The sequence below is a fragment of the Berghia stephanieae genome, chromosome 3 (assembly GCF_034508935.2).
Source record: "Berghia stephanieae isolate SIO BIC M18660-M18661 chromosome 3, UCSD_Bste_1.3, whole genome shotgun sequence".
Classification (NCBI taxonomy): Eukaryota; Metazoa; Mollusca; class Gastropoda; order Nudibranchia; family Aeolidiidae; genus Berghia; species Berghia stephanieae.
The window spans coordinates 34,710,795-34,782,883 of NC_088362.1; the positions used below are offsets into that span (position 1 = coordinate 34,710,795).

Below are 72,089 nucleotides of genomic sequence, written 5' to 3' on the forward strand. Positions count from 1 at the left end.
AAAAAAGAGTGGGACTCGAACGAGGGGTTTCGAAGATGAGTGTCATACTCCTAAACCATAAATAATAATGTGAAATTGAATGTAAGCTTCAATTTAATTACAAAAACAGATCAAATGAACGTTTTGGGTTTCCCCTTAATCAACAAAACATTTATCTGTGGTGTTTCATGCATCCTGTTTTGTTGATAAAGGGGAAACCCGAAACATTCATTTCATCTGTTTTTGTAATTAAATTGAAGCTTACATTCAATTTCACATTATTATTTATTTCTTCGAGCTTCAAGCAGCAACATTTACATTACTCCTAAACCACAAAACCAGAAAGCCACACATCATGTTTCTGGAACACAATGTAGTCTCGTGTTACAACAGCAGCTGTATCTAATATTCATCATCTTTTTTCCCTTGTTTTAACTTGTTAAGCCAGTAAGGATCTAAGAGACTTTTTTAACCAAAAACAATCAAAATTTCTTTACAGACGTCGAACACAGAAAAAAAAAAGAAAGAAAGAAAACAACGCCATTACAAAAATACAGATAACATATTTATATTTTTCCATAATATTATCAAATTTTACTAGTGACACAGACAACTAAATAATACCAAATAATATCTCACTCCAACTGCATGTCATTATGAATCACACAATTTGTTAATATCAACACACACACACACATACACACTGCACCCACGCCATTCTGCTATGACCATGATCACACACACACACACACTCAGAGAAAAAGTTTTAAATATTATTTACATCATGTAATGAACCGTGACATTCTACAAGTGTAAAGGTGTATTTATTATAATGTTTTTCTCCTCTGGACACACTTTTATGCTCGTCGGAGAAGTATTTCATAAGGGTGTCTGCCATTGTTACGATAGTTTAGAACCAGTTACTAAGTTACTATGCGTCATTACGAAGGAAGTGACGTCACGACTGTTGAAGAAGCCTATTTCACCTGTAACACCAGAATGCTGTTTTTAAAGCTTATCAATGGAAATACACGTTTGACAAAGACAAATAATAGACATTTATTTCACTGGAAAAGTGAGTGACATTATATGTGTGAATTGAAGGATAGTTTAAAAATAAAAATGTACAAGTTAATGAGACAGATTTCTCGGCAGGTAAAAATTACAAAATTGCCTTATTTCATCAAATTAAAAAGACATCTTTTACCAATTCGTTCTGTTATGCATCACAAAGAATAAATTACGTAATTCATCTGATATATAATTTATCCAATGCTTTTGGTCAGAAGCAGAAAAAAATAGCAGTCTGCTGTGATCTGCATTGCGAGAATTGTCAGTGACTCAGAGGAAAAAAAAAATCTCTCTCCAAAAGTCTTATTATATGTACGACTTCTGTCAGCTGTGGGGGGTCCTGATAGCTCGGTTGATAGAGCACTTGTCTCACACGCAAAGGGACTGAGATAATTCTTGGATGAAGTTGAGATTTTTTTCCAAACCTCTTGTCCACCCAGCAGTGATTGGGTAGCTGGGTCTGTTAGACCTGGTAGAAAGTACTTTGCAATAGACTAGTGTCCTATCAAAAGGGTAGGAATCAATTGCTGTTGTCCATTTCAAGCTATAGAAACCTAGATAAACTCTGGCTCCATGGGCCTAATGGCTCTGAAGGACTATTTTACTTTTTTGTCAGTTGATTTACAACTGTAACATAACGGTCTCTACTCACAAATTAGTAACTTGGATTTACTCTCATGATCAACATTTATAAACAAAAAAACTGTCACATATGATGCTGCCTTATATGCAATTCCAGTTTGATAACTTCAAACCTTTGTAAGAATAATGTTAGCTGCTCAAAACGGATACAGTCTTGGATCAGCAAGGATAAAGTAATTTTATAAAATATAATAATAATATAATAATAATAATAATAAATAATATAATGATAATAATAATAATAAAATAATAATAATAATAATAATAATAATAATAATAATAATAATAATAATTAATAATAATAATAAATAATAATAATAATAATATTGATATTAATAATAATAAAATATAATAATAATAATAATAATAATAATAATAATAATAATAATAATAATAATAATAATAATAACAATAATAATAATAATAAAATTAATGATAATAATATTAATCGTAATCATCATCATCATAATTATTTATGCTGCGTCTAATCCATAAAGGTGTCACCCACTATGGATGCTTGTAAACTAAACAATCCAAACTCCACAAGTAAAGAGAGGTTACTTTCATCTAGGGATTAATATTAATATGATTTAAAGCCACTGTCTAAGAAATCACATAAAATGACAATAAAACCCCATCAGTTTGGTTAAGAACTAGAGTCAATATTGTCATGGTAAACATGTGTAAATGGTGACTGATGAAGATAACTATTACAATAAACACCCCGGTCTTTGATATTCAATAAAAAACTAATTCTAATCAAGAATATAACATTTTGCTTCCTCAATCAAGTCTTCATAATATTTGTTTTCTTCCTTCTGTCTCACTGAGAATTCTAACTCTCTTTAACTCACCAATTTCACAAACTTGTCATGCACCTGACACTCACCCATTCGACCTCGACACACACAACTCATAAGAAGAGAGAGTGGCCATAACAGTGAACAGTTTCCACATCAGTGACCAACTCAGTCAAATTATCCATGTCTATGCCTCTCCCAATTGGCTGCTGGAAAAGGACAAATTCATATGTCTAGTAGTTAAAAATCAGCTTTCTAGAGTTATTTCTAGACCTCTATTTTGTTGCTATATCCAAATGGTGAATCGCCCATGGCAACCACTTTTGTCAGGGACTTTAGGCAAGTTCCTTTATAAATGACTTGCCTTAAGGCTCAATGGAATTCATATTCTATGAAGAGTTACTCATCAAATCTTTATTTAAATGCTATGACTGTAACGCACGAAGCAGCTTGCTGGCACATGTGGCGACATTACTTGCAGATATTGAGGAATGGTGGGAGGACATTACGCTGCCTGGCCTTGAACCTGGGGTGAAAGGTCGAGGGGTCACCAGATCGTGTCTTGGCGTGGAACTTGTCATAAGTAAGGACAACTTGTCCACTGCATGCAAACTTGTGAGGTCCTGTAAACACATACAAAAAAAACAACAAAAAAACAACAAAAATGATTAAAACCCTTTATATCTTTTTCAGCAACACTAAAGGGTCATTTTTTTATTTGATGAAATATCCTAAACTTCTATGCACAGTCATAATGTATATGTTTGGGAAGGATGATTGCATATATTTTTTTTTCGAAAAAAGTTGCTCGTTGCTATGGAAACGACGCCATATTGGAAAATAAACAACAAATCTTAAAAAGTCAAAGGCTTTTTTGTTTATCAACCGATTACCATAATATTTTGGCCAGAGGTAGAAAAAAGGAAAATAAAGAGGCTCTAGAAGCCCGATTTTTTACTTTTTAATTAGAAACTTTAAAAATTAAGTTCAAAGTTATTACTCGATTATTCCCCTACATAATTTCAAATTACTCAAAAATTATTATTTTTTTTTAAATCCGGCTCCTAGAGGACCTGCGTATTTGTATGACACTCATTTGTAGAAAGTTTGAAGAAGATTGGTTGAAAACTGAAGGAGGAGATAGGTTTTTAGTGACGAAAATTGCAGTTTTGAGAAAAACGCATTTAAAAGTCAAAGTAAATGAGTTTAGGGAAAAACTCTCCTCTCGCTCTCTGATTCGATTGTGACCACATGACATAATTAAGAACAAAGTGATTGGTTGTTGAAGATAGAGGAGAGTTTTTACTTTTCATTGATATGGTTTTGCCTTTACTTAGTTATAACGACTATTTGATATTCTTTCATGAAATCAGTCCACTGAAACGAAAATTGGTCAGGATTTAACCATACTATGGGTCACAAAATACGTTATTTTGAGTCGAAAAAAACTGAAGATGAAGGTCTCAAGCAATTTTTTATGCAGACAAATGGTCACATGACAACATCCCATCAAAATCTAATTTTAGCAAACTGGGTCAAAATTCATCATTTTTAATGTCGCTCCCCCCTTAATGAATAGAAAAAATAAATCTGATTTTCTACATTATAATGCAGGTTTGTGGTCCAGTGTTTATGACACTTGCCTTGAGACTAGTGAGTTACTGGCTCTCGTTCAAATGTGGGCAGTGCAAAGTTCAGTCCTTGGAAAAGGGCTGTTAACCCACGTATCAACTGTAAAATGAATACCTGGCCAGTTATAGCATTATTGCTGTCGAAACAAAGTGTAATGGCACTTCACAGGTACATGTTCAAGTCCATAAGACACAAAGGGCAAACTTTGCCCATCACAGCAAATCTGATACACATCAATGTTACCTTTTACACCACAATAATCCTGTCACTCCAGTCATTCAATTCTCCTGGTGTTCCAGTGCATATGGAAAACGCATTGAAATGATTTGGGGTCTATTATGTCATGTGGTAGTTTGGTTTATTCGCGTATTGTTCGAGGGAAAAAGTTAAATGTTCTTGTTGGCTTGGGACCTCCTGTAAAGTGCTCTGAGCACATTAAGTGAACATTGCGCAGTATAAAAACTCAAATGAAACCAATGTATATAATATAAATTTGAGAATTTATAAATAACCACTCTGCTCATTTTTTATTTTATCTTCCACACTGAACTCTCTCAGAAATGTTAATTACCTGCTTGACTTCTTGTAGTCGACACAAACTCCTCAAAGCTAAAATGGCATTGACTTGAACAGAAGCTTGAGCATCGTGGCAGGCTGTCTCTAACAAACTGATCAAGGGAAATAGTGGAATCAATACAATTTCAAGAACTTAAAACATACGAGGGCTCTTTCATAATTAACCGAAAAATGCCTGTAAAATCCGCGTTTTTTATGCTATCAACAAAATTCTTGCACGTGTTCATACCTTGACTCGTCCTTCATTTCTCTACGTAACAGCCAAGTCTGTCGACACACTTCTGCCAACCCCACACCATGGAATAGATACCCTCTCGGAAGAAATTTCCGTCAAGGTTTTGTAGCCATTTCCGCACATGGTCAACAAGCTCTTAAGGGGAGGGGCGACACCTAAATTATCGATTTTTGGGTCAAAATATAAAATTTCAGTTTTTTATTTATTATAAAAGAACAATCATTTTTTCACATATTTTCAGCACTGAGAAGGTGATTTGGATAATATAAAGTTTGTAAATCGTCTTTCATAAACATGGAAGTCGACATGAAAATACCAAACTTTTCAATTTTTTGTGAGAATTCAACTGAAAATAATAGGGCTGAAAAGCATTATAATACATATCGATGTTGTAGATTTTGATATCGATAGTTTAGTCTACTCTTTGCCCGTCTAGTTGACAAGGTTTCAGTCTCATAAATATCACAATATGGGCAGGGGAGGGGTTTAGAAACTGTTAGTCGCGAACAAAGATTGTGTGTCAAACAGCTGATAAGAGGTCAAGTTGTCAGGTAAATACAACGTGATCACGAATGGTGCGATCTGATTGGCTGACCTTGTTCTCGACCTCCGACTCCGCGCCAGGGATTGGATGTTGAGTCAGGGTGAAAGTTCGCCTCTATTACTATTACTTTTACTACGATTTGTTTACCTTTCGATTGATCAATTGTTTTATCAAATTTTGACACGTATTCACGTTAATTATCTCTAAATATTTCCAATTTTTACTGGATTATTATAAATATACCTAAAGTGACCAAAAAATCCAAACGTTGGCAACAATTATTTGCTACATAAGCCAAGAAAGCAAGAAAGTTATGATGGCTCATGGTTGATCCGTGGCCACAAATCTTTGATTGGAATTGGGTGTGTGACAGTAGTATTATGATAAAGCGATTCCAAGCAATGCCGCAGCGGAAAGAAATGAGATGGGCTATTCTTGCCGGTCTTTACCACGGTTATTCCACCAATGACTTCCCTCAACATAGGTATTGTCCTCCTGAACCGGACTCCATATGCTTTTATAAAAAATATATTGCTGCCCATGTGTATCCTGTTGACACAAGCAGCGTCTACATACACCTTTGAATTTTGATTTGCTTCATGAGCACTTGAAGCCTGTATATGATTTGTTGTGAGATGAAGACAGCACAAAATCCAAACGAAAGGTTTCATAATTCTGTTTGGTCAAGATGCCATAAAACATACTTCCATTCCCTGAAAAAAGTTGAGTTTGGTGCAGAGTATAATTTTTGTCCAACAGAAATAACATCCCTGAAAGTGTCTTTGAGCATCGGTGGACTGGGAGAACACTCCCAGATGTTGAGTCAGGAAGCAGAGTCAAAAAGACTTGACCAAAGCATAAGGGTTGCTCAACATAAAGAGAAAAAAAGAGGCAAAATGAAAGCTCAGACCCGTGAAAAAGCCCAGAGGGAGGCAGAAAAAGAACACGGGGGACCCTCATACGGTGCTGGTATGTTTTGAGCTGGTTGTACCGTTTTGTCTTATTATTTTCATTCATTGTTATCTTTGATCTCGTTTTTCTCAAAATGACATTTTTTAACAATCTTTTTTATCTTATTTTGTCATTTATCAATCAATTTGTTTAAAACTTTGCATGTCTAGAGCTATAGTGATTATCTAAAATCATACAGAAGGAATTTTAAATATCTTTATTATTTTTTGAAAAATTGACAATATTATGTCAAAAAACATGATTTTTATCATACCGAAAAAATTTTTTTTTTTTAAATTTATAAATAAAAATCTATTAAAAATATTTAATAAATGCTCTGTATTTTTTTTTATAATATACAAAAATACAATCATGCAAAATTTCAAGAAAATTCCATGGAAACTTATTGAGAAAGTAACTTTTAAAAATAGCACCCAGAGAAGAGTAAAATCCAAGATGGCGGCCGTCACCATGGCAACCGGACACGCCCACCGAAATAAATCACATGGTTCGAATCCATTGGTCATAGGCAATGTCCCAATATAAAAATATATTGGATATAGCCATTATTCTTGAAAATAGTTTCAGGTGTCGCCCCTCCCCTTAATCGACATCAAAGCGCTTTCCTGCCAGCTCACGTTTCAGTGGCCCAAAGAGGTGATAATCAGATGGTGCGAGGTCTGGACTGTGTGGTGGGTGTGGCAAAATCTCCCATCCATATTTCTCTAGCCAACCTTGCATCACTCGTGCTGTGTGGGGTGTAGCGTTGTCGTGTTGCAAAATGACCCCGTTGGTCAACTGCCCTGGGCGCTTTCTGCGAATGGCCTCCCTAAGCTTGTCAAGAGTTTGGCAGTACCTTACAGCATTGATTGTTTCTCCAGGTTGTAAGGTTTCGAACAGAATAACACCACGACTGTCCCAGAAAACAGTTCCCATTATTTTCTTTGCTGACCGCATGACTTTGAATTTCTTCGCGACAGGTGAGGATGGATGTTTCAATGTCATCGAATCTTGCTTTGTTTCTGGGGTGCAATTGTGCAACCAAGTCTCATTGCCGGTGACTATGCTGTCAAGAAAAGTCACATCGTACCCTAGAAAGTCTCCGCCGGCATTGGCAGTATGACCGTGAACCCTGCGTGAGCTCTTGCTTCTTCTCAAAAGTTCCCTGCAGATGTCCAATCTTTGTTCTTTATGCTTGTCTGTCAATTGCTTAGGAACCGATCTTGCGCTGACTTTTCTGTAGCCAAGTTCATCAAATACAATTCTATGGGCAGAAGTTTTCGAAATTTCAAGACTGCTTGCGATTTCATGAAGTTTCAACCTCCTGTCTTGACGAATAAGCTCATCAACTCGCTTCACATTGTCTTCTGACATCGCAGTTATCGAACGCCCTCTCCTTTCCCTGTCTGTCAAGTCGGAATGGCCGGCTTCAAACAAATTACATCAGTGATAGACTTGTGTACGGCTTATAACATGCTCACCATATACACTCTGAAGTTCTTTATGAATTTCGGTAGGATTCAGACTTTTGGCATTCAAAAAACGTATGACAGCTCTGATTTCCTCCTTTGACCAAGTTTCAAGGTGGGCCGCCATCTTTAAAATCGTCTAGAAATTCATTGTGCAAAATGATGCACTTCATAATTTCTGGGAATATCCGTAAGGAAATAAGGAATATCATGTCATTTACAGAATTAAAAAATCTCCACTGGTTGCTGAGCAATGGGCATTTTTCGGTTATTTCTGAAAGAGCCCTCGTACCTCTATAGTTTCAAATATTGACAATAATAATCAACAGAATTGAATATAAAAGTTTCCAAAAAGAAAAAAATACCAAATATGTAACATTTCATTACAGATTGGATGTGCTTATTTTTTCCCTGCCATCTATCTGGATTTTAAAGTAATGTATTTATGTTTTAATTGTTTGTTTTTTTGTTGGCTGGAGAAGGGTTTTGAGCCAGAAACGTTTTTGGTATTTGGTTCTTTTTTTTTTAAAGCTGAAATATTCATTTTCGTTTATTACTTTTTACAGTCCACAGTTTCTAGTTTCACTTTGACAATAATCAACAATTTCAAACATAGACGGTGATTCAAACATTTCATTTTCCAAAAAGCCATCAGATATGTATGGTGTTGATGGTATTATCAAGTTCGTTGACAAGATAAATATATTAAATTTTTCACATTTAAGAAGGGATAATTTCATCATGGATTTACATTCAATCTTTATTAATATGATCAACAAAACACACAAAGACACGATGAGGTTTAATTTTCTTATCTTAAATCATTTCGTCTTTCTAGATTCTAAGAGAAGTATTACCGGATATCCACAATAAAAATATCATATTATATTAAACCTATCTCAAATGACTACACACAATAGAATGTTGAAAGATGTTGTATCTTTCTCAGATTCAAAAGAAGTAAATTTTAAAAAAATAAATCAATTGCTATATTGTATTCATGCCATGCTTATTATGAATTAAAATAATGTGCAATATCTAAAAAAAAAAAAAGAATTAAAAAACAACACCCCCCCCCCCCCCAAAAAAAAAAACCAGAAGAAAACCATTGAAAAACACACCTAAAAACAATGTGTACTTACTGTGCTATAAGTTTACACTTTTTAATGTCTGGCAATAAAACAGATGAATGCATTCCTAGATTTCCACAAGCACCTTTAAATGTGGGGGAAAAAAAATCATCACAAAATACAATTTCAAAACAAAAAAAGGTACCATGCTAAAAATATAAATTTGAAAAGGTGTGTATGAAACAAAGGCAGACAAAGCAGAAAGAAAAATACCAAAAAAAATCATCCCAAAATATTTGCCCTAGTCGTGACTGGCTGACTTTTTGGGAAGTTTTATTCTCTTATTTTTCTTTCTGTTTTGTCTGGTGCTGGATCATACACAGTTTATCAAATATTTATCTTACACCAGTGTCCATGCCAAAAATTGTAAAAAAACCTAGCCCAAACCAAACCCAATGTTAACGAGGTGTAACAATATTCTCAAACGCCTTGTACTTCAAGGTCATGCCCTGCCACAGACCATCGTCCTTCCCTAATAGGAATATATTTAAACAAAATATATAAATAAAATCTCCCTTTTATCAACCCTTTTATCAATCTAAACAAAAACAAAAGCAAAAAAAAAAAATAATAAAAAATGGAGATAACCCATGAGTCAGCCATAGGGCAGCAATGTAGTGGACAATAGGAGCTAAGTTTCTTTAAAAAGGAAAAAAAAATGAGATGCCAACAGTGGAGCTCGAATCCGGATCTGTTGGAAGTGGAATGCCTTATCTACTATGCCATTTCGCCTTCATTCAGCTACCTCCCACGGGTATAAAAATCATTGACTGTCTTGCTAAAAAAGATAACTTAGTCTTTATTTTTTGTGATTCAATGAATCTGAATCTGAATATTACTTGAAGTCGATTTAATTCTGAGTCTTTGTATTCGAGGGCAAAGAGAGTTGTTGAATGTGTGTGGCAGCCATTGTTGGTGTTTAGGCTGAAATAATTTTATAATATTCGCTTAAAGATGATTTGGGAAGAGTGTTCCAGTCTTTGATAGTGCGGGGCTCAAATGAATACTTGAAAACATTTGAATTTGCAGATTGGTGTTGTTTTTTTAAAGTGGATTTTTCTTTGAGTGCGTGAATTTCATTGTATGTCTAGTTGTTCTTGGTGAGATTGCAGTCATTTTGTTTGTAATTTAGAACATAAGAGTTAATTGTAATTCTTTCTGTCTAAGGGAGACTATCCAAGCTGTTTCTGTTAGGCTACTATTGGGGGTTGTAGTCATTGCAGACAAAGTAAATATAAGTGAGACTTACTCGCAGCATTGGCCTTGGTTTTCGTGACTGGGTCGTGCAGTAGGTGTACAAGGAGTGGAAGGGCAGGTTTCAGGGATGGGTACAGGTAACCACTGTGATAACACGCATTCCCCACAGCATATGCTGCACACTGGTTAGGATGAAAGAATGTGACAAAAAAGATGGTGATGCTTTTGCTGTTAAAGATTATGATCTTTTACGGTGGTGAGTGTGGTGGTAGTAGTGTAGCTGATGATGATGATGATAATGTGAATGATGATGATTATTATGATGATAATGATGATGATGATGATGATAATGATGACAATGATGATGACAATGATAGTGATGATTATGATGATGATGAGGAATATACAACAGTGACGTCACTAAAAACAAAAAAGGAGAAAAATTATAGGAAAAGGAGAAAAAGGAGAAAGCAGAGGAGAGAGAGCTGAAGGAATTCATATGAATCCAAAAAACCCTCACCTTTCTCACATTAGAATCTGAATCACTCAAACATTTGATGACACCAGCCAATATTTTATCTCTGAAAAAATAAGAAACTGATCATTATTGATGCTGATGTATATAATATTTTACTCAAAACAAACCGTCAGCCAGATATAACGTACCAACACGCAAAACTATATGTAACCTTAAATGTTTATAGTCTGATTGATATAAGGGAGAATTACTCATAACAATGGCTGGCTAAAAACTATAACAAAGAGCTGAGTCACGTCAATTTCATTCTATCTATACTTTCTATATATATATAGCTACCATATCATGTCAAGATGTGCCCAATAGATCATTAGTGTAGCAAAATACAGCAAACTACATCTATTTCGGTAGGTGTAAACCAATTATAACCTTCTCTCTCTCTCTCTCTCTCCCCCCCCTCTCTCTCTCTCTCTCTCTCTCTCTCTCTCTCTCTCTCTCTCTCTCTCTCTCTCTCTCTCTCTAAATTAGAAACTCTCAAACAGTAAAACTCGCTTTTGCTGTAAAACTGGATACATCTGGCCATCATGTCTCATCAAGTTCCCCATCAGACTGCATGTACGTGACTTGATAGCTGGTGTGTCATGTTGGATGTATTTACACATTGGAGAGTAGTCGCCTGAGCAGAGGATTGAAATCAGGAAATAACAGTTAATACTTATCTGGTAGGAGCTGTGGATTGGAGAATGCAATCTATAAAAATGAATACACCAGATTCAATAGAAAATAAGATACTAAACACCAAATGTTTTGGGCTCAAAATCCTTCTTCAGCCAAAAACAAAAACTATTAAAACAATAATACTTCACATAAAATCCGAACAGATGGGGGAATTAACTCTCTGTATATACAAAGATTGAGGTCCCGACAGCTCAGTTGGTAAAGCTCTTGCTTCACATGCAAAGGGAGATCGATCCTAAGTGCAGTCAAAACATTGCAATAGACTAGCCTCCAATCCAAAGAGGTAACAAGTAATTCCTATTGTCCGTTTCCTACTATAGGAACCAAGACACACTCCAGTTCCATAGGTCTGATGGCTCTCTGAAGGACAGTACGGTCCTTCAGAGAGCCATCGGACCTATGGAGTTGGAGTTTGTATGGTCCTCAGAGAGCCATCGGACCTATGGAGCTGGAGTTTGTATGGTCCTTCAGAGAGCCATCGGACCTATGGAGCTGGAGTTTGTATGGTCCTTCAGAGAGCCATCAGACCTATGGAGCTGGAGTTTGTATGGTCCTTCAGAGAGCCATCGGACCTATGGAGCTGGAGTTTGTACGGTCCTTCAGAAAGCCATCGGACCTATAGAGCTGGAGTTTGTACGGTCCTTCAGAGAGCCATCAGACCTATGGAGCTGGAGTTTGTATGGTCCTTCAGACAGCCATCAGACCTATGGAGCTGGAGTTTGTATGGTCCTTCAGAGAGCCATCGGACCTATGGAGTGGAGTTTGTATGGTCCTCAGAGAGCCATCGGACCTATGGAGCTGGAGTTTGTATGGTCCTTCAGAGAGCTATTGGACCTAAGGAGCTGGAGTTTGTCTTGGTTCCTATAGCATGAAACGGACAATAGCAATTGTAAAACAAAGGGGAATTGGTTAAATAGGGAACAGATGTAGATTCTGAAAGCATACCATTAATGTACTTAGTTTGAGATCATCTTAAAGTCTCATCCAGACACCATAACAGGATCCCACTAAGTGGAATACACTTAAATGTTTACTCAATACATATCTAAAAATACATAACACAGAGATGATTTACAAGGAAAAAAATATCTTCCAAAAGTATAACCATACATTTGACTGTTCCCCTCCAAGTTAAGGCCTCCGTCCAGGGCTGGGACAAAACTAAGTAATTCCATTCCAAGACAAAGACAGAAAGCAACTCGGAAAACAGATATAAAAGGATAGAAGACACAGCGTGACCTGGGAGGTGAAAGGACTCCATTCAGGTCCAAATAATACATACAATGCATTGAAAACAATTATTTTAAAAAAACGACAAATCAGAAACAGTCAAATAACTTATCTACCTTCTGTTCCTTTAAAGATATCCCTGACCAGTCCTAAATGTTCTGGGGATGTCCTGACTAGATGGCTGCAGATGGAAATCGTGTCACACAAAACAGACATATGGTTGTCGGTGGAGATGCATTTTTGAAAGAATGGAACAGCCTGCGGATACAATAGGTGAACGATTACATTACTGAACATGTTGATCAAAATGAGCATCTAAATGTGTTTCAATGTTAAAAAAAAACCCCAAGAAAACAAAAAAAACCCCAAAAGAAACAAAACTAAAGAAATAAGCATCTAAACCTATGTTTTAATGTAAACAAAAACAAAATCCAAAAACATAACAAAAACAAAACCCAAAAACATAACAAAAACAAACAAATAAACAAATAAGAAAGAAAAAAACAAACATGATAAACTGATTAATACAAGGCTTCCAGTTTTTAATGATTCATTAATTATCTTTAAAATGTTTTCTAAACATTGATTCTTTCTAGTTTAACTATTTCCTTCTTCTTCTTCTTCTTCTTTTTCTTCTTCATTTCCTTCTTCTTCTTTTTCTTCATCTCCTTCATCTCCTCCTCCTTCTTTTTCTTCTTCATCTCCTTATTCTTCTTCTTCTCTTTCTTAAAACAAACCCAACTGACTGAGGTAGACAGAGAATTACTGTCAGCCTAACCCACACACACACACACACACACCTGACCATCCCTACCTTACATCCTCTGACAGCCGTGGCAAATTGCTGTACAAAAATGGGATTCCCTAGCACTAGTCTGGTGATGAGGCCCAAAGGTGTCTCCAAATTTGACCCAGACATATACTCAACACAGGCTGACACCAAACGTGGGAGGAGGTTGCTGCTGTAAAGGCAACTGTTAATAGATGAATAAACATGTTTAAATCTGACTGTATCTTCTTTGTAGAAATAAAAGTAGTCCTTCGGATACATAACACTTATGGTGCTGGCGTTTCAATATCTGTTTTTAGTTTCTGTCACTTAAAATGGACAGGAAAAATTTGCTTGTCATCTCTTTTTTCTTAATTTTATCAGATTTCATAAACCGAATATAATTGCTTTTTAAATCTCATTGTTTTTCAGTCTCACTGAGGCTTTTATTTTATTTGTTTGTTTCAAAAAAAATTATGTACAGAGTTATACATATGGCCTTCAAACCCAAATATAACAAATATTGACGAGCAAGCGTGTCAAAAATACTCAATGAACCTACTGCTGTATTTCTGCCAGGAGTTCTTCAGACGTGTCCACGGCAAATGGAAAACAGCCCATCTGGGTGACGGCTAATATGATGTCCTCTACAAGTTGCTGTCCTTCCTCATGGTAACTGGAAAGCAAATAAAATCAGGGGAAGAGGGGGGGGAGCGAGAGTGGAATTAGTAAGAATTACATTTTTGAATATTGTGGAATCTTAAATAGTGATGAATGTATTTTTATATAATAAAGTGTGGATATTGCGCTATATCAACGCTCAAGTTCAGGTGTGGGTGTTGATTGAAAAATGTAAATGCTATAAAACTTTTTGATAATCTTAATTCTTTAATGAGACAGGGAATCCATCTATTTAAATATAATTTGACTAACTAAATTGATTGTTTGACTGAATAAGTTGACTGACCAACTATGTATCAAATAATTAATGGAAAATGGATGAATACTACAATGTCAGGAACTTGTTTTAACATTTAGCTTGCGTCTGACTTCTTAGTGACAGGCATTAACTAATATTCCAACAGTTCTATTCCTAGAGCAAGAGATTTATACAAACTACCTTAGATGTATTACACACCAAAGAGTGTTAAATCATTCCAATTTCTATTCATCCATCAACCGTCAATGATCTGTTTCCTTTCAACATAGTTTGAGTTTCGGATATTTTATTCTTTCAATTTAACTAATTCCTCTTATCATAATTCTCATTGACAGAGGGAGGGGAAGAGGGAGAGAGAGAGAGAGAGAGAGAGAGAGAGAGAGAGAGAGAGAGAGAGAGAGAGAGAGAGAGAGAGAGAGAGAGAGGAGAGAGAGGAGAGAGAGAAGAGAGAGAGAGAGAGAGAGATTGAGAGAGAGAAAGAGAGAGAGAGAGAGAGAGAGAGAGAGAGAGAGAGAGAGAGAGAGAGAGAGAGAGAGAGAGAAAGACACACACACTTACTGTTCCAGTGTAGCCTTTAAAAACTTGGGATGTAGAAAATGCACAAGAGTCAGCATAAGAACACTGTCTGACGTCGCCAGATTGGGCAGACATTGGTAGGTTTCCTGGTCACACACACACACACACACACAAATAGAAAATCATTCGTCTCCTCAAATTAATTCTCTCTAAAATTTTCATTCAATAAAACTTTATCTGAGCTAAAAAGTGGTTTCCAATACTGAAGAGGATGTGATAAAATATTATTTTGAAGTCCAAGATGGAACAAATTATCTTAATTTGTTTAGACTTTTCACTGTGAATAATGATACTCTCCTAAATAAATGTAAATTCCCAACTCTAATGTCAACTCTCTCTATATAATTGTGGTGCTATGTGGTCTTGTGGCATGGTATTATACCCGCCTTTGGATCAGAAGGTCCTGGGTTTGAGTTCCATTCTGAGCAGTGCATAGTTGAGTCCTTGAAAAAGGCTCTTTACTCAGATTCTCTCACTGTACTCTGTTGTAAAATGAGTACTTGGCCATTAACAGCATTGTCTCTGTCTGAAAAATTGTAATATCGCCTAATAGGCGTCATGTCCCGTCCATCATGTAAAGTGATGCTGTTGGATAGATACCCCTTGTAAAGCACTTTGAGCACATTTAGTGGATATTGCGCTAAATAAAAGCTCAAGCTCAGTTTATTTTATAATTGAGACTTCAAATCCAATTTAAAGCATCGATTGATATCAACTTAATACCAGATGTCACGGATTAAAATAATAATAACAATTAAAACAAGGATCATTTAATATATAAAATAAAATTTAATAATTAATATTACATAATTTAAATTTAGATTATTCTCTATATTCTATAAGAATGAATAAATTGAAATAATAATAAAAATAATAATAATAATCTAATAAAACACCAATATGCTCAGAAGTTTTACATTTCTAGGATGGAATGTAAAAAATTTGCCAATATCTATGCAACCAAAACAAAACAAAAAACAAAAACAAAACAAAACAAAAACAGACAAATGAATGAAGAACCAAAGTAAAACCAGTACCTTTGTAAAGACTGTGACGGCCATTTGTAAAGACGCCATTAATCCTTGTGGTGAGATCAGATGCCACTCCGGGGCCATGAACTTGCGAGAGACATTCACTTGATCATTGATGCCAACGCTTTCAATGTCGTGGAGTGGCATGTCTCCCTCAGATGATATAACTTGGGTACCCTGAGCGATGCGATGCCACATGGCGCCCCAGATCCCAGATTCAATGTAGAGACTCGCAACTGGGCTTTCAGCCTGCAGGTTGAAACAAGAAAAAACAAAATCACAAACAATATTAGGAAATATTATCATTTTTATATTAGATATTCTAAAATTAAGCAGACAAACTAAATAAAATGGAGAAAAAAAAATCCCCCCCCCCGCAAAAACAAAAAAACAAAACAATAAAAAAAAAAACCTAACAAAACAAAACAAAAAACCTTCAAACAAACAAAAAGTATCACCCAAAAAAAAAATAAACCACAACTCTTTTATTTATAATTTTGACAACAGGCGATATATAACTTCATCTGACAAGCTATAAAAATTCATTAATTTGTAAAAAAAACAACACAGTTTTCTTTTTTTATTTTTAAAAACGTTTATCTATCAAAGTTAATAAAACTGATTTTATTTTCACTTACATTCCATTTGAAAAAAAATTGCTTAATGACTTTAAGAAGAAAAGTGTACATTTTCATTCAAACGGAATAACTCTGAAGGAATCTGAAAACGATGCTGTCCTTAATGCCATAACTTTTTAAATATTAAAAATACAGAGCTTTGGACATTTTAAAATCTGAAAAAAAGAACGTTTCTATTTTGAAATTGTGAAATATTGGGAGGAGACACTGGTGTAAGATAAAAATCTGAAAAAAATGTGTACATTTTCAGACGAAGTAAAATGAAAAATACAGGAAAAAAAATCATCCCAAAAAAGCCACATCTCCCAACAGTCAGTTGAGGCAGGGATGATTTTTAGAGATGACTTTTTCTTGCATTTTTCTTTTGACTTTGTCTGGTACCATTTCACACACATCTTTCCAGATTGTCAACGTCTCAATTGCTTTCTGACAAAAGTGACTGAAGCATAGCGGGATACATGTAATAAATGCAGTAATCCATACAAAAATGATGTCACAAAATCTCAATAAATAAGAATATAAGGGAAGTGAAAGTTAAGATGTTTCATTTAAATCTATAGCAAATTTAACCATAATTTACAATTAAAAAGATAATACAACAATATTTTGAATTCGAAACAGCACAATAATTGTTTCTAACATTTAGTGAGATTTAGAAGTGAAATAACGTAAGACAACAAAGTAAAAAGAGGTTTAAACCATGATAATTTCTTATGCAGCCATAAATCAAAATTCCGCTAAAATAAATATAATTTCAGAGTATAGAATGTGAAGGGAATAAAATTTTGAGATTTCAAACCAGAAACTTTCGAAACACGTGAGATTGTTTGTTACCTTTGATTCCATTTGCACACAATTTTTCTGAAAAATTATAAATCGTTCAGCCACCAAGTAAATAAAAGTTCTTACAACAGGAAAATGTACAGGAAAAGTAAATACATTACTGCTTTCGCTTTAATTAATTAGTTCTAAAATTTATTTTAATAGGAAACTCTCTTAAGTATCTGATTTTTAAAAGAATTAAAAATTTAGATCCCGTTTCTTTTTTTAGATGGTCAACTCTGATGTGCATCTAAATTGTTATCTATAGCTATAAAATGTAAACATAAAGCTGTAACTATTGATTTGTCATTTATGGAAGAAAAGAGTGTCTAAAATATCAACTATTTTACCTCTTAACTTATATTTTATCTTCATGTAAAAAGTCGCCATTTGAAAAGAATAAGGAAATCATCCTCAATTTAAGGTATAATTACATATGTTATTATAGAAGTATTCCTTTTTAATGAATAGGCCAGTTAGCCCAGTGAGCAGAGTTTGTCCCAGTTTCTATAGTGTGAATAGGACAATAGCGATTGCTTGCTATCCTTTGGATAGGATGCTAGTCTATTGCAAAATACTTTCCACCAGATCTAAGAGACCTAGCTACCAAATTACCCAATTACTGCTGGGTGAATAGGGGAATCAGAAAAAAAAAATCACAACTGCACCCGGGGTCGATTTCAGTCCCTTTTCTTGAGAAGCGAGTGCTTTACCAACTGAGCTATCAGGACCCCCATTCTAATAAACAGGCCTGACAAGACATTGTTAATTTCATTGACTTGACTGATAACAATCGTCAGCAAATTAAAATGACTGTTGACCGATAACCACTTACCCCACACAGAAGTTCACACAATAACATTAGGAGTCCATCTAACACACCGTATTCAAAGGGAGGAAGAACACATATCTATAAAAAGACAGAAGTTTTGTTATGAGAGATTTACACCAAAATAAAAAAAAAAGACATTGAAAAAAAAAAACACCATAAAAAAACACACACACAGATGCACACACACACACACAAAAAAATCCCCACCAAAAAAACAAAAAACAAAAAAAAATAAAAATAAAACGAACAGAAAACAGAAAAACAAAAAACAAAACAAAGCAAAAACAAAACTATACAGAACAATATAAAACAATAAAACACAAGTAACAAACAATCAAATAAAAAAAAATCTCCCAACAAAACAAACAAAAAAAAAAAAAAAGGAGCAAACAAAAAAAAAAAAGTAGAAATACAAAATATATCCTATCTAAAACAAAGACTCAAACTACACACATTTTTGTGATTTCTTTACTTCCACTATCTCCACCTATATCACACAAAAATAATAATTCAAATATCAAATCAAATCATGTTATCTTCAAGATATCTTTTTAGCCTGGTGTAAACTGTATTTTATATGTAGGGGATGTTCGCAGACAGTTTTAGAATGATAACATGAATTGGTGACCAAATGTTCATCATATCAATATGGATTAAAAGCAGTCTAACAAAGTCTGACTATGTATTACTATAAATAAATTCCCCTGGAAAAGAGAGTTGTCTCATATTTTATGAGGACTATCTCTTTTCCATGTCTTTCAATGACTCCAATTGTTTATTTTGTGATTCTACTTTGGTGTCCTGTAATGCCTCGCTGAGTTCATAGTCCCTTTAAAACCAACCACCCTGGGTTCAGATGTGTAGACGACACAACACTCATATCTGTCCCACGAACTCAGTCTGAAAACAAATTGATCCGCTAAACATTGAGGACCAATAAACATGGAATAATTTACAGCGCTATTCAAGAGAAACAACAGACTACGAAAGATTCAAAGAAAGACTCAAAAATTTCTTTTCACTGCCTAATTGTGTTGAGTCATTGAAATGCTTCAAAGTTAGTACCTGAGCCTGCTGTCAGTGGAGATTGGCACAATTATAAATGCCACCTGTGATTATTATCATGATTACTGTAAAAAAACAAACTGGAATGCTCTTCCCGAATCATGTGTGAACACAACAGATTTAGACACCTTCAAGGGAAGATTATCAAACTACTTCAGTGTAGACACTAACAATGGCCACACCAATCATCAACTGTCTCAGGTCTTGAATACAAATACTCCGAATTTTGAATCGACTTCGAGTAACATTCAGATTCAGATACCTGGTCAAGGTCTGTAAAAACAGCGAGACAAGCCTGAAGCATTTCAAAAGGTTGGACTTCAGCATTGACACCACATGTCACCATTTGACTAAACAGGAGAGCTGCTGCAGCCTGTTGATGACAGAAAATAAAACAACTTCAAAAATTAATATGAAAACAAAAAAAACAAAAAAATGAGGGAAGGAAGTATAATGTACTCTGATATTGATGCGAAGGTTTTAAAAGTCAAGAAAAGTTTTTGTTTAGCAGATAAAATATACATGAGATCATTAGTAATGTATAGATATGTCAAAAGAAACCCCCCCAAAAAAAGGATAAAAAAAACAAAACAGAAGATGGAAGTTATTACCGTATGACTAGCTAAAGTGGAGTCCAGGAATAGCCCAACCATAAGAGCAGCTGAATTGGCCAAGCTGCAAAGAAATGGACAAAATAATCAATTCTAATAATATAAATAAACGGGTGAAGTAGCATACCATTTCCAAATTCATGTGGTAAATGGAAATAAAGATTATATGAAGCTACAGTAACAAAAAAAAAGAATTGAATTTTACCCTCTCACAAATTGTTTCATCCCTGTTTTATGTCATTGAAGATTTCCAAAGTCTTTATCTCAATTTGCCTCTGGATTTATATTTTACTCTATTAAAGAACGATAACTGATAAAGGATAATACAGCACACATATCATAATACATCTGTCAACTAAAACATTATCAAAATATGATAACAATAGGGCAAAAGAAAGCCATATGACATAGCTAAGTCTCTTTTTTTCTTTTAATTGACAGCAGCATAAATAATGTTTGTTGACTAAATAAAGTGTTGCCACAACATTTGATAATGCAAGTGACGCTATTTAGCTAAATTTTTTAGCTGGTGCAATGATCTTCAAATAATAATGGGACAAAAACAATGCAAGTATATGGATATCAACTATAGCTGGAAATAATACGGATTCTTACGGTAATGGCATGGCTTGATTTTGAATCACAATGACGCTTAGAGTGTAAAGAACCATTTCGATGACTGTATTGATCTCCATGTCTGCTATCTCTACCTGGAGAGAAAATTAATTTTTAGAAAAGTCAAAACCTGTCTCAAGAAAGTATAAGTCTTAACAATGAACATTCTCATCAATTAAAAAATTTACATCAAATTCATCGTCAATTATTAACCATGTTGAATGTATTGACAATTATTTCTTGATTATCTGTGAAAGCAAATATTTTCAACACTTCTAAAAACAGAAACAATAAAAACTTGAGCTTTCATACAGCACAATATCCACTTAACTTAAAGCGCTTTACAATGGTCCCTAGCCAACAGCAACGATTAACAAGTAGGATGAGATATGACTCCTGTTATGCACTGCTCAGAGCAGGAGTTGAACCAGGACCTTCCGATCCGAAGGCAAGTGTCATATCACTAGACCACTAGCCGTACAAACAGCACAAGTAATTGGAGAGGTGTCATTTTATATCAATGACTATGAAAAATGTTTTTTTCTCTTTTTGAGGAAAATTTTTGTCTGAAATCAAAGCCCTATCTCCACTGAGTAAAAATGTTTTTGAATTTTGAAAATCCATTCATAAATCAACAAGTTATGCAGTTTCAAAGGTGTCATTTATTTGGATGACCCGCAAAGAGGAAAAAAACGCGAAAATATGGGACTCTTTTTCGGCATTTTTTTCGACCTTTGGTTGTATCTTGCGTAATAAGTGGATTAAAAGATTGAAATTTGGCAGTTTTATGGCAAATTTGATAGAGAATATGATGAAAACATTAGAAGAGTTCTAACTTATATAATTTTAGAGCTGGATGGTATATAACACACACACACACACACACAGAGAGAGAGAGAGAGAGAGAGAGAGAGAGAGAGAGAGAGAGAGAGAGAGAGAGAGAGAAAAAATAGTATAACACACACACAGAAATATATTAAGAAATGAGTATATATCACATACACACACACACACATACAGAGAGAGAGAGAGAGAGAGAGGGGGGGGGGGGGGAGATTGCATACATAAACGAAAGAAATATAGAAGGAAAAGAGAAATTGGACAAGGGGACAAAGGTTACTGATGGAACGTGACTTGGAACACAATAATTAAATCCACGCTGAGATTGGAGATCCTATTGCAATCGAAAACTTTTAACATTATAATTTCTTAAATTCTTGTAAATTAAACAGTCAAATTGTCAGCTGTTTATTGAACCCAAACGCAATGGCAGACGATAAACACCCCTCTGCCAGTGAGACCGAGCAGACATTTTGACTAGTCATGAACTTTAAAACGAGGTCAACCAATCAGAAAGCGCTTTGCCACGACCCGCTCAGCTGCTCAGTTTAATGCCAAATCATTTTGAACTTGTGATTCGGGTTGTAGGGGGGCAAAATGGCTTTGTCTTATATGAATGAAGAGTAAATTAGGATGGTGTTTTGTAAAATACGGGAAAAGTACTAGTCATATTCATATGAAATTTTACAACCAAAAAGAAGAAATATTCATGTATTACCTTGTCAGCGACAAAACCTACACGCCCGGTAGTTTTAGAAATATTTTACTCCAAAGAGTAAAAATCTATTTTTAACGGTCGTCTGGTAATCGCACGAGTTTTGTCGCTTGACACAATCTAAAATGACCTTTTTTCTACTGTGTGCCAACTTTCAGTCATATTCATCGATAAACAGCGTCGTAATTAATTTTTTAAAATAGCATATACGAAACGGCTTCGTCCCATCTTTTGCTGCGAATTTGGGCACTTCGTGAGCAAAAAAGAGGCCCAAAGATTTGTGCGGGATAGTCATTGCTACATTTTAGTACAGCCTATATTATAACCTTGTTCTTGGTTACCCGTTTTTATATAATCACTTCATCCTGATTCAGTACAGAAATTTGAGTACAGCAAAAATCCTGTAAATTGGACAAAACAACAAGCAATTAAGCAAATTTGTTCTCATTATCACCTATCAAAGTTTATATAACTTTGAATACAACTTGCTTGATTACTCAAACACAAAACAAAATATTCCATTGACATTACCAGTTGAATTGTAATATAAAATATGTAACTCTTTAAAATGTATTGACAAAAACAATAAAAAGGGTGGAAGGAAACTTCTAATATAAAAGTTTGAGTGAAAAAAAAATAAAATGTAAAACTAACTATCATATATATTTTATACAGAAAGACTTTTTAGATAATGAATTTGTCAAGTATTTATTATAATAGTGAATGAACATTTCATCCAGGTTAAAAAAAAAAAAGCTTGAATTAGGACAGATACAAAGATATGTACAAGTATGCAGATACGCACACACAAAATCATACAATAACAAACACACAAACATACGCACAATACACTAGATAATAGTCAAAATTTCTCTTGAAAAGCCATAAAACAAACCAAAAATAATTTTGGATAATTTCTGTCACCAAATTCTTCAAACATGAACAATAACAATATGAAATCTCTGAACCTTCAAAATTGTTAACTTGGATAAATAAAATTGGAACAGTATTTGTGATACAACTCCTTGAGGCGATGTTAGGAATTTCAAATCAAGTTCCCATGAATGGCTAAATCTAACCATTTTCCATTCACCATCTGCTAAAGAGAGTTAAATGTGACCCACCCTTGTAATCTGGTATTATGTTCCATTCAACCAAATGTCAAAAAATCAAAATATAAAAATAAAGCAATTAAATATTTAAAAAATTCTAGTCTTTTGTAGCTCAATAAACTTAATTCATTTTGTTTTCAATAAAGACCAAAAACTTTAACAAAGTTTCTGATTTTCATTTCCTGATTCAAATTTCAGCACCTCGTTCGCCCCTTTGGTCAAACACCATTTTGAGATGGTGGGTCATAAATGATCTCTGTTTTTTTTTTCAATTCTCCAAAGACAAGATTTAATTTCTTGAAAATCAAAATTTCTCCTGTTATCTAAAGGGATATATGTGTAGGCCTTACTAAATTCATTATACACGTTAAAAAAACAAACAACACTTTTAATTTTATTTTTACACGGACAAACAGGCTCATGAAAGCCTGTGTTCCGGTTCATCATGACAAAGACTATGCTCACGTGGTGAAAATAGTTAAGAAAGATGTTTGGGTTGGGCTGGGCTGAACTCTACTCTATCTCTGCATATAAAGGGTTAACACAGGTTGTCAAAAAAAAAAAAAAACCACACACACACACACACACAAAAAAACAAACTGGGTTAATATAATGAATGACCCATCCGTTACAAAGTGATATTAGAAGGGAAAACCTAAATGATAAAAATTGAAGTTATTGTAAAATTTCTTTTCTTTTTAAAATGAAGTTAGTCAAATTTATGTTTTTACTAAATTTTCTTTTTAAAAAATTAGGAAACATCGTAAACTGATCTCCTTCTCCCCAGCATAATACGAGATTGTCACAGGCATTTAGTCACATTTGAAACATTTTATCTCTTGATGACAGTTCCGAGAGGTAAACAGGAGTAAAGTCACAGTTGAAACAATTTACCACTTGTTGGCAGTAACAAGAGGTAATTATGTAGGAATTAAATTTGAATCAGTTTTAGTTTACCACTTGAAGGCAGTAACAAGAGGTAAATAAGAGTTGGGTCACGTTTGAAACAATTTACCACTTGATGGCAGCAACAAGAGGTAATTTATTGGAATTAAATTTGAATCAGTTAACCACTTGATGGCAGTAACAAATGGTAAATGGGAGTTGGGTCACATTTGAAACAATTTACCACTTGGTGACAGTAACAAATGGTAAATGGGAGTTGGGTCACATTTGAAACAATTTACCACTTGATGGCAGAAACAAATGGTATATCGGAGTTAAGTCACATTTAAATCAATTTACCACTTGATTACAGTAACAAATGGTAAATGGGAGTTGGGTCACATTTGAAACAATTTACCACTTGATGACAGTAACAAGAGGTAAGCTTGTATGGGAACGGTGAATCATCTTTGTGGATTTCTTCACAACTGTTTCTACTGCTGAACATCCTGGATATATTTCCCTTATTTCTGCTATCGGCTTTCAGAATATCCACACAATCTGCTTGGATCTATCGATTTGGTCCCGGGTTTAATGCGAGAGGATGATAATAAAGTGAAGAAAAAAATTATTCAAAGTCAGAAGACCAAAAAAAAATTATTTTACCAGCTCCCATATAATCAACTAGTGATTATTAATCTCTCACTGATCAAGGGACTGGAGTAATCTCTGAGGTATAATCATGATATGTCTGATTGGTAATCAAAAGGTCTGATGTTCAATCCCCCAGTTGAGGCAGGTGAACTTTTGGGATGACTTTTTGCTTGTACAGTCAATTCCGTTTAATCGCACATTGGTTAATTGCACACCCCGCTTATATGCTACACATTCCAAAAAAACAAAATTTTTCTATATAATCACCCCATTTAATCGCACACCTTTTCCGCTTAATCGCTACACTGTCAAACCATCTTGATTGGAGAAAAATATCTAAACATTATAAGAGTAACAATAAAAGACATGTACACATGTGCAAGTAAGTAAGTGTGTAATTTAGCAAGATCGCGTGTTAGCATGTATGTGGGTGCGAAGTTTTAACAGTCAATAGATGATAGTGCCCCTGACAAACACTGAAAAATTTGACATGGTGGACAAACCTGTTACTGACTAGGTACTCGGTACTCATTTCATACCTGAATACGGTGAGAGATTCTGAGTAAAAAGCCATTCTGTGTGATATGGGTCTGAACTGGATCACTGTCAAATTTCTATCTATCATTTTTCTCTGACTCCAAACAATAAAACTTGTACTTGATCAATACCTAGTATCGCATCAATCCATATCTATATTAATCACTTCTGATATATGACCATTTCGTTACTCTATGAAATGAAATCCAGTCCCTTACTTTCCCCAAAATGATGCCCATGAGTGAATCCACATGTTCAGACCTGGCGTTGAGTTGAGCACAAAATTCTGTAGAAGCTTGACAACATGAGTAGACGACCTGTGGGGAGATAGATGACCATCCGATAGAAAACACATTCCAACATGACTTTGACTGTCTTAATACATAATTTTAACATTCTTTTACAACTACTTGACTAATTCAAATCTTTTACATTCATAGCTCATTGAAGATGCGTCGGACAAATATGTCCAACACACTAAGTTACACTTTCAGATGTGTCGACATGTACATTTGACAGGATTTTCATTAATTTTGCTATTACTGAGCCTTTCGAATTAATATGAAAGTTAAAAATAAATGAATATTGGTCATTTGTATAATTTTTTTTCTCAAAAGTTATGCATTCATCTTTAGTGTTTCATTCATCGTGTTTTGTTGATAAAGGGGAAACCCGAAATGTCCACATTATCTGTTTTCGTTTATTTAATCAGAGCTGCCTTTGAAATTTCAAAAATTCGTAGTTTCCAAGGTAAAAAAAAATATAAAAGTCACTTTAAATAGCTTTATAAATAAATAATTTGCCTTTAGTAAGATTAAAAAACGCCCCTAAGATTTAAAAAATGTTCCTATGTCCTAAATATAGATTCTAAGCATCAAACTTTCCCTTTCAACAAGATTTATTGAGTCAAAGAGGTGAATACAGTTCACTAGTTGAAGACGAAAATTCGTATTTCTACGAATTTTTCGTTGTACTAGGCAGGGTTGTTAAATTGAAGCTTCCATTCAATATCCTATTATTATTAATTTCTTTGTGCTTCAAGCAGCAACATCTTCAAACCCACCTTAAGGACGCTGCTGCAGTGCATGGAATGTCTCAAGAGGAGTAAAAACTCATCACTCAATCCGTCCTTGGAGCGAGATAGAGTTTCAGCTAGGAATGCAGCCATCTGGTGGAAATAAATGACAAATATCTCATGTGTAGATGAAAATATTTAATCTTAAATTGTATTTTGATGCATGATTTATATCACAAAATCTCTCTTTCCCTCCTTTCTTCCCCCTCCTCTCTCTCTCTCTTCCTCATCCACCTCTCTCTCTCCTCCTCATCCACACCTCTCTCTCCTCCTCATCCACCTCTCTCTCTCCCTTTTTCTTCCCCCCCCCTCCATCCCTCTCTCTCTTCCTCATCCCCCTCACTCTTTCTCTCTCTCTCTCTCTCTCTCTCTCTCTCTCTCTCTCTCTCTCTCTCTCTCTCTCTCTCTCTCTCTCTCTCTCTCTCACCTCTCCAAAAAAAAAAAAAATTTCGATGACCTTGGGTGTTGTATTTAGATAACTGGATACTTACCTTAGTCTTGCCGACTTTACAGACATGAGATGATTCTTGTGGAGTGTACGTGACAGAGGCAAGACAAGCGATAGCCTGGAGAATCATCTGCTCCATTCTCTCAGTGGCACTGTCTACATTTCCCTCTGCTAAGACTGTGAAATGCATTGGAGATAAAATGTAAAATATATTATGCTTTGTTTTAGAAAATAGGGGGTCTCGATAGCTAAGTTGGTAGAGCACTCGCTTCACAATCAAAGGGACCTTGATCGATCCCGGGTTGATTTTTTTCTGACCCCCATGTCCACCCAGCATCGATTGGTTAGCTGGGTCTGTTATATCTGGTGGAAAGTACTTTGTGATAGACTAGCGTCCTATCCAAAGGGTAGCAAGCAATTGCTATTGTCCATTTCATGTGACAGAAACCGGGATGAACTCTGGCTCCATGGGCCGATTGGCTCTGAAGGACTACTTCTTTTTTTAAAGAAAATAACAACAGGAAGTCGGAGGGAGAGGAGTAGGACAAGAGAAATGGATTTTGCCACGTATAGCTGATATATTCATTTTTCCAACAAAGACAACACTGTTAGGTACTCAAGTCAGGTACTCATTTTAACCTGAGTATGGTGAGAGAATGTGATTAAAGAGCCTTTTCCAAGGACTCAACTATGCGCTGAGCAAGGCTCGAACCCAGGACCTTCCGATCTGAAAGCGGGTGTCATACCACAAGACCACAAAGCCGCACATCAGAAGCAGTAAAGTGGTGCAAAATGAGTAATGGGGTCCAAGTTTCTTGTTCAAGGAAAAAAAAATGAGATGCCTATAGTGTATTGAACCTGGGTCCCCTCAATGAAGGTGGAATAGCTAATTCACACAACCATCTTGCTTCATGCCACAAAAACCATGACAAAACGACGATGGATTCCAAGGACTTTCAGTCTGTATAAGACTCATACCTGCAAGCTTTTCCAACACGACCGGGTCCCCTCTGGTAGCGTAGAAAACTGCAATGACGCTGTCTCTGTGTTTAGAGATGAGTGACTGGTAATACTTGTCTCCGTCGTCCACTTTGCCTCTGTCTGCGACTTCACTCAAATATGTGATACACTGGTGGGGTGGAATAAAAAAACAATATGATTGAACTAACTTATGAAACCCTTCCTCTCCTCCAAACAAACAGACAAACAAAAGAACTGAACAAGTGTGTATGAAAGTTGCCAGACAAAGCAAGAAGGAAAAATACAAGAAAAAAAAACGATCCCAAGAAAAAATCAGTCCACCTTGAATGGTGTTCGAACCTCAGACCTTCTGATTGCCGCCAGTAGAGAGAAGGTCTGAGGTTCAAAACCCCAGTCAAGGTGGACTGATTTTTTTGGATAGTTTTTTTTTCTTGTATTTTTCTTTCTTGCTTTATCTGGCAACTTTCATACACACTTGTTCAATTCTTTATCTTACAGTGGTGCCCGCGCCTTAACTCTAGTACCGCATTGGGGTTAACCGGAAATAACGACCGGTTCCCAGTACTTGCCTAGCAAGTTTGAATGACGTAGCTAACATATAGCGTCACTCGGGTTTGATCGCGTCATTTCTTACGTCAAAAACTAGCTTCATACTCAACCCAAACAGCTTAAATAAACTGCTGATTGGCTGAAACTAATAATATCAACCAATCAAACTTCGGCTTTTATTTCATAAAGAACACAATGGAATTTTTACTGAATCAAGGTCGGGTCTGTTACAACTGATGCCCGTGTCACTTGGAAAAGGTGTGTTACACTTAAACGACTGCGGCGTAAGTGAGTTGGGAATGGTGTGTTACGTTTATACAGCGGTCGAGGATCGGGGGTTAATTTCTTAAACAGACCAACAACCCTCCCCCCCTCCCCCCATCCCTCCCAAATATCTAAGCTTTTATAAAGGCAAAATAAACTAAACATGTTTAACTCTCTCCATACCAGCCATTTTCAGAATTCACACCCACCCACTATAAAAACATATTTTTTCCTACTCAAACAGAAAAAGAGCAACAAGTACATTCTATTCAGAATATTGTTCAGCACTACAACACAGTGCCAGGTTTTTACAGCTATAACTAAAAAAAATATTTATTTAAATTTTGTAATGTACAAAAGAAATAGGATTGAGAAAATTGTTGGTCGCATCGTTACGGATGTGAAAATAATCCTATGGCTGGTAGGGAGTAAAGAGTCTTTTCCAAGGACTTCACTTTGCACTGCCAAAGACAGGACTCGAACCAGGGACCTACAGGTCTGGAGACAAGTGTCATACCAAAAGACCACAAAGCCGCTTAAAGAATTCAACAGTTAGAGACAAAACATAAGGAATCTGCTGGTTATTGTAATTTGTGTTCTTATTTGGAACAAGAAATATACTGAGGGCCTCAATTACAAACTATTCAACTCTAAAAATAAACAAAAATTAATTTAACAGCTTCAAAAAAGAAAAAAAAATTACCAAAACACGGAATGTTTCAGGCTCAAAACCCTTCTCCAACAACAAAAAAAAACCCAATTAAAACATTAATACATTACTTAAAATCTAAACTTACCTTTAAGTAATGTATGTATGTTTTAATTATTGTTGATGTTGGCTGAAGCAGGAGTTTGAACCTGAAACATTCTGTGTTTGGTATTTAGTTCTTTTTTGTAGTTGTTAAATTCATTGTTGTTTTTCTTTTTACAGTCCACAGTGTCTAGCAGCTTCGTATCATTTTAACTCTAAGAAAATACTCTTGTGCAGCAATGTGGTCTTGTGGTATGACACTCACTTTTGAATAAAGTTCTGGTTCGAGCCTCACTCGGCGCATAGTTGAGTCCTTGGAAAAGGCTCTTTACTCATATTCTCTCACCATACTCAGGTGTAAAATGAGTACCTAGCCGTTAACAACGTTGTCTATGTCGGAAAAAAATTGTAATATCTCCTAACAGGCGTCATGTTTAGTTCTACATGTTACGTGTTGCTGTTGATCAGGGACCCCTTGTAAAACGCCTTGAGCAGGTTTAGTGGATATTGCGCTATATAAATGCTCTAGATTTATAAAAAATTCTAATTGTAGGTCAAGATCCCTCTTTAATAAACACAAACACAGAATACATTAGATGCTCTGAAGACAGATTAACATGGAGGAGGAGAATGGTTGGCAATGAATGAATTATGAATAGAATTATTCAGTAAAACCAGCCAATGAAAATGCTGTATTTTGACAGGTGACATAATCGTTCATGTCTATAGACAGTGGCTAACAAACTCACAACATTGCCATCCTGAAATATAATGGACCAACACACAAAAAGATGTGTAACCTTGAATGTTTGTAGTCTAGTTAATACAGTTTAGTGAAAATTACTCATAAACATGGATGGCAAAAAACAATAACAAAGACCTGAGTGACATCAACTTCGTTCATGTCTTTGTCGTAGGAGTTTTAAAAAATAATCTGCATTAATGTGTTTTTCTGAGTTGAATGGTAAGCAACATGTGTCTATTTTATATGTATAAAAGGTAGGCCTTGTTTACACACTAGCGCAAACTAATCAGAGTATGTAAAATGTCATTGTGACTGCCTTTCTAAATCACGAGAGTTGCTTCCTTGGGGGTAGTAGTAATCCTTCAAAGCCATTCAGTCCATGAAGACAGAGTTTATCCCAGTTTCTATAGTGTGAAACCAACAATAGCAATTGCTTGCTGCCATTCGGATAGGACACTAGTCTATCGAAAAATACTTTCCATCAGACCCAAACATACCCAGCTACCCAATCATTATAGGGTGGAAAAGGGGCTCAGATAAAAAAAAAAACTCCACTTCACCCGAGATAAATCTCAGTCCCTTTGTGTGTGAAGCGAGTGCTCTATCAACTGAACTATCAGGACCCCTGCTATCTTAGAGACTAGTGAAATTTACCTATAAATTTTCTCATCCATAAGGCAACCATTTGTCCCCACCAATCACTTTAGTCTAGGACAAGATTTGATTGCCAGATATACGAATTCAATTGGATAAAATGACAAACATTTTTTTTTTATAACATTCATCCTGTGTTAATTCTTACAGTTTGACATATTTATTAACATTAATAATTGACTATTTGAAAAAAATAATAATAAAAAATGGCCTGTCATGTAGTAAATATATAAAAAGTCATCCTTACTAAGCAGGTTTGTTCTTTCAGTCTCAAGTCTTCATCTGCTTCTTCTGCAATCAACCTAGGCACAAGATCCCAGAACGTGTGTACAGCATTCTTGTAACGGGTCACACTGCAAACGGTAAGTTTAACAAGTATCAATATTGCTGGTGTCAGATTTAAAAAAACAAACAAACAACAACAAAAAAAAAAAAACCCACAAAAAAAAAAAAACACCGAAAAAACTTAAGCATTTATATCACGCAAAATCCTCTAAATGTGCCCAAAGCAATTTACAAGGGGTCCCAAGTCACTTGAATGTGGTGAGTAAAGGCTTTTTCAAAAAGCAGGACTTGAACGAGGTACCTACTGGTCCAAAGGTGAGTGTCATACCACAAGACCACAAGGCTGCAAAGATAAAAAGCTCTGATTATTTGACTAGGAATGATGTGTACGGCTATGTGGTCTAGTGGTATGACATTCACCTTCGAACCAAAAGGTCCAGGGATTGAGTCTTCTACAGCGCATAGTTGAGTCCTTGGAAAAGGCTCTTTAATCACATTCTCTCACCCTTTACTCAGGTGTAAAAGGAGTACATGGTCATTGACAATTTAGTCTCCGCCAGAAAGAAAACATTTCCACCGGATTCCACTTGTAAAGCGCTTTGAGCATGTTTAGTGGATATTGTGCTATTTTAAAAGCTCAACTTAAAAAAAAAAAATTTATATATGAATCATTAAAAGATTGTAAGGATACTTACACTTGCTTGTCTTTGGGATCAGCTTGAGACCAGTCGGTCCACGAGATTTCACTGGCAAAGTAAGCGTTGATTGTGATCACCAAGTCAATCATTATTTGTTGAGCCCAAGGTTGCTGGAAATCAATGGACAGCAATTTGACTATTGTGAAATATTTACCTTTTTAAAATAATTCTAATATCAACAACAACAACGACAACAACAAAAGAATAAATTAAATGAAAACAAAACATTAAAAAAAAAAACAAAACAAAAATCCCGAAACAATTAGAGATGGCTGACAAGAAGGGCAATTTTAGTAAAACTATCCTTTAAATATTGTTGCTCAATGATAATTATAAAACAATGAAATATCATTATGTTGATATCATTATAGGGGGTCCTGATAGCTCAGTTGGTAGAATACTTGTCGTACATGCAAAGGGACTAAGATCAATCCCCTGGTGCAGTCGATTTTTTTTTTTTCTGAACCCCCCTTCCCCTTGTCCAACCAGCAGTGATAGTACTTTGAGATAAGCATGTCCTATCCAAAGGATAGAAAGCAATTGCTTTTGTACATTTCACATTAGAGAAACCGGAATCAACTCTGGCTCCGTGGGCCTTTTGGCCCTGAAAGACCACTTTATATCAATAAAAATGTGCGGCTATGTGGTCTTGTAGTAAGACACTCGCTTTTGGATCAGAATGTCCTGGATTCGAGCCTTGCTCAGCCCATAGTTGAGTCCTTGGCAAAGGCTCTTTACTCACATTCTCTCACCGTACTCAGGTGTAAAATGAGTACCTGCCCATTAACAGCGTTGTCTCTGAAAATTTTTTGTAATATTGCCTAATAGGTGTCATGTCCCGTCCTTCATGTTAAATGTTGCTCCACTCTCATCAAAAGTCACATGACTGGTGTCTCTAATGACAAGAGATAAAGAGAATAGAAAATGTGTCGCAAGAAAAGGGAGAATGAAAACAATATCATGGTAACCGGGGACCAAACCTTGGACCTGGTATAGTTCAGATTCCCCCATTGTGAAGTGATTCATAGCAGGACAATTTAGGAACAGGGTTATTTTTCTAATTTCTCCCAACCGGTTCCCTGGGAAGGAAAAAAATAATTCCTGGCATAGGTTAAACAAAAAAAAAAAAAAAAAGAAAAAAGAAAAAAAAAAAAAAAGAAGGAAAAGAGTGCCACTCGAAAATGGGTAATAAAAATATCATGGTACCTGGGGTGTCAATCCCTAGGCCCAAATAGTATGGCACCCACCACCTAGCTGAGAGAAAGAAGTTAGAAAACCAATATGTAATCACTGAACTTCCAATAAGATGCTGACTCCTCTCTCCTACTAGGCCACGTAGTTGTGTCATAATAGTTACGTTTCAGGTTTGGACCTCCTGCCCACCTAGCAGTGATTGGGTAGCTGGGTCTGTTAGATCTGGAGGAAAGTACTTTACAATAGACCAGGGTCCTATCCAAAGGGTAGCAAGCAATTGCTATTGTCCATTTCACGCTACACTGGGATACAGGGCTGAAAGTTGAGGTCAATCAAATTCCCTGAACCTCCCCCTGGTAAATTCAGATCCCCCAATGTGACAAGATTCAAAGCATGGCAATTTTAGTCACATAGCTTATTTTCTGCTAATTTTCTCACAGCCGATCCCCAGGGAAGGAAAAAATAAATAAAATCCTGGCACAGATTTGTATTTTTTTTTTAATTAAAAAATCACAGTTTCTGGAAAGGAAAGTGGGTGGAGCAGGCACTTATGTTGATAATAACAAGAAATGAAATGAGAAGGACAATATAGAATCAAATTTTTTTGGGTGGCGATGGGGGCTCGAACCTGTGACCTTACTGGTATGACAACTCCACCTGGCCGGGGAGAGTGTGGGGAGTGATGGATAGCTCATACGGTAGAGCCACGCTCTCCCCGGCCAGGCGGAGTTGTCATACCAGTAAGGTCGCAGGTTCAAGCCTCCATCACCACTGCAAAATTTTTATTCTCTATTGTCTTCTGGCACTTTCCTACTCACTTCATTTCTAGGATTATCAGGACAACTTTCACCCTTGCATTGAAATTTTCATTCTCTGTTTTCATCTGGTACTTCTTTATTCTCATTATTTTTCATCATAATTGATGTAAATAGAGTGCTTATTTTGTGCAATAACCACTAATATGCCCCAAAGTACTTTACAAGGGCATTCTAGTTAACAGCAACACTTAACATGTAGGAAGAGACGTGATGTCTGTTAGTCAATATTACAATATTTTGTGACAGAAACAACGCTGTCATTTTACACCTGAGTGGGTGAGAGAATGTGAGTAAATAGCCTTTTCCAAGGACTCAACTATGCACTGCTCAGAGTGGATCTCAAACCGTGGACCTTCCAATCCAAAGGTGAGTGTCATACCACTGGACCGCATAGCCCCACATGTCAGTGCCTGCTCCACACTTTGTCTGGTGTATCCTCAAGACCATCACGATTAGACTTTACCTGTTTGATATTAACGTCCTTCAACACGTCTTGCAACAAATCCAGTAGCTTATCTGGGATTTCCACAGCATTACAGAAGGCCACGATCATCTTCACTTCACTAAAATGTTGAAAAGAATTGGAATGTGAGACCTTGAAGGAATTCATATTTAAAAACATAAATATACAATGTTCACTCAAGTACATGATACATCAGAGCTGCCAACGCCAAGAGGTGAATAAAGTGTACTATCAGCCCCCCCCCCCCCCCCCTGCCCCACCCCCTCTCCCCTGAGAGGAAGACTGAGAAAAAAAAGTCTACACCTTATGTAACAACATTCACTCAAAAAAAAGTCTGATAAAAAAAAAACACAGACAATAGAATAATTGAAACCATAAAATACATTTGTTATATTCTTCATAGAAAACTCTTACTGCCGTAGAATAAAGTAAATACTAAATATGAAGTGGAGAATAACATTCCCCAATTCCCATACTGCGACCAACACATTCAACCAGCCAGATCTCAATATTTTTATGTACGCATACCTTAACAGCCACTATGCTTATGATCTCATTGACATCACATACAAGCTTGCAAAACCCCAGAAAGTGAACAATTCCACTTTTTTGGCATAAACCTGGTGGCTATGATATACTATAGATACCTTAACAAAAAGGGGACTCTCGAAAATATATGGCAAATATGTTTCGTTATATAGTTCCACATCAAAATGCAACATATCTGTAATAAACCAAATAGATCCATAAAAATCACTTTGTGAATGTCTTATAGCATAAACATTGAACGAGAAAAATGACCAAAAAAAAAACAAAAAAGAAATAAAACAAACAAACTTCACAACTTAACAAAAGAAAACTATCAATTTTTATAGGTGACAACTTAATCATACAGAAAACCAGATTTTGAAAAGTGGTGAAATTGCAAATAAAGAGGATTATCCTGGATTCCTAATTGTGTGATAAAAACAACGATTGAAGAGAGAAAGACAAAGTCCTGACACACACACACACACACACACACACTTACCACTTAAAGAGTTACAATGTAAGTGATGACACGCAGAACCATTCTCAATTTTAAATGTGTGATAAAAACAACGACTGAAGAGAGAAAGACAAAGTCCTGACACACACACACACACACACACACACACACACTTACCACTTAAAGAGTTACAATGTAAGTGATGACACGCAGAACCATTCTCAATTTTAAATGTGTGATAAAAACAACGACTGAAGAGAGAAAGACAAAGTCCTAAGTCCTGACACACACACACACACACACACACACTTACCACTTAAAAGTTACAATGTAAGTGATGACACGCAGAACCATTCTCAATTTTAAATGTGTGATAAAAACAACAATTGAAGAGAGAAAGACAAAGTCCTGACACACACACTTACCACTTAAGAGTTACAATGTTAGTGATGACACGCAGAACCATTCTCAACTCTAAATGTGTGATAAAAACAACAACTGAAGAGAGAAAGACAAAGTCCTGACACACACACACACACACACACACACACACACACACACTTACCACTTAAAAGTTACAATGTAAGGGATGACACGCAGAACCATTCTCAATTTTAAATGTGTGATAAAAACAACAACTGAAGAGAGAAAGACAAAGTCCTGACACACACACTTACCACTTAAGAGTTACAATGTTAGTGATGACACGCAGAACCATTCTCAACTCTAAATGTGTGATAAAAACAACAACTGAAGAGAGAAAGACAAAGTCCTGACACACACACTTACCACTTAAGAGTTACAATGTTAGTGATGACACGCAGAACCATTCTCAACTCTAAATGTGTGATAAAAACAACAACTGAAGAGAGAAAGACAAAGTCCTGACACACACACACACACACACACACACACACACTTACCACTTAAAAGTTACAATGTAAGTGATGACACGCAGAACCATTCTCAATTTTAAATGTGTGATAAAAACAACAATTGAAGAGAGAAAGACAAAGTCCTGACACACACACACACACACACACACACACACTTACCACTTAAAGAGTTACAATGTAAGTGATGACACGCAGAACCATTCTCAATTTTAAATGTGTGATAAAAACAACAACTGAAGAGAGAAAGACAAAGTCCTGACACACACACACACACACACACTTACCACTTAAAGAGTTACAATGTAAGTGATGACACGCAGAACCATTCTCAATTTTAAATGTGTGATAAAAACAACAACTGAAGAGAGAAAGACAAAGTCCTGACACACACACACACACACACACACTTACCACTTAAAGAGTTATAATGTAAGTGATGACACGCAGAACCATTCTCAATTTTAAATGTGTGATAAAAACAACAACTGAAGAGAGAAAGACAAAGTCCTGACACACACACACACACACACACACACACACACACTTACCACTTAAAAGTTACAATGTAAGTGATGACACGCAGAACCATTCTCAATTTTAAATGTGTGATAAAAACAACAATTGAAGAGAGAAAGACAAAGTCCTGACACACACACACACACACACACACACTTACCACTTAAAGAGTTACAATGTAAGTGATGACACGCAGAACCATTCTCAATTTTAAATGTGTGATAAAAACAACAACTGAAGAGAGAAAGACAAAGTCCTGACACACACACACACACACACACTTACCACTTAAAGAGTTACAATGTAAGTGATGACACGCAGAACCATTCTCAATTTTAAATGTGTGATAAAAACAACAACTGAAGAGAGAAAGACAAAGTCCTGACACACACACACACACACACACACTTACCACTTAAAAGTTACAATGTAAGTGATGACACGCAGAACCATTCTCAATTTTAAATGTGTGATAAAAACAACAATTGAAGAGAGAAAGACAAAGTCCTGACACACACACACACACTTACCACTTAAGAGTTACAATGTTAGTGATGACACGCAGAACCATTCTCAACTTGGATGCCCCCTCCAGCATACACGATCTCACCTAATGGAAAGAAGTTTTATTAGTTTTGAGAATATTGGTATAATATTTCTTTGATAAAATTAGTTGTTTTTTTTTTTTTGCTATTTCAGATTATCTCGTTGATGAGTAGAATGAATTAATTTTGTTTCCATACATTAAACTTCATTATAATAATACTAATGACGAGGGTGATGATGATGATGATGATGATGTTGATGTTGATGATGATGATGACGATGATGATGATAATAATGATAACAATAATACTAGTAATAATAAAGATTGTAAACATTTATATTGCACCTTGCAACCCTCATGATCAAATATCTCTGTGCGCAAATAGGATGAAATAATCATTACACATATTGTAAAACACGGAAATATCAACAATCCATTATGAAATTTTTTTAAAGAAGTGACTAGTTTTACTCTTTACATTGTATCTACTTTTTCCCCCCCATCTCATAAATAATTTTCTTTTGATTTTAAAATATATTAAAATTCAGGAGGTGGGAGTGGGGGGCAGGGTGGATGTAAACAAACACAAAACATGTCTCATTCCTTAATCTTAATACAAACTAATTCATTTATTATTGATTAATATATTTCTGACTGATCAATGTCCTCAAATGTAAACTATCTATAGCTGAAAAAAATCTTTCTCTGTCAGGGCCCAAAAGTATGGAACAAATTAGATAAAGAAATCAAAGACGCCCCCCCCCCCTATTATCTTTGTATGTGTAGCTCCTTAGAGCACTTTTTGGATTACGTGTGCTGCTTCAATTAATTATTACAATTACATTGCATTACAAAATACAAACAAAAAGAAAAAAAGAATGTTTTAAAAAAAATTGCCATTGACTTCTGACCTGATCGGAACTGGTGCAAAGTCTTGAGTGTAGCTTGGCAATGGCTTCCTTGTTCTCCAGCAACTGTAGTGTGTAGTCAGGATCTCCATCCACCTGGTCTGTAATGTCTATCAGGTGCTGCCATTCGTCTTCACTGTCGGCCTCCTGATAATAAGGTCATTATAAGGAATAATCATAAATGATAATTATCGTATGAAAGGTGGCATTTAAAGCACTAAGAAACTCTAAAATAATGAGCTTATTAATAAGCTTTTAAAGGTTTTACTCTCTCCCTTTAAAAAATACCAACCAAAAAAAAAAAAAAGGCCCAAAACATTTAAGAGGGGCTCCCGATAACCCTGTTGGTAGAGCACTCGCTTTACAAGCAAAGGGACTGAGATTGATCCCGAGTGCAGTTGAGATTTTTTCTGATTCCCCTGTCTACCCAGCAGTGAATGGGTAGCTGGGTCTGTTAGAGCTGGCAGAAAGTACTTTGCGATAGACTAGAATCCTATCCAAAAGGTTAGCAAGCAATTGCTAATGTCCCTTTCATGCTAAAGAAACCGGGATAAACTCCGGCTCCATGGGTCTAATGGCTCCGAACCTTTTTTTTTTTTGAACTTTAAGAATATGTATAATAGGTAATAGAATTCCCAAATGTCATGACATTATTTTTCTTGACCACAAAACTTCTCAATTCTTTTTTACAATATAATTTATATCGATAATATACTATCAGGGTGGCCACTTGGAATTTCCAAGCAAATTTTCTATCACTATTATTCATTGTTTATAAAACAAAACGACAGCAACAAATCAATATAAAGGCAAACTTTATGTTCCGGAATAGAGAAGCGTTGGGAAATGTCCTGTTCTCAAGTCTGGCAAACCAGAAGTAAATATATACTGACAATTATCTGTATAATTTTGGGATCAATAACATTTTGTGTTCACGATTATAAGAAAGAGGTGATAACGTATCGGCTAGATACAAATTGTAGGCGTTACCTCGCCATCCAAATTGACATTTTTCATATTATCTGCCACTTCTTCTGGCTGATCTTTCTTCTTCTTGTTGAGAACGGTGCGGCCCTCGACCTCGATACTTGGATACTCGTTCTTGTAGTCTTTGCTGATTCGGTCTGGTCGAGGTGTCGGCTCCAAAGCAGCCTGAGGTAAAACATTCCAGTTAAAACCAAGTGTTTATTTTTTCAGCTTTTGTAATATTTACCATCTTAAGATGAAATCTGAGGGTCTAACAGATTTGAGAGGTGAAACAAGAATGCGGCTCTGCTGCTGCTGATGATGATGATATGATGATTAAGATGATTATAATGCTGATGAAGACGATGGTGATGATGATGATGATGATGATGATGATGGTAATGATTGGTGATGATGATGATAATGATGATTAAGATGAGGATAATGACGATGAAGGTGATGATGATGATGATGATGATAATGATGGTAGTGATCATGATGATAATTATGATGAAACCGATAATTATGATAATGATAATGAAGATAGTTGTACCACTGCTATTCGTCTGCTGTTAAAGTTGATGATGATGGTGATGTTGATGAAGAATACGATATTGATAATAAAAATGATGGTTCTACTGTTCATCTGCTAATGTGCTAAGGTTGCTGCTGATAACAAAGGGAAAATAACAAAATGTGGAAGCCTTTTAAAGCCATAATTTATGTTTCAAATGACATATTGACGTAAAATGAAATGGGCTTATGTTCAGTATCACCTTCTCATTGAGATTATCTTATTTTCATGGAGATAATGGACCATGACAAATTTAAAGTAATATTTGAGCTTTTTTTTTTTTTAATAGCACCATATCCAATAAACCTGCTCAAAGTGCTTTACAAGGGTCCCTGGCCAACAGCAACACTTAAAATGTAAGACGTGACATGACAACTATTAGGTGATATTACAATTTTTCGGACAGAGACAATGCTGTTAACAGCCAGGTACTCATTTTACACCTGAGTATGGTGAGACAAGGTGAGTAAAGAGCCTTGTCCAAGGACTCAACCATGTGCTGAGTGAGGCTTGAACCAGGGATCTTCTGATCCGAAAGCGAGTGTCATACCTCAAGACCACATAGCCAATATTGTCATTAATAATTTGATCAGTTTATATCAATAAAACCTTGAATTAAATATTACTTTTACATATTATAAGAAGTTAAGATAAAAATCAATGGCAAATGTTTGAGCATTTTATCCAAAGCATACATAAAAAGATTCAAAATAATATATATATATAATATAAAGATAGAAAGTAAATAGATGGCAGTGATATATTGTAAGGAAGTCTTACTCATAGTCTTTAACCCATTTATAAATTGTTAAAATTAATTTGTTGCATCATGTTTTATCAATTCATTACAACGTATAACAAAACAGGAAATTTTGTACCAAAAACCAACCCACTCTCAGATTCTTGCCTTATTTGTGTCACCTATAATATCCTCATGCATTGTTACTGTTTGATAATATAATGTCTTGGGTTATCCCATATTGAGTAATTCATTTTAATCGTGTAGGAACGAAATTCTGCGCAGCATACCATATTTGGAATGATAATTTCCTGCCTAGAACCATATAAATTAATTAAGAGTAATTTCATTTATCCTGGAGAATATCTAGAGCCCTAGAGGTCCTCGTCAGTCAACGAGAAAATAATAGACATATTTCATTTATTTAAAGGACACAAGTCCTAAGTTTAACTTATTTTTAAAGACAGCACTTAAGTGTTGATTATTATAAACGTGAAACTTGTGATCGTTAATCAGCCGTGTTTGTCATACTTTTGCCCAACATTGGGCGCTTTACTTTACATTGGAGTGACACCACACCAAGACGAACTGTCAAAGGCATTATCCGCAACGTTACAAAATCGAAGAACAAAATCGAAGAACGATCTATCGAGAAGATTTCAACCACAACTTTACTTTGGTTCTGGAGACGAAGGGAGAGAACCAGAAGTTTCCATCCATAACAACGTTAATCAACTTTTTTTCGACTTTGGAGTGGTCAGCTCATCAAACAAGGTCCATCCAAGCGAAGTTCAACATAACCGGGTTGTGATACTGATATTCTGATTCGTCTGTGTGTGCACAGGGCAGTTTGCAGTGACTAGTGTTATTGTTAATTTAAGTGCTTATATCTAATTGTGTTATTTTACCTATTATTCTTTGAGGGTAAGGTAAGACCAAATACCCAAAGTCCCTTTATTATTTTATTTTTCATATCTTTTACAAAGTCCCTGGTAACATCAAATACTTTGTACTTTAATAGATTGATTATAGTTCGTATAATAGTTTTTATTATTTGATTTATGAACCTGTCATCTCAATAATTTTCCTGTACTGTATTATTAGCTTAGTCAATAAATATATTTACATATGATATTGTTTGTTATTCTTGACTTCTTGTCTGTGCTTTGTGCCCTTTGAAACAACAGGAGTCTTCCTTTTGAAACTCTTATCTATATTGAAATCTCCTACAAAGGTAGCTTGATTTTTCTCGAACTGACCTCGTGACATATATGAATGAAAGAAATAAACCAAAAAAAAAAATATTGCCTTTAATTGTAAAAAAAAACAAACCAACTAATTATAGAATGGGGATAAATAAAAAATGAATAAGAAGATACTAGAAATGGAAACTTTACCAATGCAATTAAACTATAAATAAGTGAAAATGTATTAAAAAATTAATAAAGTATAAAAATAGTGCTGGAAGTTGCTATAAAAATTAATTACGTACAAGAAAAAAATGTCTAGTGATCAAAATAAAAAAGAAGAAACACATTTTAAAAAATAGATTAAAAAATTGAACATTTTCATTTACTTATTTGACAGAACTCATTGAAAAAAAGGATCATCCCTAGCCACGTTCATGGTAATAGAAAAAAAGAAATCTTTTAAAAAAAATGAAATTAAAAAAAGGAACACAAGACAACACGATACAGGATGTTCGCAGAGGCCTATGGGAGAATGACAAACAAAAATAAAATAAATCTTTGCACAAGACCTTTACATGAGATGAGAATTCAATTTGCGTTCTCATAAAATAATAGATGAAAAGATGTAGCTAACAATAAATAATTCAATATCTGCTCAGATTGAATATGGAAGAAAATGTTAACTATTACAGGACAATTATTTGAACCCGTCCTACTTTCTATCTCCCAAAAATATAAAATATAAACTTTAAATGGAGTAACTCAAGTTGTCATGAATTCTTTCCTTACCTTACCAAGAGCACACTACCCATGACTTTATAATACAAGTAAATTGTTAACAATCCTGTCAAATAACTTCTCAGCTTTCATTGGACAGACACAAAATAAGCTCTTGGTGTTGATGGACATAGTAAAAAATGAGTATTAAAAAAAATCAGGAAGAAGTGAGCTTTTGTAAAGCGCAAATTCCATGAAATGTAATCTCTGCACTTTACAAGGGGTCTCAAGGCAAAAGCAACATTCAACATATATGATAAGCCCGTATGGAGATATTACTAGAATTAACAAAAGAATTAAAGATGAAAAGAATGAAAGTCGAATTTTTAAAATAAGAGGAAATAAAAGGCAAATGGTGGTGAGTGGGGAAACAAATTTGGTGTTTTATCCATTCAACACAACATCGAAAACTAAACATGTAAAAAAAAAAAAAAATCAAGTTTAAAAAAGATCCTTACTTTTTCAACATTTTGGAAAGTAAATAATAAATCAAAGGACAATATAATTAGATTTTTAAATAAGAACTTTATCATAGGAGCTAAGATAGGGGAGGAAAAAACAAACAACTCAAAACTTGCCATCCCAGAAACCAATAGTATATCCGATAAACAAAGGAATGACCACTAAGCGAAAAATGCTAATGAAAAGGTGACGATGGAAAGGCTTTGGAATGAAACAATACATTGTGTAGTTTTGTTCACCTTTTCCTTAGCATTTCTACAATAACAGGCAGCCCCTTACCGCACTCTATTTATGAGAAAATTGACAAGTATCTTGAGGAGAGAAATTATGTTTAAAATATAATTTTTGAAAAAGAAAGAATCTCTTTTGTATTAGAGATTCAATTGATATGAGATAGGACCAAACAATTGGCATTGAAAGAAAAAACTTTGATATGAGTTAGGACCAAATAGCTGATATTGAAAAAAAAAATTGATACGAGATAGGACCAAATAATTAATATTCAAAGAGAAATTTGATATAAGATAGGACCAAATAGTTGATATTCAAAGAAAGAAAATTGATATGAGATAAGACCAAATAGTTGATATTCAAAGAGAAATTTAAAATAAGTTAATAGTAAACAGTCGATATTCAAAGAAAGAAAATTGATACCAGTTAGAACCAAATAGTTGATATTCAAAGAAAGAAAATTGATATGAATTAGGACCAAATAGTTGATATTCAAAGAGAAATTTAAAATGAGTTTATAGCAAATAGTTGATAATCGAAGAAAGAAAATTGATACGAGTTAGGACCAAATAGTTGATATTCAATGAAAGAGAATTGATACAAGTTAGGTCCAAATAGTTGATAATCAAAGAGAATTTTTTAAAATGAGTTTACCAAATGGCTGATATTCAAAGAAAGAAAATTGATATGAGTTAGGACCAAACAGTTGATATTCATAGAGAAATTTTAAATGAGTTAATACCAAGTAGCTGATATTCAAAGAAAGAAAATTGATATGAGATAGGACCAAATGAAGTAAAGAGAATTGGTTACCTCTATTGATGTCTTTTTCTGTATGGAATATTCACAAATACAATAATAGAAACTACCTTATCCTATCAAAAGTAATCAATTAAAAAAAAAAAAAATCTTTCTTCAGTCAATGTATAAATTTTAACATTGAAGGACCATAGACCTTCAAAGTCATTAGGCCAGTGAAGCCAGAGCTTATCCCAGTTTCTTTAGTGTGAAATGGATGATAAAAATTGTTTGCTACCACAAAGTACTTTTTTCTAGATCTAACAGACCCAGCTACCCAATCACTGCTAAGTGGACAGGGGGTCAGAAAAAAATATTGACTTCGCCCGGGATTGATCTTACTCCCTTTTCATTCAATACATTCCTGATTTTATAATCAATCAACAAAGAAACTCGGGTAAAGCTAAAGCGGAAAGTCTTGGAGAGAATAAAATCAAACCCCCCTCAAAGACGTTTTTGGGTCCATAACGTCTTGGACTCTCAGAGACCTGGGCCACAATACATCATGACTTCCAGGTACCTTTCTACGTTTGTTTAAAGTGCTAGCATGGGGGTTTGTACCCAAGACCTCAAGATCCAAATTTTTATTCTGCGCTTTTATCCACCATGCCATCGGCTACTGAAGCGAGACAGCCAACTTGCAATATCTAATCTGGTGTTTAAAACACATTGATTGGATGAGAGGGATAGTTTTGAGACTATCTGGTGTTTAGAACACATTGATTGGATGAGAGGGATAGTTTTGAGACTGGGAGATTAACATATAAAGAGATACGGATAATTTAAGGATTATTATTTACATACCATTTTAAGGAAGAAACTGGGATGAAGCTCAATTAGTTAAAGGTTGATGTTTTCAAAATATAGTAATATGAAGGAGTTAAATCTCGATGAATAGCAGCAGGCTTGATCTTTTATGCAAGAATTCTTCTTAATTTTAGGTATAATTGTTAATTGTATTGTATTGCATAATATGCTTTATAGTTTATAATTGTATATTTAGATATGTTCGTCATCTTCTAACAATGATCAAAGAGAGAATAGTCATTATTACTATATTTTTTGGGAAATTCTTTTTTATTCGTATGAGCTACATTTAAGTGCTTAGAGACTGATGTTTTGGAGTTACAGCGCTATATAAAATTTCATCATCATCGATATTATTATTATGAAACTAATCAACCCCCCCCCTCTCTCTCCCCCAAAAACCAGATAACATAAAATACAGAATTTATACACAATTGTACAGATCAGGTATAGCGCATGTAAAAAGGCAAACATTAAAGAAATCGATGTAGATTCTAACCTTATTTGACGATGCATCCTTCCAGTCGTCGCTCGGACTTTGATCCTTGTACGGTCCATCACCCACAGTTCCATCAGGTCTGTCCCAGGCTTGGAGACCACCTTGTTTCTGACGCTGCATCATAAAAATAATTGATTTGCAATGTGTTGGACAAAAGTGAGTAAAACAGCTTGAATATTAAAAAAACAAAACAACTTAACATAGAACCTTACGGACTCAAAATACGTCTTCAGCTAACAACAAAAAGAATCCAAACTTTAATACTTGAAGTAAAATCCTAAATAGACAGGAGAAAGAAGCGAGCCTATCATTCAATACACTGATACTGTAGACAGTGCCCTTTAAAAATGTGCATATTTATGTATCTTTATTTCTTTACACAACCCCCCCCCCCCCAATGTAATAATAAAAAACAAAAAAAAAAAACAAAAACAAAACAAAAAAAACAACAAAAACTTGAGTTTTTATATAGCGCAATATCCACTTAATGTGCTCAATACGCTTTATAAGGGTTCCCTGAAAAACAACAACATGTAACATGTAGAATGAGACATGACGCCTTTAGGCGAAATTACAATTTTTTCCAACAGAGACCATGCTGTTCACGGCCAGGTGAACACCTGAGTACGGTGAGAAAATGTGAGTAAAGACCCTTTTCCAAGGACTCAACTATGCGTCCAGTGAAGCTCAAACTCAGGACTTTCCGATTCGAAAAGCGAGTATCATATCACTAGACCACATAGCCGCACAAAACTAAGGGACAAAACCGATGCCAACAGATTTCACAACTAAATTTGTAGCCGCATTTAATATACCTTTTTCTCCACTTCTTCCTGAGCTTTTCTTCTCGCTCTGGCCAGGATTTTGGAGGTGCCAGGTGGGTTTGCTTTGACTTTGGTCTGCTCTTCCTTCAACTCCATCAGTGAGGCCGAGAGAGGCTGTGTGAATGGAGACGGCAGTTGAGTGTCTTCCTCGTTTACTGCAATACACAAATAGATAAAATTGGAATATTATAACCAAACAAATGAACAATGAAAAAAAAAATTAAGCTTTAAAGAAAGAGAGAAAGACAATGAAACAAAAAAAAACAAAGAAAAGAAATACTTGTGAGTGAATTTAGAAGTGAGAGTTTGTATTATTACAACCATTCACATTCTCATTATGTCACTCTGGTATTATGTCTGAATGTATTATATAAAGCAAATTTTGCTGTTTGAAGCTCGAAGAAATAAATAACAACAGTAAAATAGAATGGAAGCTTCAATTTAATTAACAATAATATAATGTGGATGTTTCGGGTTTCCCCTTTGTCAACAAAACATGGTGAATGAAACAATAACAAGACCAATGAAAGATGAGATAATGGTGTTGTTAAGCTATACAATCTCTCATTTAAATGACTAAATAAATAAATTCCCTTTATTCATCCCATAGGGGAAATTTGTCTCTAGGGTCTATTCCAAGGGAAGACTGGAAAAACCCAGGCGTCAGCCGCAGTGTAGTGCTGCAAAATGAGTTAAGGTGAGGTGACTTGCTCAAGGCCACACAGCGCAGTGGTGGGTGATCGAATTCGGTACCTTTGGGTAAAGACTGTAAGCCAAGACCATACCGCTGAGCCACACATTTATCTTCATTCCAATGTTTCATTCATTGTGTTTTGTTGACAATAGGGAAACCTAAAACATCCGCATTTTCTGTCTTTGTTAATTAAATTGAATCACCCATTCCATTTGACTATTACTATTTATGAATGAATTGTATTTTTAAAATGGAGTTTTTAAAATCACAATTTTCAGATTGGGGAAATTTAATTTTTTTTTTTTTAATGTAACAAATAGAACTCACAATTCTCCTCACTGAGGGCAATTATGGTAACTCAACATTTAACATTCTACTTTACTTTTAGTATCAGGTCACCCCAACATGATAGTGTTTCGATATGATTGGTCACATTCTGCTAAATAAATGTCAACTCCAACTTCAATCAGAGTCTGTATGCATTGTTTGAGAATGGATTTTAAATGAGGTAACCTGGAACATTCTTATCTTCTTCTTTGTTATGTACATTAGATACCTCAAGTTTGAGGACAGGAACTACGTTTGATTTTAAAACAAATTTAACAATAAAAAAGGAATTGATGAAGGATTGTTGAAGGTATGATATAATAAACTTTGGTGCGTGAGGATGTTGTTGGTTACAAAGGGATATCAAACAATGATAAATATAAGGGCTGCCAGATTCCACTGCCCCATGTAGAAGGCGATTTCGTAGTCTAATAGAGGATGGGTAGAAGAAAATTAATTTTTAAAATAACAAATAGTCTACAGAACAAAATAATATGTAATACTACATAAATGTATTGCATTGGCAAACTGACTAAAAATATACTTTGAATCTTTAAATCCTAAGAAGTAAGTGACTAAGAATAAAAGGCTAAAAATATTTTCCTTTAAACAATCGCATCTATATCTCACCACAAATCAGCTGTATAGTCGTAAGGTTTTCCCCTGTATCATGGGTATTTGACGTTTTATCATTGTTTGAGTTTGAATGTTGAAGTTTAGTATCCAGGAACACTCTTTTATAGGCTATCTATTTGACAAATACAAACGTTTGAGTCGGACATGGTGAAGAAGCCAATGTTTCCTTTTAAAAATGGACTAAAGAAGGTGATAAAGGAAAAGAAGGCAGTGGGGGAGGATGAAGAGGAAAAGGAGGAGGACTTTACCCTGCATCATGAGAAAAATTACAAGTGTTGAGGAGGAGGAGGACTAGAAGGAGGAAGAGGAAAACGAGTTCTCTTTTACCTTTGACATGAGCAGCAACAAATGGATGATCCAACAGATGTGGCCATGCTAGACGATGACGTGGATTTTTGTTCAGCAGACCTGCAGGGGAAAAAGATAAATAAACAAACAAAACTGATGAGCTGTTTGGACTACGGTGAGTCTATGAAATACCTTATCTGTGACAAAGCATTATGGGTGATTTACAAATTTCAGGAGGAAGAAGAATAAGAAGAGATCTTTATGTTTAAACGTTACAAAATTTTTGCTACATAGGTATAAATGAGCAGAGAGTAGTTTGTTATAAAACCAGATTTTTTCACCTTGAAGGAAATCTTTGAAGATGGAACTCATGGTCTTTGGCCATTTGACAGGGTCTTTGATGATCATATTGACAAGCTGGAAGATGCTATTGGTGTAGAAAGGTGGTGTGCCTGTGAACAGTTCATACAGGATACAGCCTAGAGCCCTGTGATCCAAGGATGAAAATACACAAAATATGTTTAGAGGTTAGAGATGATGATTGCCAAGATCAAGAATGAGATACCTGAGTTTAGTTCAGTGTAAAAGGCAATTTAACCCCCCCTCCCCTAACCCCTCTAAATAAAACCCCCCAAAAATCAAACCAAAAAGACCCCCCAAAACAAACGGCAAAACGAAAAAAAACCCAAGAAAATAAAACAACCCCAAAAAAAATCAAAAAACAAATGTCTGCATTCCCTTTAAAAATAACGGTCTAACCTGACATTACCTGTCTCCCAATTTCAATGGCCACGAAAAATAATACTTTTAATTTTTTTAAAACACGAACTCTCTCCCCCCCCCCCCCCCCCCCTCCTAATACAAACACAAAATTAATTTTAAAAACGACAAATAGCTATAGAACAATATTATATGTATTACTATATAATATATATATATATATATATATATATATATATATATATATATATATATATATATATATATGTATGTATTATATTATATGTATTGCATTGGCAAATTGACTAAAAATAAACTTTGAATCTTTAAATCCTATGAAGTAAGTGACAAAGAAGAAAAGGCTAAAAACATTTTCATCTAAACAATGGCAGCCATATCTCACCACAAATCAGCCGTATGGTCATAAGGTTTCTCTTCCACCAGCTCTGGTGACATGTACAATGGTGTTCCCTGAAACGACATTTGAGGTAAAATGAGATAGTTTCTCATTATCACATTACTTAGTCAGAAAAGTGCAAAGCAAAGAGAAGAAAACCTTTATCATTAAAAAGATAAAACATAAAATAAAAACAAAAACAAAATAAACAACCCCCCCCCCCCACCTGAAAATTTTTTTAAAAAAACCTTGACCGTTACATAGTGCGGGGGGGGGGGGGGGGGTGTCGTGGTCCTAACAGAGGGTAGAGGACTTGCTTTATACACATAGGGACTGAGATCGATCCTGGGTGTAGCCGAGAATTATTTCCTGATCCTCCCCGTCCACCCAGCAGTGGTTGGGTAGCTGGGTCTGTTAGATATGGTGGAAAGTACTTTGTGTTAGATTCCCTAACCAAAGGATAACGATCATTTGCTATTGTCTGTTTCCCGCTATAGAAACTGGGATAAACTACAGCTCCATGGACCTAATGGCTGTGAAGGACTACTGTATTTCATTGTTTTATAAAGTGCAATATCCATTAACTGTGCTTGGAGTCTTTTTCGTCATCTATTATTTTTAAAAACATCAATAATGCATTGACATACAATGGATATCGTTTCGAAATACGGGCACAGATAAATCCCTTAGTAAATACTTGTAACATCTGGGCTTTTTAAAATCTTTTGCAAGCAGTTTCTCTAACATCTGTTTGAACATTCATAATTTTTAAACAAATTTTAATCAAATTGTTGACCCCACTGAATATATACATTATAATAATAAATGCCAATAATACTGAAACAAATTCAGAGATAATGTTTTCAAATGTAAAGAAAAATATTTAAAACGACCAGAAACTGGTTAAAATATCACAAACTATTCTTTTTTTTTAATAAAAAAGGGAACTGAAGTCAACCCCCCCCCCCCCCCCAAAATAAAAAACTGAATAGAACCAAAAAAAAAAAAAAAAAAAAAAAAGAAAATAGACGCCATGGAAACAAATCAAAACAGAAAAAAACCCACAACAAAGTCAATAGAAAAAACAGAAAAGCCAAACAAATTGAACTTAGAGAGAGAAATAATACCTTTATCGATGTTAGAACTAACGTGTTTGTACTCATGCCACGAGCAAACCCAAAATCACAAAGTTTGATGACACCGCCCTTTCCAAGGAGGATATTCTGTGGCTTCATGTCTCGATGGAGAATACGGTGAGAGTGGATGTAGAACAGAGCTGACACGAGTTGAGCAGCAATGGTTTGTACCTGTGGAATGTATCTTTAGAATAATGTACTGTTTAACTATAGTCATTGCTTTTTAATGTTAAAGTATACATCACACACACACACACACACACACACACACACACACACACACACATACACCCACATACATAAACAAACATACACACAATGTAATAATACTTTCATACAACAGCTCAGGGACCTGATAGCTCCGTTTGTAGAGAACTCGCTTCACACGCATAGGGACTGAGATCTATCCTGGGTGCGGTTAAGATTTTTTTCGGACCCCCCTGTCAAACCAGGAGTGATTGGGTAGCCAGGTCTATTTGATCTGGCAGAAAGTACTTTGAGATAGAGTAGTGTCCTATTCAAAGGGTAGCAAGCAATTGCTATTGTTCATTTTACGCTATTGAAACCGGGATAAACTCCAGCTCCATAAGCCTACTGGCTCTGAAGGACTACATACAACTGTTCAAATTATGAATAGGCGTATTACTATAATAATAACAATAATAATAATAATAATAATAATGATAATAATAATAATAATAATAATAATAATAATAATAATAATAATAATAAAATAATAATAATAATATAATAATAATGATACTAATAATAATAATACTAATAATAATGATACTATTACTACTACTACTACTACTACTACTACTACTACTACTACTACTACTACTACTACTACTATACTACTACTACTACTACTACTACTACTACTACTACTACTAATATAATAATAATATAATAATAATAATAATAATAATAATAATAATAATAATAATAATAATAATAATAATAATAATAATAATAATAATCATAATAATAATAATAATAATAATAATAATAATAATAATAATAATAATAATAATTTTAATAGCAATAACAATAACCCTAGTTATAGTTTTAACAACAATAATAACAATTATACTGATGATAGATAACCTGTGCCTCGGGTAAATTTCCATCGTCTTCCAAGATTTGGAAAAGCTCCCCCTCTGCACAATCTGTTACCACGACCACCTGAAAATTCAAGGGTAAAAAAAATGGAACAGCGTCAGGTTTGATCTAATCAACTAATCACCCATTTCCCTCCAAAGGATTCAAAACTCTCTGATTTGTTCAAAATAAATAGGACACTATGAAATGTAACAATAAATGAAGTGAGTAGGAAAGTGTCAGAAGACAACAGATAATAAAAACTTCGCGAGGTCGATGGGGGCTCGAACTTGCGACCTTACTGGTACGACAACTCTGCCTGGCCGGGGAGATTGTGACTCTACCGTATGAGCTATGAACGACCCCGCGGGCTCCCCCATCGTCACCGCAAAGTTGTTATTCCCTGTTGTCTTCTGACACTTTCCTACTCACTTCATTCTTATTATCAACATAAGTGCTTGCTCCACTAATTTTTCTGAATTAAAAATTCACTATGAAATGCATTGCGCAAAAATATAAAATACAAAAAAACAAAGATTTAAGAAAAAGAAAACAACATCCCCACCCCCAACGAAACAAAGAAATGCTTCACACAAAAAGGGATAATCTCATTTTACACGCTCTAGGTTGTACACAAATGCTTATCGATTAGTCAATCAATTTGAAATTGCTGATATATCATGGTGGCCTTAAGTTTAACACTAGAATTCAGTAACACACACACACACACATAATATATATATATTAAATATATATATATATATATATATATATATATATATATATATATATATATATATATATATATATATATATATATAAACTGAACCAATCAGGTATTAATCTGAACAGGTTGACAATTAGTCGATCCAAAATTGTTTTGAAAGTTCTGTTTTTTTTTAAAAGAAAAAAATACAAAAAACAAAATAGAATGAGGATATCTATGTTGTATAAGCCCTTGCACAAAAAACAAACAAAGAAACCCTCCCAACAACAACAACAACAAAAAAACAACAAAATGACAGCAAAACAGTGATGTTTACCTCCTTGTCTGTATCAAAACTATCCAGCAATTCAATAATATTGTCATGCTTCAATCCTCTCATTATATCAATCTCTCTCCTCAAGCTTTTCAATTCTTTGTCAGACTTGCCGATTTTTGGAATGAATTTGAGGGCGACGATCTGAAAGTAAAGAGAATCATACTGGCTTTTTACATTCCCTCATACAAGAAAAAATATAACAACATTATCTTACCTATCTCACATATCGAAAGAAGCTTTAACATTTTAGAGTATGACAGATTAAGTCTATTGTTATGAAATATGCTGACTGTCTATCCAGGAGTTTGTAATATGGCATTAGTGATCCCCAGTGTCAAACTAGTGACATGTTTGAATGAATTTAACGAAGAATTTTGATAAAATTACCAGAATTTGGAATTATAGGAAGTTTAAGAGACAAAAGACAGAAATGAATGGATTCAAACGTTGACTGAAGTGAAGAAAGTATCGATAAAGATGAGAGAAGATGGATTGAGGTAGATTGAAATGGTTTGAACATGTTAAGAGACTAGAGAGGGAGTACATGGGAAAGAAAGTATTAGATATACAATTAGCAAGAAAAAGAATAAAAGGGACGACAGAAGACTAGATGGATGGATAGGGTAATAAAGATGATATGGAAGAACTGGGTCTGGAAAAAGATGCAATAAACCGAGATGCATAGAGATGTGACATTCATTTTAGCATCCCTGCAAAATGCAGGATAAGCTGAAAGAAGAAGAAGAAGAAGAAGAAGAAGAAGAAGAAGAAGAAGAAGAAGAAGAAGAAGAAGAAGAAGAAGAAGAAGAAGAAGAAGAAGAAGAAGAAGAAGGAGAAGAAGGAGAAGAAGAAGAAGAAGAAGAAGAAGAAGAATTTAACATGAAGGACGAGACATGACACCTGTTAGGCGATATCACAATTTTTCTGACAGAGACAAAGCTGTTAACGGCCAGGTACTCATTTCACACCTGAGTATGGTGAGAGAATGTGAGCAAAGAGCCTTTTCCAAGGACTCAACTATGCACCACTCAGAGCAGGACTTGAACCCTGGACCTTCCAATCCAATGGCGAGTGTTAACCCTGGTATAACACCGTTTAGGGACTGCAGTCCCAAGCTACGGCAACATATCTGACATAATTATGATATCTAAGGTCATTAAAAAATTCTTAGTCATGAACATCTTGAATCAAAAACAGACTGATGTAAATGTCTTCTAAATAATGTTTTCCGTCTGTGATTGAATACATAAATTGTTTTCATTTCTCTCTGATTCATTAAAAGAGTAGATAACAATAACGACAACAACAACAATAATAATAATAATAAATAATAATAATAATAATAATAATAATAATAATAATAATAATAATAATAATAATAATAATAATAATAATAATAATAACATAATAATAATAATAATAATAATAATAATAATAATAATAAATAATAATAATAATAATAATAATATAATAATAATAATAATAATAATAATAATAATAATAATAATAATAATAATAATAATAAAATCAACTAATAATAATAATAATAATAATAATAATATAATAATAATAATAATAATAATAATAATAATAATAATATAATAATAATAATAATAATAATAATAATAATATAATAATAATAATAATAACAATAATAATAATAATAAAAATATATCTTTACAGTCTTCAAAGAAGTAGATATGTCCTTTTCCAGGCTGACATCAGATAAAAAAGTAATAAGTAAAAAAATAGCTTATCATTATTGACTCTCTGTGAACTTTGAACTGTTTGTGCAAGACTGCTGTGGAGATTCTGTAGTCGAATTAAAAAACTTTTGTGATACCAGAAAGCGATTGTAAAGCGCCACTGAGCACTATTTGTGGATACCGGCGCTATATCAAATAACAATAATAATAATAATAATAATAATAATAATAATAATAATAATAATAATATTAATAATAATAATAATTATAATTATAATGTTACTACCACTACTACTACTACTACTACTACTACTACTACTTCTACTACTACTACTATTACTACTACTACTACGATTACTACTTCTACTATGACTATATCAACTACTACTACTGCTAATAATTTTTAAAAATTTATGTATCCACCGAACAGTACATAAATCACATACCTGGGCAGAATATCTTTTCCTTCCTTTATAAACCTTTCCAAATGACCCCTCACCAATGATTTCCAGTACATGATAATTTTCCATGATCTCACAACTTTAGAAAAACAATCTGCAAAATCGATAGATTTAACCTTTAAATCTCTAACCATGATTCATATACATGATGATATCATGCAACTTACAAGACTAATTTTTTTTTCTTTCTTAAAAAGCGTATGAATTTGGAAAAGAAGCCCTTCAGAGCCTTTAAGCCCATGGTTCCAGAGTTTATCCCAGTTTCTGTAGCGTGAAATGGACAATAGCAGCAATTACTTGTTATCCTTTGGAGAAAGAAATGAACTTCCATTTTTATCAACCTTTTTCAGAATGTCCAATGTTTAAAAAAAAATAAAATTTGGTGACCAGGAAAGCAAGAAACCACCAGGAAGGCCACCTCTATTCACAGTAGTACTGCGAATAGTGATTTGCATTCGTATTCGTTATTCGCAGTAGTACTGCAACTAGTCATTTCAGTTATTTGCAGAAGTAGCCTTCCAGCCTAGAGCTTTATGTATAAAGGATTGGGCACAAAATATAAATAAACTATATTATTATTATTATTTTCTTTTTAATTAATTAATTTATTATTATTATTATTTTTTTTTTTTTTATTTTTATTTTTTTTTTTAAAAATTTATATATTATTATTATTTTTTTAAAAAGTATTAACATTATTATTATATTGCGCTTCATTGACGATGATGATGTTTCTGTTGTTGTGTAGTGATGGTGGTGTTGATGTGGTGGTTGTGATTGTAGTGGTGGTGTTGATGTCTAGTAGAGGTGGTGATGATGACTATAAGTATAATGATGATGATGTAATGGTGGTGGTGGTTGCTGAAGTTTTGATAACAATGTGGTATCTGTGGTAGAAATGCTGATGATGTGATGGTTGTAGTTGTAGTGTCGAAGGTAGCGATGATGTGGAGGTAGTTTATTGATGCTAACTTCTATTATTTGCAGGAGCACTGAGGGGAGAGAGAGAGAGAGAGAGAGAGAGAGAGAGAGAGAGAGAGAGAGAGAGAGAGAGAGAGAGAGAGAGAGAGAAGAGAGAGAAGAAGAGAGAGAGAGAGAGAGAGAGAGAGAGAGAGAGAGAGAGAGAGAGAGAGAGAGAGAATACAATAAATGGGGACAGAACTATTGTAATCAGACAGATAAGCTAATAGATTTCAGGATATGAACGAATGATCAAGTCGGAGAGGTGGGGACGGGGAATTTTTCATGGATTGGATTGGGGTAACAAAAACAAAACAAAACACAATCTTGTCAAGTTTCAGTCTTGAAGGAAAAGTTGAAAAGTTCAAAATCTCAATTCTAAGTCACACAAAATGTTTCAGTCATCCCTCCTCTTCTTTCCTTTTCAAACTAACACACTCTCATTCAACTTCAAGCCATTCGACCACACGCCATTTTGAACAGAAAATACAGTGTTGTGTTCAGTGAGGGGACAACGACTAAATTTCAGAGGTGGGAGAGCGCTTCTAATACTGCCAATAGTGATACCGCAATGAAATCCCTATTCGCAGTATTACTGCGAATAAGCACTTTGAATCAGGAATAAGAGACAATAATCCATCTAAAGTCCGAGGTAAGTATCAGTATCAGCTGAGTCAGTCTGATGTGGGCAAAACAGAATTTTCTCTGAAATCTTCTTCTCTGCCTCTATCAGTCACAGTCTTTGCCCACTACCCGTACTGTGTCTCCCTGTGTTTGCGCCTATTGGAGTTAAGTTCGAATGGCTACGGGAGACTATTCAGACTCGAGTACGAATTTCCACTTTGTTAAAAAAAAAAAGAAAAAAGTAAATTTAGGACCTTATTAATAATGTATAGACATAATCACCTCGCGCTTTACTCAGGTTAGTTAATTTTTAATTAATCTACAGATAAAGATGATTCCTTATTTGACATAATATCATGACTTTTTGTCTTTGGGTTTGACTTGACCTATCTATCTAAGATAGTCTTATCGACAATAAGAACTTCGGTGTAACCAATGTAAACAACTGCAATTTGCAATGGTAGATGTCAATCGAAAATGCAATCTTCTAAAAGTAGTATATAATTTCTTACCCTCTATTCTGAGAAAAGTCTCTTTGAATTCGCGTCTATGAATATGTCAAATTAGTACTCCGAATAAAATATAAAGCCCATTTATTTCGGTTTATCACCGCTGCCACCGCATTTTCCTCCCTCCCTTCTTTTAGACTTTTAGGCTTGCATTCCTACAGTAAAGTGATGCTAGATATATAATTAGTAGTATATATATTTTTCATATCAACATCTCTAAAATTCTTGCTGAATTTTATTTTGATAAAAATACTAGCCATCAAAATAACTTATCAATATTTTCCAACCTCTATGAGAAGTATTAATTTATTTCCAAGGCCTTAAAACTGTTTTCATCACTACGTATACCTCTTAAAGATACATAGTAACGTATTGATTTCTTATTTCTACTAGGAACTGTGTTCTCTGTTCACCAGTGAACAGAATACACAGCTGTGTAGTCAGTACATGGGAAGAGATTATAAGGGCTAAATTGTTTGACCGAGAGCGAGAAGGTGAGGAGGCCGGCTGTTCTAGCACAGCGTAACTGTAACCGGGGTGGTGTGAGTTAAGGGTTTGAGCTCCTTTCTAGGCATAATATTTTCTTACTTTCATTTTTTTTTGGTACTCCTTTGGCAAAAATTCATAATTTTCAACTTCAACACGTAGACATCATTCCTGGTGACTCGAGAAGTTTTATCGACTTTAACATTTTTTATTTATTCACTTTTACCAAGGAATTCACCCATTGGAAACCGTACGGTGCTCTTATTGGCTAACCAACCAGCGGCCTCGATGAGAAAAATATCCGCCATTGAGACATGGGCTGGGATTCGCGTTACTATAGTAAACAAGCGCTGATCGGCCGTTCATGAAATCTAAGAAAATAACTTCCTGCTCGCTCGTTTAACTCAAAATTATTCAAAACGATGTCTCTAAAATGATATAAATGTGACTTCTTAAGGTTTTTTTCACGGTCAAAACCACACAACATTCTATTAATGATTACGTCCTAGGCAAAAAGGAATATTGACAGGTCTACCGAGAGTTGAACTCGTCAGACGACAAACATCAATGCGAAGTGAAGAGAGAGTCAAGCTCTTGTTTGTCTTGTCCTGTTCTAATATAGAGAAACGGATAAATAGTATAGCCTTGTGTGTGAGTGGTTGCGTGTCATAGTCATGTTTTTAAATTGTTTCTGTTGCAACTTTAAATTTGGCTCACAGGAATTTCAGACACCACTCGTAGGAATTTCAATGCCGAAAGAGGAATTCCCGCACACAAGAAAGGGGAATTGGGGTGGTATTTGGCATACATATTGTATAGTATCTAGTTCTAAATAGATAACTGATTAGAATTATATTCTGATATATAAACACAATGCCAAATACAATTCCGAAGTTTCCTTGTTTCAAATGAAGTAAAGCTCCAAAACCTAATGGTAGTGATTGTAGTACTGGTGGTAGTGAGGATGATGTGGTGTTGGTGGTGGTTGTAGTTGTAGTAGTAATAGTGATGATGATGTGGTGGTGGTGATGATTGTAGTTGTAGTAGTAGTGGTAGTGATGATGATGTGGTGGTGGTTGTAGTTGTAGTAGTAGTGGTAATGGTAATGATATGGTGGTGGTGGTGGTTGTAGTAGTAGTGGTCATGATGATGATGTGGTGGTGGTGGTTGTAGTAGTAGTGGTAATGATGCGGCTATGTGGTCTAGTAATAAGACACTCGCTTTCGGATCGGAAGGTCCTGGGTTCGAGCCTCGCGCTTGGCGCATAGTTGAGTCCTTGGAAAAGGCTCTTTACTCACATTCTCTCACCGTACTCAGGTGTAAAATGAGTACCTGGCCGTTAACAGAGTTGTCTTTGTCCGAAAAATTGTATTATCGCCTAACAGGCGTCATGTCTCGTCCTACATGTTAAATGTTGACCAGGGGACCCCTTGTAAAGCGCTTTGAGCACATTTAGTAGATATTGCACTATATAAAGCTCAATTAAAAAAAAAAAAATATTTCAATGATGATGATATGGTGGTGGTGCTTGCAGTAGTAGTAGTAGTGGTGATAATGTGGTGGTGGTTGTAGTTGTAGTAGTAGTGATAGTGATGATGATGTGGTGGTGGTTGTAGTAGTAATGGTAGTGATGATGTTGTGGTGGTGGTGGTTGTAGTAGTAGTTGTAATGGTGATGATATGGTGGTGGTGGTGGTGGTTGCAGTAGTAGTGGTAGTGATGACGATGTGGTTGTGGTGGTTGTAGTAGTAGTGATAATGGTAATGATATGGTGATGGTGGTGGTGGTTGTAGTAGTAGTGGTCATGATGATGATATGGTGGTGGTGGTTGCAGCAGTAGTGGTAGTGATGACGATGTGGTTGTGGTGGTGTAGTAGTAGTAGCGTTATTGATAATGATGTGGTGCTGGCGGTTGTAGTAGTAGTGTTAGTGATGATATTGTGGTGGTGGTTGTAGTAGTAGAGGTAGTGATGATGATGTGGTGGTGGTTGTTGCAGTTGTAGTTGTCGTGATGATGATGTGGTGGTGGTGGTTGTAATAGTGGTGGTAGTGATAGTGTAGTAGTAGTGGTAGTGATGATGATGTGGTGATGGTGTAGTGGTAGTGATAATGATGCAGTGGTGGTGGTTGTAGTAATTGTGGTAGTGATGAAGTGGTAATGGTGGTTGTAGCAGTAGTGACAGTGATGATGTGGTGGTTGGAAAACACATTATAGGTTATTATAATACATGATTACACACATTCTCTAACTTCATTTTTTTGACAGCTTCATTGTGGCATAAATATACGCAACAGTTCTGAACCATTTTATTCTGGATTTTGATATTGTTTGTTGTTTTTCTTGTGTCGTTATGTTGACATAGAGACCGAATGAATGGTAATGCTTACATTCCCAGCCCAAGATATAATGGTGAAGACTTTGGATACGAGAGACTCTTTTCGGATAAAAACCTGTGGTTTAATTTGTAATTAGGGTAAATAGACATGCATTTTAAGCTGCCTATTGTGTTTCTCTTACTTATAAAGCCCGGTTCAGGCGAGGTTGGTTTTTTTTTTGGACAATGACGACTTTATACTTGGTGAAATTGTTCTATTCAGTCTGACATAATTTAAAGATGAGAAGTCTTCTTTACTAAAAAAACAAAAACAGTAATGTCTTATAATACTAATAGGGGATAATTAATTCCAATAGGTATTGCTGTAAGATTTTTTCCTCGTCCCGGAGTTGGTGGAATTTCCCTTAGGGTAGGGGTCTTGGGCTGTCTTGGGCTGGTTGTTGTTTGGTCCTCTACCTTGCTGTCTTCCTCATCGCGCTTTTATCATTTATTATTTCCATGTTCTTGTTTTGGAACAGGATTGACACCATTTGGCTCCCCCTACCTGGAATCATATATTGGGAGGGAGATAGTTAGAGTTAGATGGCTTTGCCCAGCACTTGACTTGTCGGTGAGAAGTGATACTTTTACTTTTTTTTTGTTTTGTTTTGTAAATCATCTCCCTGACTCTGAGAGTCTTAATTAAATGAGTATGAATAACCATCTAGTACTTATCTCCCTTTTGGCGAGAAACCCCGTCTCAGCGTCGTTTGAGTTGATACTTGGTGGTCAGACATTCTGTAGACTGCTGTTGGGACATATTTAGGTTTTATTCTTAAGTTATGTGACCCAAGACTGCAGGAATATTTAGAATCATCCTTTATCTTCTGTGTACCTTTCTCTCTTTCATTAAAACGACCGCAACTCGTCATAATCATGTCCCTTCTTGGTGGACTCTTCATGGGTCAACATCCTGATTAAACTATCTCTTTATCCCTCTATACTATACCATTTGGATTCCGTGTCATTTACTGTCATCTCTTTCTGTCCCGTTCTTCAACGGGACCATTTGGTTTAGCATAAGTCTGGGATCTTGAAAGAAACGGCGCATTTATCATTCTCTATATTATGTTAGGTTTGATAATAATTTGCATTTGCAACCATTTGAATGTATGATATGCCAACAAAATTGTTTCAGACTACGCTCTCTACGTAGGCCTTTTAAATGGCGAACTTGTCCCCAGGGTGTAAACTGTCTATCATGGACAGGGAGTTCACTTGCTGTTTCTCCAATGCCATCCCCTTATACGTTTTCCAACTTTCGGTCGTCTTGGAATAAAATTATTTGGTTTTGTACTGGCCCTGACCGGAGACCTTGGCTGAGACTGAGAGGGAAGCAGTCATGTGTTTCTTTAGTTTTTGGAGATGATGTTTTTTTTCCTTGTAAGCAGCGGCGTGGCATGCTTAGGCCTACAGTATAAAGTGGTCCCAGAATCAGGAGAAGAAAATGACTCACATGCTATATTTGTAATATAAAAGAAAGGGAAAAAATTAAAGAAAAGACTTACCTACATAAATAAATTTGCATGGTAATGTTTCTCTCCCTGCAAATCTTTTAAATAGTTTGTTTCTAGAAATCACGAACGGCAACTACATAGTATATCAGCTTTGTGAATTGACCAAACCATCAAAGAATTCAACCGCTTCTGTTTCATTTCGCAAGAATATTTTCACTCATACATTTATTTATTCATAAAACCAGAGGCGTTTTAACACTGGTAGAGGAACCTATTTTTAAAGTGATGTCACGAGCACTTCAAAATCGGAATGAAAGGTGTCGCGCATATTTTGTTGTTCTACCAAATACAATACCAGACTTCCAATTCGAAAAAGTAGATAAAAATCCTCAAAACTGCCATCATAAAGGGCCAAAGAAGTCCCACGTCTTCACACAAGTTGAACTTTAATATATTGATTGGAGTTTGAACACACAGGGAAATGGCTTAAGGGACACATGCAGACATTTAATAATTTAGCACTTGACGCCACTGATTTTGATATTATATAATAAAATCTTCATAAATCACGACATTGTACCGTAAAGCATCTGAAAGTTGAAATTAATAACTGTAAAAGATTATAAATAGGGGAAATAAATCATATGCTTATTCTGTGTTGTTTTTTCAAATTGGAAAAATATTTTTTTTAGTCTTGCACATATTTGCAGGTCTGATGATAGACTCAATTATGGCTTGTTTTAACAGAGTTGTAATGGACAATATTTTGTGTTGGTTTGAGAGTCATTACAACAATGAAGCCAGGTCATCATCATAGCCAGCGGCGTGGCGTATTGACGGCGAATGGTGGTGCCATGATTAGAAGAAGAAAAAATATTCTAAAACAGTGAACACGGTTAAGAGGAGAGAGCACATGTTAAAAACTCTCTTTTTTGGAAGGGTGGGGGGAGGGTCGATGGTTTCTACGAGTGGACAAAACTCACAAAAACAAATAATTCATGAAAACATCAAGCCACAACACTGGGATACAAGTCCCGTATGAAAAGGTCTTAGTAATTATTCTTTGTCCACCATTTAAAGGATTGGTTTTGGTCGATAATGCAATCAATATGTGATAAATGTAAATCAAAAGAGAAAAAAAAAACCTATGACAGAAATTACTTACTTTTAGTACTTGTAAAGAAAATCTGCACGGCGATGTTTCATCTCTGCAAATCTTTTTATAATGTGTTTATTGAAATTTGGAAAGGCATCTATTTCAGCTTTGTGAATTGACAGAATCATTAACGAATTTAATCGCTCTGTGTTTCATTGAATTTCGCAAGAAATTTTTCACTCTTTTAAGGGTGCTAAAACAACGTTCAGGAGGTTAAGAATTACGATGGAAGTGGTTAAGGTCACTATAGCCTATAGATGTCCATGATTTGTCAGTGTTTGTTGTATCTGTAAAAAGTAGACAATAAAAACAAAAGAAACGTTTTTTTTTCTAAACTAACTGTGAGCCATTCATGCCTGTCATACCATGTCACTGAAAAAGAGCGTTTTCGAGATTTCCACACCTGTGTTAATTCAAAATCAGTTGGTTGGTGAGGAACTAGTCTTTTTATTTCTAATTTGTCATCTAGTGTCAATCTCCCAAACGGTCGGTGAAGTAAAGAGTCAACTTGATTCATTGCAATTCATTGTTTAACAAAACAAAACTTCAAAGTATATCTCAAATAATGGAAACCAGTGGACTACGATTAATGATTGCACAAATAAAAGGTAGATTCAGATCTTAAAGCATCACAAAGAAAAAAATCACTCCACTTAAGTACTTAAAAAATCTAAAAACACACCAAAGTATAACTGTTGACAATCTTCGCTTTCTTTCTCTGACTCACACAAATACACACGCACAAACAAACAAACAAACACACACACACACACATAAATGAACACTCATACACACGTAACCATCAACTCGGCACTACAAGCAAGAAAAATGTTGGTAAATTCGTCCACAATGCTTCGTTGCAAAGAATTACTTTATTCAATAATCGTGAAAAAGAGTTGGGAAGGGGGGGGGGGGGGGTTGATATGTCATATTTTTAAGTTTTATCTTGCCTTTCTTTGCTGCTTACAAATAAACTTGACAATGATCAGTGTTTTTGACAGTTAATGTAATATTTTGGATGGCCGAAGTTACCCTAATTTGGCGCATCCCCCGTCCAACGGTGGAGCTCTCAGATCCTGGCACAAGTCGAGGGGTTTTCCGCTATTTGAAGATAGTATAATTCGACCCAGTTTCTCGCTCAATCAGCTGTAGCGATACTAATGGATAGAGCATTAACTGGAGCTTGGATTGCTTTGCACCACGGTGTTTGATTTAGTCACTACTTCGCGCAGTGATGTCACCAACACACGAGTCGGCGCAGTGCGTAATTCGGAATCTTGAATAGAGTGGAGACTAAAAAGGCAGTATGTTGTTGGCGAGTTGGCGAAAGACAGTGGAGTTAAAATTTCTCACGTTTTATTTTTAATTAAATTATGCTGTTAATGATTTTTAAAAGATTGGTACGGTGCCTGGCACCATTCGATCCAATGGCCCCACGCCACTGAGTAGTAGTAGTAGTAGTAGTAGTAGTAGTAGTAGTAGTAGTAGTAGTAGTAGTAGTAGTAGTAGTAGCAGTAGTATATAAACTCTCTCTCTCTCTCTCTCTCTCTCTCTCTCTCTCTCTCTCTCTCTCTCTCTCTCTCTCTCTCTCTCTCTCTCTCTTTATATTGTTGTTTTGTTTGTTCGTTTTCGTTTCATTTTTCTCCGGACTCATTTGTTATGTACAAAGAATGCCCAAGGCAATAAATTTTGACTCAATAGCTTACTCAGTACGAAGTACTAAACGAATTAGATTTTTTAAGTAAAGACGATTTCCCATCTTTAAATTATGTCAGATTGAATGGGAACAATTTCACCAAGTATAAAGTCGTCATTGTCCCAACAAACATCGTCTGAACCTGGCATTATAAGTAAGAAAAACACAATAGTCAGCTTAAAATTTTATATCTATTTACCCTTATTACAGGTGAACGAATTAAACTACAGGCATTTTTCAGGAAAGAGTCTCTCGTATCCAAAGTCTTGAATGTGTCCTAAATCAAAATAATGAACGTAAAAGTAAGTAAAAGTAAATAACAAAAAAATGTTATAAGTCGATAAAACTTCTCGAACAAATTCCCGGCCATCATCAATATCCCCAAAATTGTGGCCAGAATGAACAAATTATAGAAACAAAAGATGATCAATAAAATTAACAGGTAGATAGGTAGTGAAAATTTTAATGTAGCAATGACTATCCCGCACAAATCTTTGGGCCTCTTTTTCGCTCACAAAGTGCCTAAATTCGCGACAAAATATTGGACGAAGCCGTTTGGTATATGCTATTTTGAAAAATTAATTACCACGCTTTTTTATCAATAAACATGTCTGAAATTTGGCACACAAGTAGTAAAGATGTCATTTAAGATTATGTCAAGCGACAAAACTTGTGCGATTACCAGAAAGCCGTTAAAAACAGATGTTTGCTCTTTTGAGTGGAACATTTCTAAAACTATCAAGAGCAGAGATTTTGTCGCGAATAAGGTTATAGATGCACATTTCATCTATTTATGTTTCAAATTTCATCGGAATATGGTAAGCATTTTTCACGTATTATCACAAAACATCAACCCAATTTACGCTTCAATGGGACAGCCATTTTCCCGCCCCATCGCTTGACACGCAAGTTACGTCTGCGAGGCAAGGCTGCCAGATGGCTAGACTTCCACCTGACCAAATTCGATTTAAAAAGTGACTAAAGAGATACTCGCATGGTTTTCGCTACTAAGACTGACCCCTTTAAAAACTAATGGAATTTGGCAAAACATAAAATTGAATAGACGAGGATAAATGTCACAGAGACAAAAATAAATAAATAAAATTTAATAAAAGAAATATAATTCTATCTTTGGCCACACGCGTGGCCATCTGGCATCTCAGCAGCCAAAGCATATTTTTTTGGCATTTTAAAATTTTGTTACGTCATAGGGGTGCTAAGCTTGTCGCTCTTGTATTTTGTCTTACTAATCAGTTGATAATTCGACTTTTTAACAATCTTTGACCCCTTTGAAATAGAGTCGACCAATTTCTCTTTTCCTCACAGTAAATAAACACACACACACGCTCTCTCTCTCTCTCTCTCTCTCTCTCTCTCTCTCTCTCTCTCTCTCTCTCTCTCTCTCTCTCAGAAATGACATAAGACATGATCTCACGGAGTATTTTGATTGATAATAATTTAGCAGGCATTTTTCACATCGTTTGTGTGGGCTGTTAACACAATATAACCCTTCGGAATTGTTCCAAATGATCAATATTATGTTTATTTTAAAGCAAAATTACGGTTGACCTTAGCCATACAGCTCTAAAACAATACAAGTTTGAGCTCTTCTGATGTTTTCGCCATATTTTCTGAGAAATTTGCCCCATAATTGCCAAGTTTCAATATCATATTCCATGTATTAAACGAGATACAGCCACAAACAATATAAAACGCAGGAATAGCGTCCCATATTTTCCGTTTTTTTTTCTCTTTGTGAGTCATCCAAATGAATTACACCTTTGAAACTGCATAACTTTTTAATTTATGAATGGATTTTAAAAATTCAAATAGAATTTTACTCAGTGGAGATAGGGCTTTGATTTAAACGTTGCATTTCCCCACAAAAATAGAAAAAAAAATAATTCCATAGTTATTGCTATTTTAATGGTTGGTGGACTATGAACAGATTTGATGATTAACAACTTTCTTCCTGGTTGAAAAAAAAAGGCGAATTGCCAGTTTGACGTTTTAAGTTCAAAGTGACAAAAGAAATTTCATTGATCAATTTGCTTTGTTTAAAAAAAAAAAAAAAAAAAAAAAAAAAGCTGGATTTGACATTTGATCACTATTTACTTTCATCTTGTGTTAAATATCACTTGATATCGACTGTTTTGGGACACAAATAACCACTGGCATTTTTCCCCAGAATATTTGGTATTTTTCACACCTAGTTTGGCATTTTGAGTAAAATCTTTCTGCCAACTTGTTACATGTGTCTGGGAATAACGAAAATTGGTTATTCCCAGACAGATGTCTGGGAATAATGACAGCCATATTTTACAAAACAAAACTAGCACAACCTTATTAACATTTTCTTTCGTCCCATATTCCACTATCGCATGTAATATTAAAATTATACATTATCTATTCTCAATTCTTTTCACAATCATGCAATGTTAAAAATTAAATCAGACAGATGAAATTATTAATTATGAAAGGCAACCGCTATTCGCTAGTGTCGAGCGGAAGTCTCGATGATACCTCAAGTCATCGGCCACCAACACTCAAAACTTCCCGAACTCGATGACCAAGGAAAAGTCGGGAATTCCCGAGAAGTAGCACTTCAACTGAGCTTTGGATGGCTTTTTTTGTATTAAAACTTAAAATACATTAAATAAATTCACTTTGTATAATAATAAAACATTGATACCTATAACCATTTTGATCTATTTACGACGTTTGTGTTTTGTTAGCTGTTTAAAATATGATATAACGTCAATACCCAATACCAATGACTAGGTATTGAATGAAAGCACCGATGACTAGAGCGATGCTCGAGACTTTTTTGAGTCTCGAGACTCAAAAAAGCATCGAGACGCAAAAAAGTCTCGAGCTTCGCTGGAATCATCGCCGACGAGAGAGGGGTGAACAATGCAGATAGTACACATTGTTAGTAACGCGTGCGTCGCTCGCGCAGTATAGTCTCGAGACTCGGGACTCGGGACTCAATACGAGAAGCATCGACGACCAAGATTCTCGAGACAAGAAAAGCATCGAGAACTAAGTGGAGGTCGGGAAGTTCTCAGTCGTAGATGACTTCTCAAAACCTAAAGCATCGATGACCTTTTGATGACCCGGATGCCCTCCCCTACTATTCGCAGTTGTACCTATTGCGAATCAGCGTTGCCAGGTGCCTTTGCAAAAATTCCGCCAACTTTATGCCAAAAATCCGCCATTTGATTTAAAATGCTTATACTCAACAATAGTGGATTGTCTCAGTATGAAAATGATGTTAGTAAACACCCCTCGCATATTTACAACTGTTTCCTTTTTACAGGTATTAAGATTCGGAGTTTCGATTTTGTTTGAGCGGTAGTTAGACTGTGATATTATTTTCACCTTTGGTTAATCTGAATTAGGTTGTATGATATAGATCTAGGCCAACAGTACACTCACAAAAGATGCTCCTAAAAGTCACTTCAGGGGGGAAAAAAGAAGAAATAATTAGACTTGATTACTATATATTTACTTATTTAAAGGGTATATGCCAATCTGGCAACACTGCTGCGACTCGTGATTTCCTCTATTCACAGTACTACTGCGAATAGTAGATAGCGTTCGTTTTTCGCTATTCGCATTAGTACTGCGAATAATGATTACCTCTATTCGCAGTAATGCTGCGAATAATGATACACAGCTGTGTATTCAGTCCACTGGTGGACGGAAAACACAGTTCCTTCAGTTCCTTCTTCAATTCATCCACCCCTGGCCCCTGACTCCTGACCCTTGTTCCATAAGCGAGCTGAATTGCTTGCTGCGTCAATTTAATGTTTTTATTTTATTTTATTGTGAATGCCAAGGGCTGTGCAGTGAGCAAAGTCATTCATTGTTTGTCCTATTGCCTTTCTATGTGAATTAAGAGATGGCGACATTGACTTACATGATGAAATTAAAAGCTATTGTGTTCCGCAAACTCGGGTGAGTGAGAGTGTAGACTGTAGGAGGAGGTACTGTAGAAGTCTAGACTAGAGCAGAAACCTTTAACTTTAACTTTAACTGAACTCGTGGTATCTCTCTCTAGATAGACGTCTTATCAAAACAGCAATTAGTGATCAATGGTGAAGCATCAGGATGGAAACCAGTTCTACCTGAGATCCCTCAGGGTAGTGTCTTGACTATTCTCACCCCCGGGATGAGAATAAAAAATCGATCGAGTTCTCACCCCCGGGAGGTCCTCGCCACTTCTCGCTATTCTCACCCCTGTTAACCAACATGTAGGGAGGGTAGGTAGCCTAGCCTAGCCGCCACCCCTTCTCGCTATTCTCATCCCGTATTACTATTACCTAACCAACAGCCAGATATAAATTGAGACAGGGGAGAGAAAGAAAGAGAAGGGGGGTGGGGGGGGGGGGGGGAGAGACGAAATAGAAAGTGGGGGAGAAAGAGAAGAAGAAAATACCAACAAATTAAAATAGAGAAAGAGGGGGGATGGGGAGAGGGCGAGAGAGATATGAAATATTGAGTGGACGAGAGAAAGGAAATACAAACAATATAAAAGATGTAGAGAAATAAAGTTTGGGGTAGGGGGAGGGAGAGAGCGAGAAAATATAAACAAGTTAAAATACCTAACGTAGGGAGAAATTGAGACAGCTAAGTCAACACAAAATAATAATATGCCCATAAAAGGAAAAAGTCCAATTCTTAGAAATTGGGCGAAATCAGTTCGATTAAAGAGAGAGAGAGAGAGAGAGAGAGAGAGAGAGAGAGAGAGAGAGAGAGGAGAGAGAGAGAGAGAGGAGAGAGAGAGAGAGAGAGAGAGAGAATCCCGTAGACAGATTTCCAACAATGATTCCCATATCTCAAGCCAGTCTACATTTTAAATGCACGACATATATGTTCACCCTCCTTACGTCCAGTACCACGAGAGATTTGATGATCAGGTGAGAGTGAGAGTAGTGAGGAAGGGGGGGGGGGGGTGTGCTAAGCTGACCCTACACAGGGATGAGAATAGCGAGAAGGGACGGGGGGCTAGGCTAGGCTACCCTCCCTACCTGTTGGTTACAGGGGTGAGAATAGCGAGAAGGGGCAACTACCTCTATTCTCATCCCGGGGGTGAGAGCTCGATCGCTTTTCTATTCTCATCCCGGGGGTGAGAATAGAGGCAGCCATTTTATTTATCGAAGTGACTATGGATGATAATCGATCAGCTCACCTCGATGAGATAGAGCTGCACTTACGCTATCTACCTTTACCAACTAAGTAGCCTACTACGCACCCTCTCCTATTCTACCTATTACTATTACTACACTCAGGTACTACTACTACTATATAATACTACTACTATAATACTACTACTATAATAATAATAATAATAATAATAATAATAATAATAATAATAATAATAATAATTAATAATAATATAATAATAATAATAATAATAATAATAATAATAATAATAATATGATAATAATAATGATAATAATAATAATAATATAATAATAATAATAATAATAATATAATAATAATAATAATAATAATAATAATAATAAGAAGAAGAAAGAAGAAGAAGAAAACTTTATCTCATATGAAACTTGGCAATCTTGTAGATTTTTCAATTCTAAGTCTATTTCTATGGTCAAATATGCGTTATCTTGATAAATTTCTTGTTTAGAAGGAACAAAATTGACGTCACCCAGCTCTTTGTTATTGTTTTTAGCTGTCATTTTTATAATAAGGTCTCACCGAATTGTGTTAATCAACGTTTAACATTACACAAGGTTTCGTGCCTTGATAACTTGATAACATGGGTGCAAGCAACTGGACCTCAAAAAGCCTGCAAGTCGACTTATGACCAGACATATAATCTGAAAAAGCCTGCAAGATCCATCTAGTCTTCATAATAGTAGTCCACAATTGTTGTATGTTTAATCCAAAGGTTGTAATGCAGTAATTTGTTAAGTTTCTTGTCACAAGTTGCACAATTAGTAGCCGGCATTCTTGCACCCATGTGATATATTATATCTGACTGGTAGATGTTATGAATTTTTTTTTAAACTACACGCATAGCATCAATATTTGAAAGATATGGTTGTTGATATTGGAAAAATGAACGACAGAGTGGTAAGAAAGAGAGATATAAATTGAGACAGGGGAGAGAAAGAAAGAGAAGGGGGGAGGGAGGGGGGGGGGGGGGAGACGAAATAGAAACTGGAGGAGAAAGAGAAGAAGAAAATACAAGCAAATTAAAATAGAGAAAGACAGGGATAAAGAGAGGGGGGATGGGGAGAGGGCGAGAGAGATATGAAATATTGAGTGGACCAGAGAAAGGAAATACAAACAATATAAAAGATGTAGAGATATAGAGTTTGGGGTAGGGGGAGGGAGAGAGCGAAAAATATAAACAAGTTAAAATACCTAACGTAGGGAGAAATTGAGACAGCTAAGTCAACACAAAATAATCATATGCCCATAAAAGCAAAAGTCCAATTCTTAGAAATTGGGCGAATCCATTTCGCTTCAAGCCAGCCAGTCTACATTTTAAATGCACGACATACATGTTCACCCTCCTTACGTCCAGTACCAGGAGAGATTTGATGATCAGGTGAGAGTAGTGAGGGGAGGGGGGGGGGGGGGGTGCTAAGCTGACCCTACACAGGGATGAGAATAGCGAGACGGGACGACGGCTAGGCGAGGCTACCCTCCCTACCTGTTGGTTAATAGGGATGAGAATAGCGAGAAGGGACAGTGGCTAGGCTACCCTCCCTAACTGTTGGTTAACAGGGGTGAGAATAGCGAGAAGGGACGGCGGCTAGGCTAGGCTACCCTCCCTACCTGTTGGTTACAGGGGTGAGAATAGCGAGAAGGGGCAACTACCTCTATTCTCATCCCGGGAGTGAGAGCTCGATCGCTTTTCTATTCTCATCCCGGGGGGTGAGAATAGAGGCAGCCTTTATTTATAATAAAACTGGGCCAAAGACACTACCCTGAGGAATCTCACAAAGACTAACCTCCCCCCACCCCCAACCAAAAATTAAAAAAAATAAAATTGTTTGTATTCAATCAAAATTGCAATTTTGCTTTTATTATACGTCCCCCCCTCCCACCTCTTCCAGCGAATTTTGACCAAAAAATATAAAATCGCAAAACTGTTTGGTTTCTTTCTGTTTACAACTTAAACTACGGAAAATGCATTTTTTCTTTCTTAACTCACGTTTTCTTCAACTTTTTCTTTCATCAAAAATAGTCTCAATCAAAAGCTTTTAGTTTGTGTTCATCTTTTTTTCTTTTCATTAAGGTACTCTTACAGTGTTGCACGACATTACAGTAAAGTCTACACAAAAACTGGAGATAAAGGTAAGAAAAAAGAGATAGAGAGAGTACAAAAATACTGTGGTATGTGGAATCTTCAAAATTGAAGTTATGGACTTAGAAGGAGGAAGAAGGGGAGAGAGAGGACTATTTTTCCCCTCATTATTCTTTATCTTTCTATTCCTTCCTCGAACTAATTTTTAAACACAGTTTCCTTAAATTTAAATTAATTTCACCCAGCCAAAGTTAAAAAAGGAAATAAATGTAATTACAATTTTTTAATGCGCTTGGTGATTTTGATATAAGATGATTTACTGTGACAGGGACAGCTACGTATGTGTGTATTGTGTATATCATAACATTTCAAGTGTGTGTGTGTGTGTATATAGTATGCAAACATTAACACACCACATAACTCCTTTCTTATTCTAATCACATTGTTATTGTTTCTCAATTGGAATACCATGGTTTGTTTGTGAGTGGCTACAACAGTAAATGAATGTTGGGACACAGCAATCCTTGGGTGGGGTCACTATTGCTGTGTCTTCTTTCCCCCTCTATTTGTTTTCCTTTTCATGCTGCTTTCGTCTTTGCTCTGGATTGACATATAGTTTTTTTCTGTTCCTGACAGGAATCTTTTGATGAGCAGGAGGCAGTTAAATGTATAGTGCCTTTTTTTTTTTCTTCGAAAGACAGTATTTTTCCTTTATTACTATTATTATCATATATAAATATTATTTTTAGTTTTGAATATTTTGTACTTAAATGTGTTCTTAATTTCGGGATTGTTTGCTTGTTTCTGGATGGGACTTTAGGGTAATGTCAAAATAGGCTCATTGATGGATTGCTCGTGGAATCTTCTGTTCCCTATTTGAACCAGACCCCTTAGTTTTACTTTATCTTGGATACTTTAAACTTCAGATCTAGAACTTTTCCCTTAAAAAGTGTTGCAAGTAAGTAAAACCTCTAAAACAATGAAAACAACACAGTACCCTCACCCCCTTTCTGACCCCTTGTAACACGTTATATATAAAGTTATCTTTATCAACATATCAAGTGGTTAT

The 72,089-nt window shown here is 35.3% G+C and overlaps 2 protein-coding genes across 4 annotated transcripts in view; one reads left to right on the top strand and one right to left on the bottom strand.

The window, feature by feature from the left end:
* Positions 1-2,495: 2,495 nt before the first annotated feature.
* LOC144967615 (serine/threonine-protein kinase 36-like) lies at positions 2,496-56,723 on the bottom strand. Of its 2 annotated transcripts, XM_078905121.1 has the most exons (36): positions 56,570-56,723; positions 54,459-54,567; positions 52,307-52,447; positions 51,270-51,347; positions 50,151-50,330; positions 49,030-49,097; positions 48,248-48,393; positions 47,946-48,026; positions 45,953-46,116; positions 45,138-45,251; positions 43,847-43,864; positions 39,085-39,246; positions 38,098-38,241; positions 37,170-37,249; positions 34,240-34,339; positions 31,762-31,874; positions 31,029-31,134; positions 27,816-27,966; positions 26,881-27,014; positions 26,378-26,482; positions 25,533-25,631; positions 20,572-20,666; positions 19,957-20,020; positions 19,608-19,718; positions 18,284-18,358; positions 15,995-16,237; positions 14,940-15,043; positions 14,004-14,117; positions 13,487-13,646; positions 12,789-12,930; positions 11,257-11,380; positions 10,747-10,807; positions 10,279-10,408; positions 9,042-9,114; positions 4,696-4,792; positions 2,787-3,115 (listed from the first exon to the last, which is right to left on the bottom strand). In XM_078905121.1, exons 2-36 carry the CDS (start codon positions 54,540-54,542, stop codon positions 2,918-2,920), a joined length of 4,059 nt encoding a protein of 1,352 aa, XP_078761247.1. In that variant the 5' UTR covers positions 54,543-54,567; positions 56,570-56,723; the 3' UTR covers positions 2,787-2,917. The 2 variants fall into 2 exon arrangements, with proteins under 2 accessions (XP_078761248.1, XP_078761247.1); XM_078905122.1 differs by lacking the exon at positions 43,847-43,864 and having other exon boundaries at positions 2,496-3,115.
* Positions 56,724-67,388: 10,665 nt separating this feature from the next.
* Positions 67,389-72,089, top strand: part of LOC144967619 (corrinoid adenosyltransferase MMAB-like) — a 22,661-nt gene continuing 17,960 nt past the window's right edge. Inside the window, exons 1-2 of one of the 2 annotated variants that reach the window (XM_078905129.1) lie at positions 67,389-67,695; positions 71,012-71,070. In XM_078905129.1, coding sequence (XP_078761255.1) covers positions 67,640-67,695; positions 71,012-71,070 — 115 coding nt within the window. In that variant the 5' untranslated portion in view covers positions 67,389-67,639. The remainder of the gene's footprint in view (positions 67,696-71,011; positions 71,071-72,089) is intronic. The other variant, XM_078905130.1, reaches the window with a different exon arrangement.

Coding starts and splice junctions, on each gene's coding strand:
- LOC144967615 (XM_078905121.1), bottom strand. CDS start 54,542: ATGGAAAATTATCATGTACTGGAAATCATTGGTGAGGGGTCATTTGGA. Junction 14,118..14,939: donor TTAAAGGCTACACTGGAACA/GTAAGTGTGTGT, acceptor TTTGCTTTCCAG/TTACCATGAGGAAGGACAGC. Junction 13,647..14,003: donor CTCCTGGCAGAAATACAGCA/GTAGGTTCATTG, acceptor ATCTATTAACAG/TTGCCTTTACAGCAGCAACC.